The sequence below is a fragment of the Elaeis guineensis genome, chromosome 10, assembly GCF_000442705.2.
Source record: "Elaeis guineensis isolate ETL-2024a chromosome 10, EG11, whole genome shotgun sequence".
Classification (NCBI taxonomy): domain Eukaryota; kingdom Viridiplantae; phylum Streptophyta; class Magnoliopsida; order Arecales; family Arecaceae; genus Elaeis; species Elaeis guineensis.
This window is the reverse complement of record NC_026002.2, coordinates 81,279,853-81,351,941: the sequence shown is the minus strand read 5'-3', so window position 1 is coordinate 81,351,941 and position 72,089 is coordinate 81,279,853. Positions and strand designations below refer to the sequence as shown.

At 40.7% G+C, this 72,089-nt stretch overlaps 1 protein-coding gene across 2 annotated transcripts; it reads left to right on the top strand.

The window, feature by feature from the left end:
• Positions 1 to 17,609: 17,609 nt before the first annotated feature.
• On the top strand, positions 17,610 to 70,238 carry LOC105050554 (DExH-box ATP-dependent RNA helicase DExH11). 2 transcript variants are annotated; one of them, XM_010930630.4, is made up of 24 exons: positions 17,610 to 17,871; positions 18,165 to 18,422; positions 18,780 to 19,040; positions 19,129 to 19,200; positions 19,780 to 19,858; positions 45,920 to 46,042; positions 46,115 to 46,161; positions 46,567 to 46,674; positions 47,722 to 47,823; positions 48,124 to 48,324; positions 48,468 to 48,578; positions 49,597 to 49,664; positions 49,870 to 50,242; positions 51,003 to 51,158; positions 51,233 to 51,343; positions 59,401 to 59,454; positions 60,588 to 60,845; positions 61,640 to 61,749; positions 62,514 to 62,667; positions 66,202 to 66,670; positions 67,534 to 67,748; positions 68,141 to 68,379; positions 69,580 to 69,706; positions 69,801 to 70,238. In XM_010930630.4, exons 1-24 carry the CDS (start codon positions 17,737 to 17,739, stop codon positions 70,011 to 70,013), a joined length of 4,044 nt encoding a protein of 1,347 aa, XP_010928932.1. In that variant the 5' UTR covers positions 17,610 to 17,736; the 3' UTR covers positions 70,014 to 70,238. The 2 variants fall into 2 exon arrangements, with proteins under 2 accessions (XP_010928932.1, XP_010928930.1); XM_010930628.4 differs by having other exon boundaries at positions 45,920 to 46,161.
• The last annotated feature ends 1,851 nt before the right edge of the window (positions 70,239 to 72,089 follow it).

Below are 72,089 nucleotides of genomic sequence, written 5' to 3'. Positions count from 1 at the left end.
AACCTTTCGATCTTAAATTAAAAATTTAGATAGTCTGACATTAAAATACAGTGAGTTGCTTGCAAGTCACCATGGTGATCTCAGATCAGAGGGACACTTATATCCATATCCCTTCGGAATAACTCTTGATAGCAAAGTACTCTAGAGTTGATCACGTTCAGTAAAATATACTCTTACATTTCACCTGCATGCCATACCAGCATCTTCATGCTCTTTGATTAAGAGGACAACCAACTTATATGGATACAACGACCTACACTTGATATGTCTATCGTCCTAGTAATAGCATATCATTTGGTCGCGAACTTATTTAAGGACTAAACGATAAATCCTTCTTTATAGATTTAAAATAGTCCTAAAGACTTTTATCATAATACAAAAGTTTGATATAAAAGATGTATAAGCTTATGATAAAAATTGATAAATAAATATTTTATTAATAATTAATTCATATACAATTACATCAAATAGCACAACCGTCAATAGGCTGACGATTGACTTTGAGATACATTTTCCAATAGTCGATCTCCAGCTGTAACTACTGATTATACTAATTCTCATGGCCAATAAGAATGGCTAACTCCTAAGAAAACTAAGATGAAACAAACTATACCTTAGTTTGAAGATGTTAAGGGGTCCCAACAGTATGTGGGATCGGATTCAAGGTTTGAAGCATTAGCTACATATATGCATACTGAACCACCTGGCTCTGTTCCAATGGATGTTCAATCAGTTGGCCAACTTGAATCTCACTCTTAATCAGTAAGTCTTTGAAAGGAAAAGCATAAAAGGTCCCCAACTAAGCTCCAAGGTTCTATTAAGTCTAATGGATCTGATTCTCCCCTACAAACAAAGGTGATTGTTCGTGAAGAATCACATCTAAAAGAATCTACAGATTCTCTTTTTTCGGCTTTGGTTGTTTATTCAAAAGGACCCCCTAAGAAGGAGGTGTGGAGAGTAGTTAGGATAACTCCCGATTGTACTAGCCGACAGGATGTGTCTTCTTCTGCTGCTCCTCTAGTATCTGGCCATAATAACAATATGCCTGCTGATGTTAACTCTTCTGCTTCTCATTTACAGCTTTGCTCTTAGGTGCAGTAGATTTTGAGAGAGGTTGGGAATGGAAAGGTTGAAGGTGAGCCTTTGAGTTCTACAGCGATGAGGGAAGTTCATCATCCTAGCTATGAATCAACTTACCATGGTTGGAAGGAGGATGCTTCTAATGGTTATCACCCTTTTCCATCTTAATGAAACTATTAATGTGGAATTGCAGAGGTGCTTCAAATCCTCCTTTTCGTAAGTATGTTAAATTTATGGTTCATGCATTTGTATTAGATGTGTGTTGTTTTGTTGAAACCCATGTAAATGAGAGGTCTATTTTTTGAATTTGCTGGATGATGGGACTAGTTTGGGATCATTATATTGTTCCAACTAATGGTCTGTCTAGAAAAATTCTTATATTCTGGAAAAAAAAAAAGAATTGCTCCAGTTACTTTTCTACATCACAACTGTCAGGTTACTTTTGGAATTATCTCACCTTCTTTTGGGCCATCTTGGATTTTTGGTGTGGTCTATGCTAGTACTAATGGTATTCGAAGGCATATAGTGTGAGATTCTATTAATCATGTTGTCTTTGGGGCTATCTTTTTTAGTGCTTGGTGATTTTAATTGCCTTTTGCGTGCTCATGATAAAAGAGGAGATAGACCTTTTCAAGTTGATAGAGATATTCGAAAATTTCATCAATTTATTACTATCTCTAGCTTTATTGATCTTGGCTTTGAAGGACCTAATTTCACTAGGTGCAATAATCAATATGGTTTAGCTCGAGTATGAGAGCGGCTTGATAGGGTGTTTGCTAACCAATCATGGATTTCTTTGTTTCCTGAATCTCGGGTGCGGCACCTTGCTAGATATGGATCTGATCACTATCTGTTACTTCTCGCTATACAGTAAAATCAGCCCACCACATATCGTCCATTTAGATTTGAAAAGTTTTGGAAATTCTGTGCAAATGTTCAGCGAATTATTAAGCAGGCTGGGCAAGGAGAAGATCATTATCCTTCGGATATTTGCTTATCATGCCTATTAGATAAAGTCAACTCTGTAATTTTATGATAGAATTGTTAGATGTATGCCCTAGATGCCAGATTGGCTGACATATTCTTGTACAAATCTAAAGACAAATTTATAATTTTGACTATAAATCAATAAATGGGTTATTCTTCTATCACATTGTGTACATTGTGTCTATGATACATCCTTTGAGTTAGTAAGAATGTCAATTCATATTTTTAAGAGTTGAAAATTTAAGGCATGAATTTACATAACTAACTCATAAACAGCTCCTGACCATAGGATCATCACGAAAATGATGATCGATCCGAAAGGTTAGTGTATGATCGCTTCCTTAGGATAGATGTATCTTGAGTCTACAGTGTGGAGACACCGAAGCGAGAGTACAGCTATTCATTGAGAATGAGAGTACTGAGCGTGACCATCTCGAGCAGTCATAAGGAAGTCTACCTTCTCGTCAATGACTAGCTCGATGCTGCAGTTATGTATCTAGTTCTTTGACCTGAGGTGCATCGATAGTTCACCTTGAGTGTGTTATAGTTTGACTACACTATAACTCGGTCTCCTAGCTATTCGAAATCCTGAGGTGTATGTTGGCTGTAGCATATTCATTGTAGAAACTAGGTCGCACCAAGATGGGATTTATCAACTTCGATAGATGAGAGGAGTAGTCCTATGATGATTGAAAGACCGAGTCTTTAAGCCCATGGCCATGGCAGAGTGAAATAATGAAAAAGAATTTTTCATTGAAGTTTCACATTGGACTCGGATCGATCGATTAACTCATATGACTGATGTTGGGTTTGACGAGTTCACCTTAACCCTAACTTAGTCGGACTCATAATAGAGGAACTTAATCACACAGGTAGCTGCACCGAAAGGTTCGTCTTCAGTTTTGATGGGTTGCCACCATATACTGTTAGGTGTCACTGGTAGATTTTGAAAGTAATTAGAATAATCTTGATGATCGATCATTCTAATTGTCTGAATCACAAGAGTTTTGGTCTATCGAAAGGAGTTTCGATGATGTCGATGATGAGATCACGATATGTCTCATTACCATACAGAATTGAACCTAACTGGGTCACACTAACAAGGGTTAAGATCTGAATGTCATCAATTGGGCTAGCCCAATTGATTTGGATTAGATCCAATTAGGTTCAAGAAAATCGTGCTAGCACTCGATTGAGCCTAACTTTCTTCTCATGTAATCTTTTCTATCTCGACTAAGCCAAATATGATTTGACTCACCCAAAAAACTTTGAGAAGATTTCTCTCAGTCTAAATAAAGCTTGTCCAGGTCAAAAAAATCTTATTTTAATTCATGAGATGAATTTAAGATAACACCTGCTAATTCCTGTCACCTGCCATTTTTATTTTAGGACATCTGTCAAATGTTGACATATAGGTCTTAAACTGAAGGCCACTTGACAAGAGCTCATTGAAAAATTTTTGTGGAGTGTCCACATGCCAAATCCATATTAAATTGGGCATCATAATCAGATTATGGTGTGAGCCCAATTGGATTAAGTGGGCGCCCCAAGTGGATAAGCATGGAGAGTCTTGATCAACATGGACTCTTGGACGCCACCTCCCTTGTGCTTATCCAATGTTGGTGCCAACATAGGAGAGAGAGTAGGAATTCTTATCTGATGTGATCAGATGATATCACTCCACCAATCAAAATTTTTTTGGATTAAATAAAATTTTTTGATTGATCGAATGATGTGGCACTGCGTAGTACAGCAGGGTCTATATAAACCCTGTCTGTGCCTAGGTTTAAATGATTCTGCCCTCTAGCTAGCAAAAGCAAGCCACCCCTTCTCTTCTCCACATCCTCCCTAGTGCTCCCTCTCCTCTCTTCATGCCCAAGAGGTTGGACGTCCATCTGGTGCAAGATCAAGGTGTGGTGACGCCTTGAACAGGAAGGCTGCAGGAGTTCTTCGACAAGCTGCTGCTCCAACTTCAGGAAGACTTTTGAAGATCTTCTTAATTAGATTTAGTTTTGATTTTTGGAGCAAAGATTTATGAGGAGAAGATGATCCAGATCCTACCTGAGTGGATATTGGTAGAGGCCAGACGATTGCGTGGCTAAATCAGAACCTCTGGCTTACTGTGATCATCTACAGGGTAATCAGATGACCCTTGAGATATTTCATGTTTCCTCATACTTTTAGATTTATTTTTGAATTAATATCAGATAATAAAATTAGATCTAGAGATTTAGATCTAAAATAAATATAGGATAAATTTTTTTTTAAAATTATTTCGCCCTAGATTTGATGAAATCTGGAAGATCCTACAAGAAAAAAGGCGATTTTTCCTTCAGAAATAGCTATCGGTTTGGAAATATTTTTAGAAGAGGAGAGTCTTTGTGCAATCAAATTATATATCTACAAATGTTAGAGGAACAATCTAGAAGTTTATCTGATTAAGATTATAGAACTCTTTTATGTCTCTTGCAAGAGCATAATAAAAATCTACAAATGCAGGAACTTTATTGGCGTCAAAAATTTTGGATCACTTGGTTGGTTGAAAGAGACTCTAATACTAATTTTTTTCATCAATCTACCATATTCCGCCAAAGAAGAAATCATATTTGGACATTAAAAGATGACTATGAAAATTGGGTTGAAAGATAAAGTTCTATCAGCCAATTGTTTCTTCATCATTTTTCTCAACGTTGGACTGTTCAACTGCAACACTCTAATATATGGCTTCCACGGCCTATGTATATAGTGTTTATGGAACAAAATACAGTATTCCACTCTTTAGTGATAGAGACAGAGATTATTAATGCTATTAATTCTCTCCCTACTGATAAGGCTCCAGATCCTGGTGGATTTTCATATTTTTTTTAAAGAATATTGGCATATCATTAGAAAGTAGGTTGTGCAGGCAGTTCAATACTTCTATTATACTGCTCATATATATTCTTTATGGAAGCAGACTTACATTGCTCTTGTGCCTAAGATAATTAATCCCTCATCTGCTGCAGAATTTCAACCTATTAGCCTTTGTAATACAGTTACAAAATTGTTGCATCTATTCTTGTCAAGAGGCTCAAACCAGTGATACCTTGCTTGATATCTAATACTCAAGGAGCCTTTGTTTCTGATTGCAACATTATGGAAAATATTCTTTTAGTTCAAGAGTTGATGCATTTCTTGCACAAGGCCCCTAGGTCAAAAAGTTTTATGATGGTTAAAGTGAATATAGAAAAGCATATGACTGAGTTCAGTAGGTTTATCTTACTAGAGTATTGCAGAATTTCGATTTTCATGAACAATTAGTGAGATGGGTGAATGCTTATGTGCAACATCCTGATTTGTCTTTAATTGTCAATGGTACACCAACTTCTTGATTTCGTACTTCTTGCAGGCTTCGACAAGGCTGCCTTTTATCACCATATCTTTTTATCATGTGCTCTGAAATGTTGTCTCTTTCCTTGCAAGCTGTTGTTGCTATTAATATGTTGCATGCTTATAGATCTTGGCCAACTGCTCCTCCTATTTCGTATACCCTTTATGCTGATGATTGTGTTTTACTCAACTGTGCTCTTGTTCGAGATGCTGTATGTTTAAAATTGATACTTGATGCCTATTGCCATTATTCAGGACAAGCAATAAATTTTTCTAAATCTTATATCATCTTCAATCCATCGACTCCTGCTTAGGTAAAGGAGACAATTCTTTTATTTTTGGAATGTCGACTAAGCATGGAGTATAGAAATATCTTGGTGTTCCTATTGTTCCCACAAAACTCTATGCCAATCATTTTAATTATTTAGTGCATAAAGTAATGGCAAGGATTGCAGGTTGGAAGTGAAAGGCTCTCTTCTTTGCAGAAAGAGCAACCCTTTTAAGCTCTGTCCTAATGTCCATTGCTATTTATTCTATATCATATCTTCACATCCCGCCGGTAGTTGTTAACATGCTTAAGAAGGAATTTAAAGCATTTTTATGGGGACATTTGTCTTTTCAAAAGGAGTTGCATTTGTTATCTTGGGACACCATTTGTACACCAAAATCTATGGGTGGCGTTGGTCTTAAATCTCCTAGATCAATGCAAAATCTATTATTGGCTAAAATGGTAGCAAGCATTGTGATACATCCTTCCTCTTTATGGGCACAATTTGTGACCGCTGAATATAAATTTTTAGACTCCTAGTCTTCTTATAAAGTGCCTAAAATTTGCTCTCCTATTTGGAGAAAAATCTGTTCTCAAGAAAAGAAAATTCAGTTTCAATTCCAATGGTTAATTGGGAATGACACTTCGATAAATGTTTGGACTGACCCTTAGATTTCTACTATCCCTTTAAACAAGTGTACAAGTGTCCTTCCTTTATTTCTAATTTGGTTGATCTTACTCGATATACTGTTGTTGACTTTATTAGTCCAGATAGAACATGGAATGTTGCTCTTCTATCTCAGTTTTTTAATGCTGATATGATGACAATGATTTTAGCTATTTCTTTTTCTCAAGGGCCATTGTTTGATCAGCTTGTATTGGCTCCCTCTCTTCCACAATGTGTTTCTATAAAGGATTTTATACATAGATATTTTCCCACACATGAACCATCTCTTATATTTTTTTGGGTTTGGAAATTGAAGGTTCCTATGCATATCAAGTATTTCCATTGGAAGGTACAGTGGGGTAAACTCTCCACAAAAAATTTCTTATATTCTTAGGGAATTTTGTCCAATTTGTCTCCTTCCTATGATCTATGCCATGATGCTATGAGGATTCTCAATATGTGCTTGTTACTTGTTCCTTTTCTAACCAATGTTGGAGTAGAATGGCATACCTTTCTACTTAATTTTATCCTTAATTTTTATTGGAATTGCTATCGTTCCTTGCAAACCCTTTGGAAGACAATATGAAAAGTCTGCAACATGTTATATGGCTACTTTAATTTGGGAAGTATGGAATTTCTGTATTTTTCAACATGAGCATCGATCTCTGGAAGACTTACTGCACCCATGTCGATGCTTTCAGATGGACATGTTTTCTAACTTCTATTTATCTTATTCTCGATACCCTCAGTCATAGAACTGGGACTCTTTTTAGTTGAGCAATCAGCTTTCTTCTTTTCTTGTTTCTTGGGAGCCTTCTCTCTGTGGAGTGCTACTCCTGAATTTTGACGGCACGATTCTTAAGCATGCAGCAGTAGTGGGGTTTGTTGTTCGTGATCATCAGGGAGCTATGTTATTTGTGGAGGGTAAACACATAATGCCATGTGCCGTGTTATTTGTTGAGCTTATTAGGGCGTGGCTTGCTTTGCATACGGTAATGGCATCCTTTCCTAACCCTAATATTTGGCTCCAAGGTGATTCTACGGTTGTGATTTCTTGGCTACTTGATTTATCTAAATCCTCTAAAAAATCTTCATCGTGGCTTCAAGACATTAAATTATGGAGTCGCTCTTGTATTTATTTTAAGGTCTCACATATTTGTAGGGAAGAAAATTAGCAAGCAGACTGGGCAGCAAATCATGCCTTATCGAATGATTTTCTCTTCTCTAGGGGTGATTGTTTGCCTCATACTTTTACTTCCTTATTGGCTGCGGATGCTTCTCAAGTTACTTTTCTTCAACATGTTGGCTAATTCTATTCTGACTCATATTTATTTTATAACGATGTATGCTAGGCTGATGATATATATTTATCATGCTCCTATCTTGCTCAAGTTGAAGGTCCAAAATCTACATTTTGGACTTCTATTAATAGTCTTAAGCTTCATAAGTCTTTGCAAGGCCTTCAATCAGTTAAGCAATGGCTGTTCTGCTTTGTGGAGTTGCACAAACTACAGTATATTTCTACACTGCTTATTCACCATATGATCTCATTTTGGATGTTCTTTACTATCCGCTATGCAACCTATATATAACACTGTTTGCTTTCATACCTGGGGGCTATGTATTTGTCAGTTTACACAACTTCATCAATATCAGCAGTATTTTGGATACTTTAATCCCTTATGGCATTCATGGACATTATTGGCTTATTTATTGTTGTAGTGGACTAGCTGTAATCCACTTTTGTATCATATGGTACACGATCTCTTTTATCTTGCACGATCATATCATAGATGTTATGATAATCTACTACTTAACTCTGTTTATAGGGCCTATTGCTATAACTTCAGTCTTATCCAACCTCCCAAAGTAGATGTTATACGGCCTTTCTTAGACATCAGCAACCCTCCAAAGTAGATGTTATACGGCCCATCTTAGACATCAGCAACCCTCTAGCACTACTAATTCTTCTTTTTGCTACTCCTTCATTGATGTTTAACTTCTACTATTTGGGACTTCTTGTTAGTCATATATTGCATAAACTACTACTTCATATGGTGTTCTGCTTTAACATAGCAAATGTTACATTAATCAATAATGCCTTACAACTTACATGATTCTCTACTGGTTTACAAACAAACGATTGCAATGCTGATTTATCCTTCAGTTTTTTGGTCTGTTTTTCAATATTTTGTATTCTGGAGCACATGCTTATTAAGCAAAGGTAGCCATCGCAGTGGCAGCCTAGTGGCAATGGGCTAAGGTTCCCTCCCAACGGCCACGGCTCGAGTCCCGAGTAAATACCAAAGTGAAATGATTCTGTGGTTGATCACTGGTGGCCGTGGCACGGGGAAGGCTGAGAATCATTTTCTTTTATGCTGGTAATTACAGTGGCACGAGTGTTGATGTACTCATCGAATGGTGAGAAATGGTGAAGCGTTGGCATCGTGCATCGAACATTCCACTCGTTGGACAAGGGCCTCATCAGAGGGGTTGCTGCATTAGTCTCCCCCCTTCCCATTCTTGTACCAAAAAAAAAAGCAAAGGCAACTTTATATAATCACTTGGATTGTTATACTACTTTATATTTCCTCTATTTTCAATTTTAGGGTTTGAATTTGTTTCACTGTGTTATGTTGTAATAGGGAACTTTTCTTTGTTGTTTGGGCCATATAGCAGTCTATAGCCCACTATTTTGCTTCATTCTCACTATATATTCCTCTGACTTTTTATTAATAGATTTTTACTTTCTACCAAAAATAGAAGTCAGTAAAACATAAATATTGGTGTTTAATCTAAAATGAGTTTTGTGTTTGTAAACCTACCAAATAAGCTGGTTGTCTTGGGAACCATTAGATTAATGTACTTTTTCTAATAGACAATCAAAAAATTATCATATTTATCATTTGAATTTAATAGAATGAAATATACAAACATACTAAAATCTATCCATAAATTTCTTTGCCAGTGTAGAAGTTACCACATGATATGTGGTGGATTGAAATAGAGGTTCAAATCTCTGTCAAATTCATCGACAACTTTACCTCATGAGGTCACATCAATTTCATTATCACAATCTATAAAATTCATATTTCATTTAAAAATTGTAAATGAGTCTTATCAAATAGAGTGAACATTAAATGGGACTCATGGCAATAATTTTGCCAATAGCGTCTATCCAATAAAATTTGCCATATTAATATAATATGTATGATTGATTTTCAAGAGAGTGTGTATGTGTGATAGAGAACTACAATAATAGAGTAATTATAATTAACAAAAATAATCGACTTTATCACCCACCAAATCTTACTTGGCATGCTCTAATAATCCAACAATATGTCAACTTCAAATCTACTCTCAACGACCTGTTGATCATTTCTAGTAATAATATATATAGATAGATATAGATTTCAACATAAAGCAAACTATAAACATAATCATTTATTTTGCAATTTAATTGGAGCAAACAAAAAAATAAAATAAATATTCAAAGTAATAATTTAGATCAAACCAAACTAGGATAGTAAAGTTGTTTAGAAATCAACAATTTAGGATGTTCCGAATGTAGTAGCTATGATGAACTATGGAGCATAATCTTAGAATCTTAGCATATAATGCTTTGTTTCAAATCATTTAGTCTTCATCAGAATATACGATTATGTTCTTTCTTGGTTGTTTAAATATGGTTGATGGTTGATATTCATGCATGATTTCATTAGTTATTTTTTCAAGATCGATCTCTTCTTGAGAATCATCCTTTTCATGCTCGTCCATACCATCATTGTTTTGTTGTGGCTACATTATAGAACATATTTATCAGTAGTTCCTTAGTTATAAATATATAAATAATTTATATTTCTTTGTCATTACATCAATTTTATCTTCAAATTGAGGTATAACACTCTTCTTAATTAATTTGCATTTGATCTCCAAAAGGTCATTGGTGTCATTGCTATTTTCTTTTTTTTCCTCCTTTGATTCCTACATGAGTGACAATGTAATCAGTATAAGATGAGAGACATGTATGATTAATGCAAAGAGTCAATAGTGAAGTGTTTTAGCATAGACCTGAATATTTTGGGTTGATAATATAGTTGATGCTGATATTTCATTCCTTTTGTCTGTAGTAACAATCTAGAATAGTAAATTATAGTTAAAGGTTGGTGTCTGTAGTAGATATAGATATATGAATATAGAATTCATGATAATGATTTAATAGATACCTTGGAATATGTAGGTGGCAGTACAATTGACGTAAAAGTATCACCTGCTTTGGCAATGCTAGTAACCTGTAAGAATAAACTTGTTAAATAACATAGTGATTTAAATCATCTGATATATATTTGACCTAGAGTTGTTTATTTTTTATGAATTCTTCTTCTAGTTTTGTGAATGAATGTCTTGATCACTATTTAATTGTCAAAACCTTAAATTACATTATAGGCTGTGACCTTAATTTGAAAAATGTATGTCTTGCTATATAGTTTGTTGATGACAGGATGAATCTCTTTAGCATCACCATTCTGTATATTCAAAAGCTTCATGGCTGATACTTGGACTATTTTTTTCATTTCTTTATCGAATATCATAAAAATGATAGATCCACTATCATTTTTATATCAATGTGTACTTTGTATCTATAGATTATTAGAGACTTTATGAGCATTGGTATCCATAAACATCCTGAATGAATGATACATTATGAGATTATGGAATATCTCACCTTGCAATTGAGAATTCAAAGATTTTATTGCTTGCAACATATCAATAGTAGCTGTTGATCTTATTGATTTTTTTCACTTTTCACATGCCATATCACACCAGCTTAGAGCGTTGTTTATATTTTTTATAGCAGTAATGATTGTACAAATCTTTATATTAGAATCATAAATCTATTTCAGAAATTTTATTGATAGCATGTCTATTCGAAATATCTGATCTCTGGATGGCAGTCTGCTTGTCCTATCTGTCTGAAATTGTTGCACTTGACTTGGTTGGGTCATGTATCTACAATTGATTTGTTTTTAAGTATGCTTAAGAATGAATAGAAATTATAAAATGTGCTGATATTTTGGGTTTATATATGTATCTCTAAAAAAGTTTCAATGTCTAAGATACTCGCAAATTGAGATAAGTTCTTGATGTGTAGACTGAAGATAAGATTATTTTTCCTATAGATTTATAGAGTTAGAGTTGTTTTATATTATCATTCATATTGCTTTCACAATCATAATAAAAAATATTTGATTTACCCATATATTGCTTGACTAAATGTGGATGTAATGATAAAGATATGTGGTGGACTAAAATCAATTGCTACATCCCTTTGAAAACTTTCACCAATATTTTCCCACAGCGTAGTGTCTGTCTTTTCATTGCTATTTTGAAAAAATAAATTTAATTATATATGATGATAAATATAGACAAAGTCATATAATATCTTGTTTAGGAACATACTTATCTAAAAGCAATCTAACAATGAACTTGTGCATCATGGTTGATCATGCTTCAGTAATTTTAAATTAGACTCATAATAATAATCTTTTCAATAATATCAAAGTTCATGAAGCAAGAAGCACTACAAGAAAAATAATTTTTACCGACGGCTATTAACGACGGTAAATTTGTCGTTGCTAATCATATTTTTTATCGACAGAAAATGGTGACCAACATATTTGCTGTCGTAAAAAAAATATTAACGATGGTATTTTTGGCTTTTAGCGATGGCAAGTTGCACCGCCAAATAGAAAGTAATTTTATTTTTTTTTAATTTGGTTGTAGAATTATTAGCGATGGAAAGTTCTTATTAGCGATGATATTTTGCCGTCACTAATACTAACCTTAGAAACACCTCGCTGGTTCTCCACTTTTCATTTTCGCTCATCCTACTGCTGCCCCTCTCTCCCCCCACCTCTGGTCCTCCTCTTTCTCTTGTCATCAGATCCCATTGTCTCGAGCCACCGACCGCCTCCCTGAACCTCCGATTGTTAGATCTCGCTTCTCCGAGCCCATCCACCGCCTCCCACCTCTCTGAGCTCCGGCTGCACCTCTGAGCCCTCTACCCACCTCCCCCCGGCCCTGCCCCATCGTCAGACCCCCCGAACTCCTCCCCCTAGCCCTCATGCCATCAAAGCCGGCTTGGATCCGATGCTCTCCCACTTTCTCGAGCTCTCCTCTTCTTCCCGTCCGCCTCCCAGAGCCAACGTCCTATCGTCCGACCTTCCTTTTCATTCCTCGCCCCTCCCTTTGCTGGACTGGATCCGCGGCAACCTCCCCCTTCTCCCCCCACCCCTCCCATTATCAGATCGGATCCTCCACCGTCTCCTCCTCCCCCCGCCCCTCCACTCGTCGGACCGGACCTGCAACCCCACTTCTCTCCTTCGGAGCGTCCAGTCGTCGAAGTGTCGCACTACCATTGCACTGTGAGTATTAGCAACAACGACGGTAATGATGACGTCGTCACACCCCATTTTCATCTTTTTAAATTTTAAATATTTAAAATTAGATTTATCTGATTATCTAAATTAATAATATTTAAATTTAATTTGATAATATTATTAATTTTAATAATATTATTAATATTATTTATAATATTATTTAAATTAATATTATTCTGGAGAGGTGAAATCGCTTCGGAAAGCTCTCCAATGAGAATAGCCCTACGGTCTTTGACGGTAAGGGTTCGAGGTCGGGCCACTACTGGACCGACTCTGATTTGCTTATTTACTCCAGTGGTGGCTGGAGCAACTCGACGATTGGATTCTAGGCCTTAAGCCTGATCTGAAGGAATAAGAGGAGAAGTAATAAGGGTAGTTTAGATAAGGAAAGGATATGGTTGGGATAATTGAGTATAACTTTATTATTATCTTTTAGCTTTTTGACTTATTTTTAGCTAACAGTAGAGTTCTTATAATTAATTACTAAAATGACACTTTCTTATTATCTCACTGGCTTTATATATTATATTGCGTCCCTTGTTTTTACTATAGGTAATACTTTGAAAGGTCTGTCAGCTAAGCTGCCTAATAAAAAATTTAGATAGCCCATGATTATGATACATTTGGCATAAGGTATACTAAACAACTGAAATATTTGGCACGAGATGAAGAAAAAATGGGTCATTCAAAGCATATATTTTTAAAATTTTATAGCAGAATAATAAAAGATTAAATATTTTAATCTTCTAAATATGTCTTAGATTAGATCTAAACTATCATTAAAGATCTATGATATAAAAAATTTATATATAAAATATGATATAAAATAAAAAACTGCATCGATCACATCGATACCCTGAATCTGATCTAACCTTTAGATTATATTGGTTGAGTTTAGAACTCATCATCTTTTTATGGATCGATGATCTTTGCTGCTAGTAGGTGTGGTACGAAGCTCTTGTTAATATCGAGTAGCCGCACAGGTCATCCGACCTCTACAGATCGTCCACTCGAAATCCTGATCGAATCTTCCTTCGTGGGAGTACTAGCTTGTGTCGAAGGCTCTGGATGGCTGATCCAAGCTCTTTTCTTTGGATCTCTCAGACTCCTTCGGATTAGAAGGTGAAGCTTTATGAGGAGGTGGTGGTGTGGAAGATTGGATAAGACTCACTCTTATATTTTCTTCTCACAAAATCTAGAGTTGAAACCCTAGAACCCATAGCTCACACCCGAGAGGAAGAACACTTCCTCTGTTTCTCACGCACGGAAGCCCAACCCACTCTCAACTTTTCATGTCCCCACTCTCAGGTTCCTCATGTCAAAAATTACTTCTTAATCTCATACAAAACTGATCCCCTTTTAAGGTTGGCATCCCATGGAAGATAAGGATAAGAAAGAGGTAGTTCGGTTCAAATTCAAATGTTGGTTGACTCTTATAACCAATTCAAATCAAATTTGAATTAAACTTTATCCTCATCTGATGAACTCAAAGAGGGGTTGACTAATATCAGAGTGGTGCAAAAAATCTCATACAAAAATACTTTATGCATGGAGAAAGGTGGTGGCATGAAGAGGAGAGTCCAACTCAATTTGGACTCTAGGTTTCATTCAAACTCAAACTCATTTGAACTCAAATTTAAATTAATTAATTTTTAATTCAAAAAAAATTAGATGAAGATATAAAAAAGGCTTCTGGGCATAAGAAAAATTACATAAAAATATTTCTTACGTGAAGAATAAGAGGACACAGAGAAAGAAGGTGCAAGGGATTCGAATTTGAATTCTTTTCTCATTCAATTAGATTTTTAAACCAACCAAATTAGGTTAAACCTAATTAGACCACTAAATCTAATCTAATTAGGTAGTAAATTATTTTAATTAAATTTTAATCAAATTAAAAATTAATCGAGATCAAATCTTGATCATATCAGGAATCGAATATTCTTAGCGATTAGGTCATCTCATAACTTAATCGGATCAAATCAAATTGAATCCAATTCAATTAGATTTGATCCAAAACTCAATGCTTAATCAAATTAAATTAATTAGTAATCTAATTACTAATCAATCTTTCTATAATTTATCAAGAATTAGTAAATTAATTTATTACAACTTTTGCATAGGGTTAATCATCAATCGAATTGACTATTTTATCCTAGAACGATTCTTAATCGTTGATCAGCCACATGATCAGTCAGAATTTTTTTTTAAGTGTGACCCCATAGATTTGAACCTAAGCTGATAGTATAAGAATAATCTTCCTATACTAATCCAAGTGACCATCTAGCAATGATACCCGACATCTGGATAGGTCAAAAGATTGCAAAGCATCATTCAAGAACCTATTAGCATATGATTACTGTATAATTTATCTCTCTGATCTAAATGCTCAAGGTGACCTAAGGTTTAATTATCAATCCTGATATGGTCATCCACATTATATTTTAATTTTCAAAATTCATCACATGGATTACCCCGATCAAGGTTTTACTGAATTGAAACACACTGATACATTAACTCCTACTTATTCGGAGGGATCAATTCCATTTTGACTCATACATCGATTTCGAAAGTACTTGACTGTGTCCAAAAATTTTTTATCACTAAATTACAAATTCAGATTATCCGACACCAAAGCATAGTAAGTTACTTGTAAGTCACTGTGGTAATCTCAGATCGGAGGGATATTTATATTCATATCTTATGCGAGCTACTCTTGATAGCAGAGTGCTCAGTAATTGGTTACGTTCTATGAGATATACTCCTACATCTCACTTGCATGCCATGCCAGTGTCTCCACACTCCTTGATTAAGAGGACAACCAATGTACATAGCACACAATGACTTATACTTGATATAGCTATCGTTCTAATAATAGTATATCATTTGGTCATGAACTTAAGGTTTAAGGATTAAATGATATATCCTCCTATATCGAATCAAATAGTCCTAAGGATTTCATCATATAACAGAAGTTCAAAATAAGATATACACAGTGATGAAAAAACTAAATAATATTTATTAATTTAATAATTTATATAATTATAATAATAAGCTCAATCGTTAACAGGCTGACGATTGGCTTTGGGACACAATTCCCAACATGAGATATGTTGTGGCTTCTTTTTTTTTTCCGATATGATGTCTTAAAGCTGATAGGTGACGATGGATTTTGGTTGCCATATTCTTATGGTTGCCATATTCTTATGGTTGCCTTCTTATTTTTCCTAATGATGATCCAAACTAAATAGATATTGAAGGGACTGGCTCTACAGTTGCTATGACATCTTTTTCTTCTATCCATATGATGTCTTAAAGCTGATGGGTACTGATAGATTTTGCTTGCAAAAGAGTTTGATTAGTTACTTCAACCTCTCCATTAGCTTAGGGATGCCCCACTGATATGAGGTGGTACAAGATGTCCAAGTCTCGGCAGAACTCAATAAATCGAGCGCCAATGAATTGGTGGCCATGATCCAGGATCGGCACTCATGGAAGACCGAATCGACATATGATGGACTTTCAGATGAAGTCCTTTACTTTTACTTCAGCGATGAAGGCCAGAAGTTTGGCTTCCACCCACTTAGTGAAATAATCAATGTGACAAGCAAGAACTTTTGTTGGTCCGATGCTTAAGGAAATGGACCAAAGATGTCCATCACCCACTACATGAAGGACCACGGTGCATTGATAGGTGTCAGCAGCACTGCAGGTCAGCATTGGATATTTGTATTCCGCTGACATCGATCGCATCGTTTGGTCAGATCGGCCGCATCTTGCTACATGGTGAGTCAGTAGAATCCTTACTGAAGTACTTTATATGTTAGCGATCTGCTCTCCACATGATTTTCGTATATCCCCTCATATACTTCTCACAAGGTGTAATCAACCTCAAAAGGACCCAGGCATTTGAGGAGCGGTAAAAAAAAGGACCTCCTATACAGCTTTTCTTCGTAAAGGACGTAGTAGAATGCTTGATTTCTAAGTCTCCAAACTTCTTTCAGATCCTTCGATAGCGAACTTGACATGTGGCGTGCTAGAAGATAATTCCATAGTCTTACATGTCAACACGAGATTTTATCCCTAATATCCGTTTATCATTTTACTAAGATTATTCCATAATCTTACATGTCAGCGGCGTTGCAGGTTAGCATTAGATATTCATGTTCCACTGATATCGATCACATCGTTTGGTCAGATCGACCGTATCTTGCTGCATGGTAAGCTAGTAGTATCCTTGCTGAAGCACTTTGTAGGTCAGCGATCTGCTCTCTAGATGATTTTCGTATATCCCCTCGTGTATCTCTCGTAAGGCGTAATCAACCTCAGAAGGACCTAGGCATTTGTGGAGCAATAAAGAAAAGGACCTCATGTATAACTTGTTTTCGTAGAGAACATAACAGAAAATCTGATTTTTAAGTCTTCCCACTTCCTTCAGATCCATCGATAGCGAATTTGGCACATGGCGTGCTGGAAGATTATTCTATAATCTTATAGATCTCTAATATTCGTTAATTATTTTATTAATATTATATAGATAGATAGATATAGATATTGATAGATTATAATTTATAATTTTAAAAATTATTATATATAATTATTATTTTTTAAAATTAATAAATTATTCACCCATCATCCGATCCAAACCGAGCAGACGTGCTGTTTGAGCACGTGTGCCCGACCGAAGCTAAAATCCAACCCTGGTGCTAGAATTTCAGTAAATAGACCGGAGCCATGGTCGAGCCGACCGAGCCATGGTCTAACTGTTCGGGCAAAGTCTAGTGATTTCCTTTCGAGGGGAGGGAGAGCCTCTTTTTGTCAAGAAACCTTTCCAGTTTCCACTTCTGAAAAAAAGATGCCGCCAAGATAGGGCAAGGTTCAATAAGGGTCGACGGAGCGAAGAAGCTCCCTCGTCTCCGTCTCCAATGGATCGGATCACGGCGGCCAACGAGGTCGCCTTCAGAATTGGGTTCTCTGGTCACAGCGGACACCTCAGACTCGAACCTCTCCCACCCGTCGAGAGCTCCAACCCCCTGCGATCTCTCCCCGACTTCATCCTCGTAAATTTTCTTTCCTCTCTTCCACACCCCCCGCCGCAATATATTCGCAAACCTTGTACCAATTTCTTCTCTTATTCATCCATTAAAACACTCTCCGAAACGCTTCTTTTTGTTTAGCTTCTTTTCTTCTCTCTCTTCTCTTTTCATTTGGAAAAACAGTGGTGAACTACCGGATTGGTCAAGAAACAAATTTCAGCTCTAACAAAAGAAACAAAAAAAGGTTTTCCTTGCAATTCTCGAATTGCGTACTTGTTGTTTCATTTATCGAACTTTGTTTTTTCTTTTGGTTGCAGCCGCCAGCATTCCCGGCAGAAACATCAGAAAGTTTGAAAGATATTCTAGAAGAGAAGTACCTTCTGCCGGAATTGGATCCACATGAGTTCTCGGTGGAAAATTCCGGAAGGCAATGGGTATTCGATTGGTTTGATAGCGCGAAGGTTCACCTGGAGCCTTCGGCTCCTCGTTCTGTTGTAGCGCCCTCGTGGGAATTGCCCTTTAGGCGGTCCAAGAAAACAGGCTCTACGGGGTTATGGGATCCGAGCTCAGTGCAGGTATGTAGTCATGCTAATAATCTCCATGTTTTTCTTTCGTTTAAAGTTGGAAATTCTTTTTAGGTGAGACATGGTATAATGCTATGTCTAACATTTTTCTATTTTTGAATAACATCAATTTTTATGACATTGTAGAGCCAACGTATAAATAATATTAACTTCAGTTTAACTAATGTGGTATTTGAGCCTATAATCCATTTGTTGCCTGATTGATTATAAAACTATGTTGCTCGTGTGGTTTGCAGCTGCGATCTTTGTTAGATCATCTGAACTTTTCTTTCCTTGATGGGAAATGACATGCCTGCTTGATTTTACCACATTCACTGAATTTAATGGAGATTATGTTTTCCATTCCAGATAGATGTGACAGAGCTGATTGGAGGACCCCAGGATTCCGGAACCTTGGGACGCATGCCTGGACCAGCAAAGGATTTTGTCAGAGGCAGTATGAACAATCGCCCGTTCCGCCCGGGAGGTCTTGATGATTCTCAGGCATTGGAGAGGGCCCTTCCCGAGGGTGCTTGCAATGGTGAATGGGTACGTGAAGTTATCAATGGTGGTGTGGCTCAAGCTGTTCCTCCTAGTTTCAAAAAAGGGTTGGAATTAGGTTGTCTTAAGGTAAACTAAACAAGTTAATTCAGTTATGCCCTGATCTTTATTTCTAGTTACTTGCAACTGACATAATAATTTCTTTACTTTCTTAAAGGAATTTCCTTACCATTGGAAATATACCAATGAGCAATTATCTGCAGCCCAGATTGCAACAGAGGAAAACCTGGTTAGTTGATTCTTGACAAACTAAAAAATATTAAATAATATAACATCATCTGATTTTTGATCAACTGATATTTTTATCTTTATAAGATTCCTCATGAGTCATGGTCATGGTTTCAGCAAGCATCTGTGTGTAACGGCTTTCAAATTTTTAATGGACTATTATAATGGATCACCATGAAGTGAAAAGTTCCAAGAGAATATGTCTGACTTAACATGTTGCCCTCTTAAAAGTTATAATAGCCTATAGAAGTTATGCAGCAATGCTGTGTAAATTGTGTTCAGGATAAGATTTTTATAGATATATTATGTGATACTAATAAAAGCATTATTATTGAAATATCAAAGAATGAAAATGTTGTGTAACATTATGGTAGAAAAGAAAACTAAATTTAATAAAAGAATTATTATATTGAGGCAGGATGAAGATTGCACAATAAACATTGTGGAGACAGGCTGAACCATTATAACAGCTATAAAGACCATTATATTGCCATTTTTTTTGAATCCATATTTCTATGGTCATGCCAGAGTTTGGATGCTGTCTTTAGCTCTTACTGCTAATGAATATCTTTTCCTGCAGAATAGATACTCGGTGCAATTTGATGATTTATTCAAGAAAGCTTGGGAAGAAAATGTTATTGAAGAATCAAGAAGTGATGGTGAGTCTTGGCTATTGAACAACAGTAAAATGTTTTTTTTCCCCATGTAAATTTAAATAAAACTCCTCCTATTGTTATCTATTTGGGAATATGAATGCTGTTTTGAATGGAACTACCTTTTTGGGGTTGTCATACATAACATGCTTGAGATTTAGACTTTCGTGTAGGTTTTGACCATTGTGATGTTTTGTCTTTTAATGTTGGTTGATATGGGTGGGGCCCAGCGATTTGAAAATCAAGAAAAGTAGAAACCGCTAAGGGTCTGTTTGGGTATATAGACAAGAAGTGCTAAAGGATTTAAAAAAATATGGGAATAGAATGATGCAACAAGGGGATCCCATGGAAAATTTTATTGCGTTGTTCTCTATTATTTGCTAGAAGTAAGAGATATAATATTTTTTTCTCAACATTAAGGGAAGAGGAAGAGACATGTCCATTCTGTTTTGGGCCTCAAGAGTCAAGACTTTGAGCATGACCACATTTTTTCCCTCATTCCTCTCACCATTGTCGGGCCATTGGCAGCCGTGCTTGTTTGCCCTTCCTCTCTAGTTTCTGTTTCCCCTTTGGATTTGTTTCCCTCCCTCCACTCTCTCTCAATCATGATACCTGTTCGGGGGATATTTCCTTCTTGGGTCGAAGACATGGGTAAGTGGCTAGGTATGGGCCGACAGACACGGTAGTATGATGATCTTTAACCCCTGAACCCTTCTGAGCGGAATTCTTAGGATCGGCCATTCCTAACTTCAGCATTAGGTTTACTTCTGTCTCCATAATGACTGACCTTTAACTCCTAGACGACTGCAGATGACAGGATACTTGGACGTGCTGAGTTCTGACTTTGGCTGTAAGCGTACATCGATCCTTATCTCGTTGGATGAGATCCAACTCGGTCGTTTCTTCTCCTCAGCACCTGCTTCCATCAAATTAGATTGAACTCTCAATTAAGGAGACATGGTGGATCTCACCCGTGCCTTAATTTAAAATTCAAAATCGTCCACGACTTCCAGTTGGTTCCAGAATGGAAAGGTAGGTGCCGTAACCATCCCATCAATTTCGATCAGAAGTCTCGCCATGTTGCGCCTGAATCGATCTCATGATTTCTCTTGATGGTTACATGATTTCGACCTACAAAAGGATCTACAGGAGACCTCTCAAGGTACGCAACCATAATCTTTTCTACACTTTTATTCTGTTTTATTGTTATCTGACTTGAGCGTCAGAGAATCCCCATTGGAGTCAACTCCGGTCAGGACTTACAGGTTTTCCTTCTGGAAAGACACGCCATCACTCCAGCATTATCTGACCATGGTTCAGATTTTAGGACAACAGATTGGCGTTAGAGGAAGGGTCCTGACTCAATTGTGAGAGGGAGCACCAAACACAAGTTATGGCACCGCGAAGAGCGTCCATCCGGAGATCTGGTACTACTGTCGCCTCCCAGCTAGTGGAGAATGCAGCAGGCCAGCAAGTTCAGGCGCAGCTGCAGCCGAAAGTTCAGCAACCACCTCCTCCATAGATGGTGACTGTTAGCACAGAACAGTTTTATTTACTGTACGCTGTACCCCCGGTAGCGACACCTGCAGTGGCGGCTACGGTTGCACCCCCACCGACCAGCGCAGTACCGATGGTGGATCCACCTTCAGTAATTCTCCTACAATAGTCTGCAGCAGCACCGCAGGCGAGACCTTCGCTCCCTCGAAGTCCTGAGCGAGGGAGACGAACTCATTACAGTCGACCTCGGAGTCTAGAACCTAGAAGATGACAATCGTCGAGTCCTCATTCTAGGCAAGACTCAACGCTTAGTCGATGATCTCCCCCGCAGTGTTCTGAAAATTATACTGCCAGGGATGTAGATATTGACCGAAAACTTGGAAAGATGAATGAGTGGATTGAGGTGATCCATCATCGGGCATCGGCATGTGATGATGGGTATAGTACTAATCCGTCGTTCAGTGATCGAATAATGCAAGAGCCACTCCTAATGAACTTCAAGATACCGCAGTTTGAGAGCTACCATGGGATCACCGATCCTGTGGACCACTTGGAGAGTTTTAAGTCCCTGATGCTCATTCATAGGACAACCGATGTCGTCCTCTGCCGTACCTTCCCATCCACCTTGAAGGGCATAGTCTGTTATTGGTACACCAGCCTGAAGCTCCGGATGATTCATTCTTTCGATCAAATGAGCCGATTATTCGTTGGCCATTTTATGAGCAGTAGGAGACAGCAGAAGGGATCGGACTCCCTGATGAATGTGAAGTAGAGAGAAGGGGAGTCCATTAGATCTTATCTCGATCATTTTAATGTGATCGTGCTAGAAGTCCGCAACCTAGATCAATCGATTGCGATGGCCGTCTTGAAGGGCGGATTGTTGAAGAATGGTCTTCACTATTCTCTGAAGAAGATCTATCCCCGAGAATTCGCCGACATGCTGGCCCGAGTGGAGAAATACGTTAGAGCAAAGGAGGCGTTTGAAGGCGAGCCCCTGGTGATTTCAACTGAAGATAAGAGGGAAGAAAGGCCAGAGTCTCCACCAAGGAGCCAGCAGCACCCCCGCTCTCCTCCCAGGCATCGAAGAGCCCGAACGCTCCCACGAAACTCTCGACGGAGGGACAACCCTCAAAGGGATCGACATGTGCCTCCACCTGGAAGATTCACCAATTACACCCCTCTGAATGCCGTCCGAGTTCAAGTACTTATGGAGATCAGGGATCAGATTCCAAGAGCGGCGAAGTTGCAGTCTACCCCCGATCTGCAGAATCTCAATAAATGTTGCCTTTATCACCGCGATCATGGCCACGACATCGAAGACTACATCCAGCTTTGGGATGAAATAGAAGAACTTATCCGGCATGATCGTTTGGACCGGTTCATTCGGCGTCGCAGGATCAGCAAGAGGAACAAGGAAGATTGCCAGCCCTGCCGGAACCGCGACAGAGGGAGCCTTCTAGAGATTGGCCTCTTGCAGGAGTAATCAATATAAAAATTGGAGGACCTCATGGAAGGATGAAGCGGTCGAATCATCTTAGAGGCCGAAGATTGAAGAGTCCCTTGCCTTCACCGAGGATGATACCCAAGGGGTTCAGTTCTCTTATAATGACGTGATGGTTGTAACTCTTAATATAAAAAATTATGATGTACGTCGCATCTTAATTGATAATGAAAGTTCTGTCGATGTTTTATTTTATGATGCTTTCTCTCAAATGGACATACCACCAGAACGAATAGAATGGATGGATACCCCTCTTGTGGGGTTTATTGGAGATGTTGTATCAATCGAGGGAATAATAACTCCCATGGTAGCTGGGCGATATCTTCGATGATCTAGAATCCAGATGGACTTCGTAGTAGTCTGAGCACCTTTAGCCTACAATACAATCCTTGGACGTTTGGGACTCAATGCACTGCAAGCCGTCGTGTCCATCTACCATCTGAAAATGAAGTTTCCGACGAAGTCCGAAGTGGGTGAAGTGCATGAAGATCAGGCCCTGACGCGACAGTGTTACAACATTGCACTTCGTGGATCGGGACTATCCGAAGCCTACCTAGTTGACGGGCTCGACACACGAGATGAGTTGTCTGAAGAAAGAGGAAAGCTGATGGAGGATTTGGAGACGATCCCACTCGGAGATGGCAACAAGGAGCATACCATCCAGATTGGATCAAATCTCGACCAGGTAACCAGAGAAAGACTAATTTCCTTTTTGTAGGCCCACGCTGATGTATTCGCTTGGACATCGGTCGATATGCTTGGTATTGATCTGGAGGTAATGATACATCGGCTAGTCGTCAATCCAAGTTACAAGCCTGCTAACCAGAAGAAGAGGAGCTTCGTACTTGAGCGGCAAAAGGTGATAGCCGAAGAAGTGGATAAACTGTTGGATGCAGGCTTTGTTTGGGAAGCTAACTATCCCAGCTAGATCGTCAATGTGATCCTCGTGAAAAAGGTGAATGGCAAGTGGAGAGTCTGCATCGACTTTACAGATCTAAATAAAGCATGTCCAAAAGATAGTTATCTCTTGCCCTCAATTGACTAGCTGGTGGATGCAACTTCAGGCCATGACCTCCTCACTTTTATGAATGTCTTTTTCGGGTGTAATCAAATCCGAATGGCTCCTGAAGATAAGGAAAAAATGATTTTTATCACTGACCGGGATCTTTTTTGTTACAGAGTGATGTCTTTTGATTTGAAAAATACAAGTACGACCTATCAGTGCCTAGCAAACAAGATCTTCAAAGACGAAATTAATCAAAATATGGAGGTTTATGTGGACGACAAGCTTGTCAAAAGAAGACCTCTCGGGTTTGCATTGAGGACCTTGAAGAGAGTTTTGCAATATTGAGAAAGTACAGAATGAAGCTAAATCCTACAAAATGTGCCTTTAGACTGACATCAGACAAATTCTTGGGCTTCATGGTGTCCGGATAGAGGATAGAAGTAAATCTAGAGAAGATCCGGACTATATTAGAAATGAATCCACTAAGAAATATAACGGAAATTCAGCGCCTCACCGATCGAGTGGCGGCCCTGAATAGATTTGTCTTGAGATCGATTGAATGCTGCCTTCCATTCTTCCAAACTTTAAAACAGTTGAAGAATTTTCAATGGATCAGTGAGTGCCAGCAAGCCTTTGAAGAGTTAAAGCAGTATTTGAGCTCAGTGCCACTCCATAGTAAGCCAAACATCGGCGAGGAGCTTTATTTGTACCTGATGGTGTCTCTAGTGGCAATAAGCGCGGTGCTGGTCCATGAGCAGGATAATGAGAGGCCGATCTACTACATCAGTAGTCTTGCATGATGCAGAGACCAGATACGTGAAGTTGGAGAAGCTGATCTTTGTGCTCATTGTCACAATCAAAAGACTTCGGCCATATTTTTATGCACATCCAATTGTAGTGTTGATAGACCAGCCACTCAAAGCCGTTCTGCATCATCCCGACACTTCTGGGCAACCGATGAAATGGGCCATTGAGCTCGTAGAATTTGAAATTCAGTTCCGACCTCGGCCTTCCAGCAAGATTCAGATCCTGACGGACTTTATTATAGAATGGACCGTCCCAGATGATCCGAAGATGCCTGAACTCATTCAAGAAGATATAGTAGAAAAATCAGAGTCATCGGAATTGGGAAATTCATGGGTGATATATGTAGATGGTTCATTAAATGCCGCTGGATCAGGAGTTGGATTGCTACTGCTTGGACTTGAAGGATTCATTGCAGAATATGCCCTGAGGTTTAGCTTTCCAGCTACGAACAATAAAGCGGAGTATGAAGCACTTCTGGTGGGTCTGAGGATTGCCAAGGAACTTGGAGTGTTGAAATTGAAGATTTGCACGGATTCTCAATTGGTAGCAGGACAAGTGAAAGGAGACTTCGAAGTCTGGGAGGAAAATATGAGAAAATACCTATAGAAGGTGAAGGATTTGACATCAGAATTTCCTGACTTCGATATTCAACAAGTATTTTGGGCCAAAAATTCAAAGGCCGATCTGCTTTCAAAGTTGGCAACCCTTGTATCAGGTGACCTTCCATGACAATCATTCTTTGAAGTTCTGGAAAGGTCAAATATACAAGATTCGGCCCAAGTCCTCTAAGTTGATGATGAACCTTGCTGGATGGATCCTTTTATTCATTTTTTAAGGGATGGAGTGCTATCTGCAGATTCAAAAAAAGTCAGGAAGATCAAATTTCAAGCCTCGCGCTACATCTTCTATAATGGAAGACTCTACAAACGTTGCTTCTCTTTGCCACTCTTAAGATGTCTTCGTCCTTCCAAAACTGAATATGCTTTTCGGAAAGTGCACGAAGGAATATGCGGCAATCATTTGACTGGCAAATGTCTAGCATACAAACTACTTCGACAAGGGTATTACTGGTCCAAAATGTAGGATGAAGCAGGTGATTTCGTCAGACGATGCGATCGATATCAACGGAATGCTAACATTCAGCATCAGCTATCCGTGCCACTCACTCCGATTGCCGTCTCTTGACCGTTCGCTCAATGAGGAATGGACATCTTAGGTCCTTTTCTACTAGCATCAGGCCAAAAAAATTCTTGCTAGTGGCCATTGACTATTTTACCAAATGGGTGGAAGCTGAATCTCTTACCAAGATTATCGAAACCAAAGTGAGAGACTTTGTTTGGAAGTCTATTATTTGCAGGTTCGGTCTCCCTCAGGTGATTATTACAGACAACGGTCGTCAATTCACAGGTTTGAGATTTGCTGAGTTCAGTAAGACCACAGTATTTCCCAGCACTTTATCGTGGTGGGTCGTCCCCAAGCCAATGGGGAAGCTGAAGTCACCAACAGAACCATCCTGCAGGGGCTGAAACCTAGGATTGGCCAAGCAAAGGGAGCTTGGGTTGATGAGCTGTATAATATCCTATGGACCTATCAAACCATTCAAAAAACTCCGACAGGGGAAACTTCTTTCAACTTTTTCTTTGGAATCGAAGTTGTCATCTCTGTAGAGATCGGACTCCCCTCACACCGGTTGAAAATTACAATGACCCAAGCAATACAGAACGATTTCGTGCAAATTTGGATCTGCTTGAGAAAATTTGTGAGAAGGCAAGAGTGCGAATGGCGGCCTATCGATAGAAGGTAGCGCGGTACTACAATTTTTATATCTGAGGTAAAGAATTCAAAGCTGGAGATCTGGTCCTGCGGCGAGCCGAAGTCTCTCAACCCACGGAGCGTAGAAAACCAAGTCTCAACTGGGAAGGCCCTTATCAAGTGGACGAAGTAATCTGACCAAAAACTTATCGCCTCAAGCAATTGAACGGGACACTTCTGCCTCAGCCATGGAACTCTAAAAATTTACGAATGTACCACCGGTGATGTTATTACTCACCTAATGAATATGATATTCTTCTTAAAAACATTGTCATTTTTAGATATTATTTTGATGAGATGAGTTCCCTTTGAGGATTAACCGGCTAACATGCTACGAAGGCAATTAACAAAAAAGAAGAATGCCCCGAAGAAATGAAAAGCACAAAAAAGGTATGCATAAGAGTCCATTTTTTCATTCATGAAAACACTTACAAAAAAAAAAAAGTAAAGAGAAAGACAAAAGCTGAAACACAAAAAAAAGGAAAAGAACAGGGACTCCTTCAGAACCACGATTCTTTGGTCACATCAAGACCAAGATCCAGGATAAGGAAGATTCAGTGCTCGTCCGAAGAAAATGCCCCAACCTCATCGATATTCTTGGGGCGAAGGCGGTGCAGGTCCAATTGCAGCATCAGGTGCTTGATGCGAGCCTTGCAGTTCTCAAAGTTCTACACGAACCCGATCGTGGAGGCATCGAGAAGCTCCCCCTTGAAGGCCTATGAGGCCTTGAACTCCGTGATGCAGCGAAGGTGGGCTTTTGTGAAGGCTTCCTCAATGGTTCCTGGGTGGAGCGTTCCACCGGTGGAAGAGCCCTCACCAAGAGTCCTCGAAGGAGGTGTGTTGGGTGTTGCTTTCGTCCTCTTGGCAGAGCCCTTCCCTTGAAGGAACTCTGCCTTCTTTTTTGCAGCTTGTTCTGTCAGAGAGTGGGCTCCATGGTCACAAAGAGACGAGAAGAAAGAACGAGAAGATGGAAGGAGTTTGGGGGTGCACCAGTGGTAAGAGAGAGTAATTTATAGAAAATCTAAGTGTAAGTGTGCCCACGCGAGGACCAATCCAGCTCCACCACATGTTACGTTTCGAAACACCAACCATCACCGCCATTTACTGCATCCTCTTCTTATCAAAGCAGAGTCAACGGAGTGCCTCGAAAGCCATTCTGATTCGCCGTGTGGCAAATGAAAATTGGTCTGAAGGAAACCGTCGGATTTCCCTTGGAAAATTTCGCTGGCCATTATGGCAAGCGGAGTCCCAAGATACGTCTTGAGTAGACGTTTAGACTCTTGGAGGATGGATCTATGGACCAACGACAACTGATTGAGGCCTTTGAACTATCTCAAAGTGTTGATCACGACGATCCTCCTCCCAACAGATAGCAGGAACCTCTGCTACTAAGAAGTAGGAGCTAACCTTTAAGGACTTCTGAAGGTCGAACTCACTCTTCAGCGGGTCAGCGCTTATGAAGACCTTAGTAACCAGGAGAAATCGGGGTTAACCTATAAGGACCCTCAAAAGGTCGAACTCGTCCTTCAACGGGCTAATGTTTGTAAAAGCCTTGTCAGTTCGAGAAGTGGGGGCTGACCTATAAGGATCCCTAAAGGTTATGCTTGCTTTTCAGTAAAGCCAGCGCCTATGAAGACCCCGACTGGTCAAGAAGCGAAGGTCAATCTAAAAAGACCTTCGGAAGGCTAACCTAAGAGGACCCTTAAGCCATTAACTTCAGCAAGGCACAAAGCCGAACCTAAAGAAATGATTGCTTTACGAATATCGTGGCGAGTTGTCCAAATGTGGAAACCATTCATCCTAACCATAAGTCCAATTTGTGAGATAGCGGATCTGCGCAATGCTGAAGCTTCGAATCTTATTCTTTATCAGTGAATTTCTTACGATAATTACGAGATAGATGACTACAAAAAGAAAAAAGAAAAATCAATCCTTGGCAGGTGGAGCTTCAGTGCTCGGTATTCCCCCTAGGTCTGAAGCAGGAAGATGAGAGTCAACTTTCAGAAAAAGCCTCCTAATTAGGCTTCAACATTCTTCAAAGTCGAGATCCATCGTCTGAGCTGATACATCGTCAATTGCGATGGTTGTATCATGCAGTGTCAAAGTAAGCCGATCCTTCAATAATTTGACGGTTGCTCTAGCATGCTCAGTCACAATCGTTCTTTCCATAAGCTGGATTCGGAGTTCGATTAGCGCAGATCTGTCCTTATAAAGAGCTTCGAAGAGGTCAACTATCATTCTCCTGGTCGTGACAAGTTCGCCCCGAACGTCGCTAACTGCTGACTTCTTTGCGTCTAATGAACGATAATGATCCCTTATCTTGCCTCTAGCCAAATAGAGTTCTTCTTTGAGCTTATCAATTTCTTGCTTCGTTTTATCACCGATCTTACATGAAGCAAGATGACATTTCAATCTCATAATCTCATTTTGGGCTTCTTGCAGTTGCTCTTTGAGAAGGGTTTTTTCTGCATCCATTTTTCAACTAGCATTCTCGACGGACTTTGTGATCTCATCACGCTCCGTGGCCAACTTACATTTTTTGGAGAAGTATTTTCTGTTCGTCACCTCTAGATGCTTTTGCAGGCTCCTCTTCTCTATTGCCGTCCCTCCGATATTCATTTCTAGTTTCTGAAGTTTTGCCTTGACTTCGGTGGCATCTTGCTGAGCCTGACATAAGTCTTTTTCGAGAGTTTCAATTCGAATTCTCAGAGACAAGGCTGTCGGAAGACGTTTAATCCAGTATTGGGTGAACATGCGGTCGCAACAGTCACATCGGATCAACTGAGAAGAGCATCACACACAGGTAAGTCTAAAAATACGGGTATAACCCATCCTTTCATTAATTTCAAAAGTTAACTTTTACATTGACCAACAAAAGGAAAAAGAAAAAGGAATACAGGTTTAGTTGTGCCTGACCTCAACATGAGGATCGACTGATGGTGGACTAGATGTAACCACGGCCGATTGCTCCAATGCTTGTGAAGGCAGGACGACATCGGTGGAAACGGGTGTAAGGACAATCTTTGGAGGTGCGGTAGTTTTGGAGGATCCTCTGGTCACCTCGACAACCGAAGTCTTTTTGGCGACATCTTCTTCCTCCTCGCCTAGGTGTCACAGGAAGCTCCAATTCATATCTGGATAGCGCTCCATCACCTTCTTATAGCAAATATCCAGGTTGGTGTTAAAGGCATCTTGACTGAAGGCGCACTTCTCATCCGAATATTCAGTAGATGCGCAGAAGGCTTTCACAGCTGTGCATCCCGCTTCAGCAACTTGTTTCTGGGTCTTCCTCTCAACATCGATGGCCTTGGCTTGCACTTCCAATCTCTCTTTTTTCTTCGAAGCCAACACAGCTTCAATTTTTTTTAACTTGTCCTTCAACTGGACAACCTTAACTTCTGCCACTTCCGTCCTAGATTTGGCTTTGGCCTCTGCAGCTTTGGTTAACTTGCATTTTTTGCCTGCTTTGGCCAGTTTCTTTGTGACGTCATTCATCTTATTAATAATGGTCGTCGCATAATGCCCTGCCTATGTTCACAAGACAAGGAGTAAGTAAAAAAAAAAAAAGAGAGGGAAAAAGAAGAAATAGAAGCAAACTCACCTTCATTAAAGCGGAGATTATCTGTCTTTGCTGCTTCGTACTACTTTCTCTTTCGGCCTCCTCAGACCAGCATCAAAGAGCATATTCTTAAAAGCACGGTGGGAAGTCTTCCAACAGTCGAAAGCCCCTTTGACGGTTGACGGGCCCGAACCCTGTTCCTGATGCATCGGTCCTTCAACAGAATCTAACTCCGTCAATACAGAGCCAAGTTGGGGAGCAGAGAGGATGGCAGATTTCGAAAGTTGGCTTCGGGGGGGAGAACCGAAATAACTCCCTCTTGAGTTAAAGGTGAAGGAACTGCCTCCTCATCACCTTTATCTGAAGCTTTGGGTTTCTTCTGAACACCGACAAATGAAGGTGTCGTCCTTTTCGACGATCCCCTTCGCAACTTCTTCACCTCCTCGGGCTTCATCGCTGCTGTAAAAAGGTTCAACCAAGGTTTGCTGACTGGTACCGTCGGCCATTTCGACTGGCCGGCGGTACGGTTCGGTATGGTTTCATACCGTACCGAACTGACGATCCGAACCGGAAGAAAAAAGAGAGAAATTGAGAGAAATAGAGAGAGAGAAAGAGGAAGAAAAAAAAAAGAGGGAGGGAAAGGAGCCGGCGGGGCCGCCGGACGGCCTCTGACTGGCCGCCGTGGCCGTCGGAGGGCGCCGTCCACGCGCGCGGTGCCGCACGAATTTTTTTAAAAACATGGTTTTAAATGAAGGCGGCAAATGATTTGCCGGCTTCACGATTTTTGTTTTTTTTTTTTTTTAAATTCTTAAGTCAGCAATCCAGTTGCCAACTTCATAAGTTTAAAACAAAAAAAAAGAAAAAATCGAAACAGACGTCGTCTGTTTCAAAAAAGAAGAAGGGGGCGGAGCCGCGGAGGGGCTCCGCCCGCTCGACCACCCTCAGGCCGTCGGTGTCGGCTCGCCGGCCATTGGGAGCCTCGCAACGGAGGTACCGTCTGTTTGGTAAGTTTCCCGCCCCCCTCCGAGCGCTCTCTCTCTTTTTTGCTCTCTTGAAAGTCCTATTGGACGATACGGGGCTCGGAAGTCCTCCGACGACCGCAGCCGGCCACCGTCGGCCTCCGACGGCTCCCACCTCCCTCCCTTCCCTTCCCTCTCTCTCTCTTTCTCACTTTCCGTTCTTTATTCTTCGGTATCGTCGGTGTATCGATTTTACCGATCGAATCGTGCCGGTTCTCCGTCGGTCCGGTACGAGATGGGATGTACCGACCGGTTCGGCACGGTATGGCAAACCTTAGGTTCAACATCAATGAAAGGCAACAAAAAGAGGCATCGAGAGGAGGAATGGAGATCTCCTCACCTCTGGGATCGGTCGGACTGACACCAGCATTAAAGAGAGATTGCTCCGATAGCAATTTTTGTAGTGGGGTGTTGGTGCAGAAATCCGCCTGCGCCGGAGAAGCTGGAGTTGAGGAAGCCGTGGTTGCCGCCGGGATCTGCAAGGGAAGTCTAAACCGGAGGTGGGGTTGCTCCGGCAAGACCCTCCGACGCTCAAGTCAGTTCTCTGCCTCAACAAGAATGGAGTGCTCGAACGGAGAGTTTAGCAGAGTTTTGAGATAAGGCAAAAGGGCTTAAAGAATAACGTATCTGAGTCCCCCTTTTATAGGCGGGGGAGGCAACGGACTGATGGCGACGTTTGTAACCGCCTGGTAGTGGGCCGCCCATGGTCAGGGGAATTGATTGCGAAAGATAATGGAGCAGACACGTGGCCATCATCATGGCCCGCCACATAGGGCCTGTTGCAGGTAGTGGAGTGGCGTCCGTTACTGCTAGTTGTCAGCGAGTAGTGGGATTGTGCAGCACCTGCCGCAGGGAGCGGAGCAGCATCATAGCTGTTGACACAGCCTGTCAGAGGGTAGTGGGGTCGTGCAGCACCTGTCGCAGGGAGAGGTGGAGCCGCGTGGAATCCGCTACAGGAAGTGGAACAGGATCATGGCCGTTATTGTTATCTGCCAAAGGACACGGATCTGTTGATCATGGCTCGGCAGTAGTCGGAGTTCGGCCTGTGTAGGAGTCCGGGAGGAGTCCCCCTTTCGGACGAGGTCGTGGGTGGAGTCCGGCTCCAGCAGCTGATATTGAGGTCGGAGACTAAGGACGGAGCTTGGCTCCCATAGGGATCCGGACGGAGCCACCCTGCTGTCGATGGTAGAGCCCGGCTCCCGTAGGAGTCCGGGCGGAGCCGTTCTGCTGTTGATGGAGGAGCCCGGCTCCCGTAGGGGTCCGGGCGGAGCCGTTCTGCTGTTGATGGAGGAGCCCGGCTCCCGTAGGAGTCCGGGCGGAGCCGTTCTGCTGTTGATGGAGGAGCCCGGCTCCCGTAGGAGTCCGGGCGGAGCCGTTCTGCTGTTGATGGAGGAGCCCGGCTCCAGTAGGAGTCCAGGCGGAGCCGTTCTGCTGTTGATGGAGGAGCCCGGCTCCCGTAGGAGTCCGGACGGAGCCATTCTGCTGTTGAAGGAGGAGCCCGGCTCCCGTAGGAGTCCGGGCGGAGCCGTTCTGCTGTTGATGGAGGAGCCCGGCTCCCGTAGGAGTCCGGGCGGAGCCATTCTGCTGTTGAAGGAGGAGCCCGGCTCTCGTAGGAGTCCGGGCGGAGCCGTTCTGCTGTTGATGGAGGAGTCCGGCTCCCGTAGGAGTCCGGGCGGAGCCGTTCTGCTGTTGATGGAGGAGCCCGGCTCCCGTAGGAGTCCGGGCGGAGCCGTTCTGCTGTCGATTTCGGCTGCGGGTAATTTATACCCAACACCAGTCCCCCTACTTCCGAGTTTGAATTTCAAGCGAAGGAAGTATGCAGAGAGAGATGTGCGCAGCCGGAATCGTCCCTTCGAATCCTGCGCACTGCCGCCCCTATTTAATGCGCGCACGTCAGAGTCCGTTTTTCGGTGAAGGTGACTTGAAAAGTCTTTTCGGAACCCCCGCTGAAACGCGATCCCAAGCGTCGCTTTGCGGGAATTTGTGAGCGGTCAACCCTCGATGGCGGTGAAGGGGATAAGCGCGCCACGCGGCACACCTTAGTTGGCCCAGGTATACCTGCCGCCATAACTGCGCCAGGATCCATCGGCTATTTAAACCCCTCGGCCCCTTCGTAGCTTCATTCTGGCGTTGTTCTTTCATCTGAGAGCCCTGCTTCTCTCGCCCCAGTCCCTGTTTCCTTCCCTTAAACCATGTCATCTACTCGGGAGGCTGTCTTCGAGGGAATTCTTTGGGTTTGGAGGAAGGAGAGAAGGAGAATGGCGGCCGGTGAGAATCTCCGTCGCTCTAGAGGGAGCCCAAGGAAGAATTCCTTCAACAACAGGGGTTTAATAACGGGGGCTGTCGGGGAAGCTATTCTGCCCGCGAATCTCGGGGCAGCAAGGCGGGGTGATACCGGTCAAGAGGGCAGAATAGACGTCACAAGCCATGACGGGATCCTTGACGCCGTCGGGGCCGAGAGACCAGAGGCGGTCGGCGTTGACGGTGGGGCAGTAGAACTTGTTGCGGGGGCGGTGGAAGTAACGCATGCCGACCTTGCCGGAGCGTCTCGGGTGGCGGCCGTCGTTGCCCCCTCCGCCTTCGGGGATCCACCCCACCCCTTTTCTGCCAAGGTTGGGACCTCGGGAACAGAATGAGGCGAGATGGGCTAGAGCTGTTACACGCACTGGAGAATGCGATTGAGAAGGATAGAGACGGAGTTCGTAGCTCGGAGCGGTCTCCGGTTCGTCCTGCCCGAACCGTGCCCGCGATACTTGCGATGACGTGTATCTTCTTTTTTCCTGACCCACCGGGTCCTGTAATGTGTACTTCTGTTAAATGAAAAAGTGATTTCAGTACCTTGTTTGCATCTTGTGTTAAATAGTTGTCTGCCGGACTTCTTCGTTTTCCTTTCGTTCTCTTTGTCTGTGTCACGTTGTTCCAAGGTCGTCGGCGATTTTTTCAGTTCACGTGGGGTCGTCATTTGCCGAGCTCCTTTTCGGCTTTTGTGCCGTTCGGGGATACCCACTTGTCAGGTTCGCCCGGATTCTTCTCCGCTGAAGTCGGGGCTAAGTTCGGCTCCCTTGATAGTCCGAATGGAGAAGCCCTCCGGGAGTTGGAGTAGCTCGATTCTCGTAAGAGCCGGGGCAAAGTTTTTCTGCAATCAAAGTCATAAGTAAAGTCCGGCTTCCGTAGAAGTCCGGGCGGAGTTGTTCTGTAGCTGTTGTTGGCGGTGGAGCCCGGCTCCCGTAGGAGTCCGGGCGAAGCCTTTGTTGCTGTCGATGGCGGGGCCCGGCTCCCGTTGGAGTCCGGGCGAAGCCTTCTTAGCGGCGGAACCCGGCTCCCGTAGGAGTCCGGGCGAAGTCTTTTTTGCGGCGGAACCCTCGCCCTGTTAGGGACAGGAGGAGAACCTCGCCCTAACTTGAGCAAAGTCGAAGGTCCGGTTCTTTTAGACCGAATGGGGGGAGAGGCCTTGCAACGCCCATATGTGCCCCCACAGTCCTGTTAGGGACAGGAGGAGAACCTCGCCCTAACTTGAGCAAAGTCGAAGGCCCGGTTCTTTTAGACCGGACGGGGGGAGAGGCCTTGCAACGCCCATATGTGCCCCCACAGCCCTGTTAGGGACAGGAGGAGAACCTCGCCCTAACTTGAGCAAAGTCGAAGGCCTGGTTCTTTTAGACCGGATGGGGGGAGAGGCCTTGCAACGCCCATATGTGCCTCCACAACCCTGTTAGGGATAGGAGGAGAACCTCGCCCTAACTTGAGCAAAGTCGAAGGCCCGGTTCTTTTAGACCGGATGGGGGGAGAGGCCTTGCAACGCCCATATGTGCCCCCGCAGCCCTGTCAGGAACAGGAGAAGAACCTCGCCCTAACTTGAGCAAAGTCGAAGGCCCGGTTCTTTTAGACCGGATGGGGGGAGAGGCCTTGCAACGCCCATATGTGCCCCCACAGCCCTGTTAGGGACAGGAGGAGAACCTCGCCCTAACTTGAGCAAAGTCGAAGGCCCGGTTCTTTTAGACCGGATGGGGGGAGAGGCCTTGCAACGCCCATATGTGCCCCCACAGCCCTGTTAGGGACAGGAGGAGAACCTCGCCCTAACTTAAGCAAAGTCGAAGGCCCGGTTCTTTTAGACCGGATGGGGGGAGAGGCCTTGCAACGCCCATATGTGCCCCCACAGCCCTGTTAGGGACAGGAGAACCTCGCCCTAACTTGAGCAAAGTCGAAGGCCCGGTTCTTTTAGACCGGATGGGGGGAGAGGCCTTGCAACGCCCATATGTGCCCCCACAGCCCTGTTAGGGACAGGAGGAGAACCTCGCCCTAACTTGAGCAAAGTCGAAGGCCCGGTTCTTTTAGACCGGATGGGGGGAGAGGCCTTGCAACGCCCATATGTGCCCCCGCAGCCCTGTTAGGGACAGGAGGAGAACCTCGCCCTAACTTGAGCAAAGTCGAAGGCCCGGTTCTTTTAGACTGGATGAGGGGAGAGGCCTTGCAACGCCCATATGTGCCCCCGCAGCCCTGTTAGGAACAGGAGAAGAACCTCGTCCTGACATGAGCAAAGACTTCGCCCGGACTCCTACGGGAGCCGGGTCCCTACGCCAAGAAAACTTCACCCGGACTCCTACGGGAGCCGGGTTCCGCCGCAAAAAAAACTTCACCCGGACTCCTATGGGAGCCGGGTTCCGCCGCAAAAAAAACTTCACCCGGACTCCTACGGGAGCCGGGTTCCGCCGCAAAAAAGACTTCGCCCGGACTCCTACGGGAGCCGAGTCCCTACGCCGAGAAAACTTCACCCGGACTCCTACGGGAGCCGGGTTCCGCCGCAAAAAAGACTTCGCCCGGACTCCTACGGAAGCCGGGTTCCGCCGCTAAGAAGGCTTCGCCCGGACTCCAACGGGAGCCGGGTCCCGCCATCGACAGCAACAAAGGCTTCGCCCGGACTCCTACGGGAGCCGGGCTCCACCGCCAACAACAGCTACAGAACAACTCCGTCCGGACTTCTACGGAAGCCGGACTTTACTTATGACTTTGATTGCAGAAAAACTTTGCCCCGGCTCTTACGAGAATCGAGCTACTCCAACTCCCGGAGGGCTTCTCCGTTCGGACTATCAAGGGAGCCGAACTTAGCCCCGACTTCAGCGGAGAAGAATCCGGGCGAACCTGACAAGTGGGTATCCCCGAACGGCACAAAAGCCGAAAAGGAGCTCGGCAAATGACGACCCCACGTGAACTGAAAAAGTCGCCGACGACCTTGGAACAACGTGACACAGACAAAGAGAACGAAAGGAAAACGAAGAAGTCCGGCAGACAACTATTTAACACAAGATGCAAACAAGGTACTGAAATCACTTTTTCATTTAACAGAAGTACACATTACAGGACCCGGTGGGTCAGGAAAAAAGAAGATACACGTCATCGCAAGTATCGCGGGCACGGTTCGGGCAGGACGAACCGGAGACCGCTCCGAGCTACGAACTCCGTCTCTATCCTTCTCAATCGCATTCTCCAGTGCGTGTAACAGCTCTCGCCCATCTCGCCTCATTCTGTTCCCGAGGTCCCAACCTTGGCAGAAAAGGGGTGGGGTGGATCCCCGGAGGCGGAGGGGGCAACGACGGCCGCCACCCGAGACGCTCCGGCAAGGTCGGCATGCGTTACTTCCACCGCCCCCGCAACAAGTTCTACTGCCCCACCGTCAACGCCGACCGCCTCTGGTCTCTCGGCCCCGACGGCGTCAAGGATCCCGTCATGGCTTGTGACGTCTATTCTGCCCTCTTGACCGGTATCACCCCGCCTTGCTGCCCCGAGATTCGCGGGCAGAATAGCTTCCCCGACAGCCCCCGTTATTAAACCCCTGTTGTTGAAGGAATTCTTCCTTGGGCTCCCTCTAGAGCGACGGAGATTCTCACCGGCCGCCATTCTCCTTCTCTCCTTCCTCCAAACCCAAAGAATTCCCTCGAAGACAGCCTCCCGAGTAGATGACATGGTTTAAGGGAAGGAAACAGGGACTGGGGCGAGAGAAGCAGGGCTCTCAGATGAAAGAACAACGCCAGAATGAAGCTACGAAGGGGCCGAGGGGTTTAAATAGCCGATGGATCCTGGCGCAGTTATGGCGGCAGGTATACCTGGGCCAACTAAGGTGTGCCGCGTGGCGCGCTTATCCCCTTCACCGCCATCGAGGGTTGACCGCTCACAAATTCCCGCAAAGCGACGCTTGGGATCGCGTTTCAGCGGGGGTTCCGAAAAGACTTTTCAAGTCACCTTCACCGAAAAACGGACTCTGACGTGCGCGCATTAAATAGGGGCGGCAGTGCGCAGGATTCGAAGGGACGATTCCGGCTGCGCACATCTCTCTCTGCATACTTCCTTCGCTTGAAATTCAAACTCGGAAGTAGGGGGACTGGTGTTGGGTATAAATTACCCGCAGCCGAAATCGACAGCAGAACGGCTCCGCCCGGACTCCTACGGGAGCCGGGCTCCTCCATCAACAGCAGAACGGCTCCGCCCGGACTCCTACGGGAGCCGGGCTCCTCCTTCAACAGCAGAATGGCTCCGCCCGGACTCCTACGGGAGCCGGGCTCCTCCATCAACAGCAGAACGGCTCCGCCCGGACTCCTACGGGAGCCGGGCTCCTCCTTCAACAGCAGAATGGCTCCGCCCGGACTCCTACGGGAGCCGGGCTCCTCCATCAACAGCAGAATGGCTCCGTCCGGACTCCTACGGGAGCCGGGCTCCTCCATTAATAGCAGAACGGCTCCGCCCGGACTCCTACGGGAGCCGGGCTCCTCCATGAACAGCAGAACGGCTCCGCCCGGACTCCTACGGGAGCCGGGCTCTGCCATCGACAGCAGGGTGGCTCCGTCCGGATCCCTATGGGAGCCAAGCTCCGTCCTTAGTCTCCGACCTCAATATCAGCTGCTGGAGCCGGACTCCACCCACGACCTCGTCCGAAAGGGGGACTCCTCCCGGACTCCTACACAGGCCGAACTCCGACTACTGCCGAGCCATGATCAACAGATCCGTGTCCTTTGGCAGATAACAATAACGGCCATGATCCTGTTCCACTTCCTGTAGCGGATTCCACGCGGCTCCACCTCCCCCTGCGACAGGTGCTGCACGACCCCACTACCCTCTGACAGGCTGTGTCAACAGCTATGATGCTGCTCCGCTCCCTGCGGCAGGTGCTGCACAATCCCACTACTCGCTGACAACTAGCAGTAACGGACGCCACTCCACTACCTGCAACAGGCCCTATGTGGCGGGCCATGATGATGGCCACGTGTCTGCTCCATTATCTTTCGCAATCAATTCCCCTGACCATGGGCGGCCCACTACCAGGCGGTTACAAACGTCGCCATCAGTCCGTTGCCTCCCCCGCCTATAAAAGGGGGACTCAGATACGTTATTCTTTAAGCCCTTTTGCCTTATCTCAAAACTCTGCTAAACTCTCCGTTCGAGCACTCCATTCTTGTTGAGGCAGAGAACTGACTTGAGCGTCGGAGGGTCTTGCCGGAGCAACCCCACCTCCGGTTTAGACTTCCCTTGCAGGTCCCGGCGGCGACCGCGGCTTCCTCAACTCCAGCTTCTCCGGCGCAGGCGGATTTCTGCACCAACATGGGGGAATCTTATATCCCTTCAAGGTTGCAGAGCGCTCTAAATTTTCATCTCCGAGCTTTGGGATCCAAAAGTTAGAATTCTTCGGCCGACCCCAGTGTGGACACGCCCAATCCTCTACAGAAGGATTGGAAACAAAAAAGAATCGAACATTCCAATTATGTATCGAAGATAGAGCCCCCTTTATCAAAGTGGGGACTCTCCTCGATGGGGAGATGTACCACCAATCTTCGATACGCCTCTTCACGGTATAAAGGGATCGAAAAAGGGATGGAGAGAGTTGGACCCCGGCTTTAGAGCTGAGAACCAAAAAATCGATGATAAAACGGAAGGAGTTTGGAATGACAGAACACAAAGGAAGATTGAAAAAATGAAAAATCTCGACAACAAAAGGGTAAATAGGAAGCCTAAGTCCCGCTTTAAAGGCTTATTCATACAAACTTATCCTATTAGGAGGAGGATTGCTTACTCTACCACTGGGATCAGGAGATTCTAATTCAAAGGTAGTTGGGATCCTATATCGAGTACGAATGTGATTCAAATCCTTTACTCCCAACTTAGACTCAATCTGGCCTGGGGCAAAAGATGTGGTGCCATGCTCCTCACCTCCACTCACAGGAATGCCCCTAGAAGAAGAAGTGATTCAGAGGAGCGATTTTCGCTCTGGCTTCTGGAATTCGCCACTGGAAATGCAAGAGAGATTGAACTAGAAAGATGAAAAAGAAGCAGAAAGGGGAGAGAAGGGAAACCGACCTGCTGTTACGCAATAAAAGGAAAGGAGATGACGATTCTTTAAAAGATGAAGATGACTGCCTAAAAGAAAATCATCGACGATCGGAAAACCCTTGAGGCATGAAAGAAAGTCGGAAGAGAAGGAAGGTATGAAACATTCAGAAAAAAATCAGAGACACCGCCTCTTTTTTTAAATATGAAAAATCGAAACCGTTCGAATACTGAATTTTGTTCGACTGTCCAATAGTCGACACATAGCATAATCCTTTGACAGCAGAGAGGCATCAATCGGCCAATTAATGATATGTGTGGGAAACGAGGTGCGTCGTTCCCTTGATTCTGTTAATTGCCCTTTAGTCATGATTGCAGTGTGAAATGGCTGTTCGATTCACCCAAGAAGCATATGCACCACTCTCGCGGAAAAGGACAATGTATCTTCGGCCAATCGGAACTTTAGTACTCCCTTCGTTCAAATTGAACTAGGGAGTAGGGGGCATGTGTTGGGGGGGATATTTTCTCTTTGGGCCGAAGACATGGGTAAGTAGCTAGGTATGGGCCGGTGGACACGGTAGTATGATGATCTTTGACCCCTGAACCCTTCTGAACGGAATTCTTAGGATTGGCTTTTCCTAACTTCGGCATTCGGTTTACTTCTGTCTCCATAATGACTGACCTTTAACTCCTAGATGACTGTAAAGGGCATGATACTTAGACGTGCTGAGTTTTGACTTTGGTCGTACGCATACACTGATCCTCATCTCGTTGGGTGAGATCCAACTCGGCCGTTTCTTCTCCTCAGCACCTGCTTCCATCAAATTAGACCAAACTCTCAATTAAGGAGATAGGGCCGATTCACTTGCGTCGTAATTCAAAATTCAAAACCATCCACGACTTCTAGTTGGCTCCGAAATGGAAAAGGCAGGCGCGGTAACCATCCTATCAAGGTTGGCGGAACCGGTACCGATGGCCGGATCGGCCGGCCGGCGGTACGGTACGGCACGCCTCTGTTCCATTCCGAACCGACGAAGGAAAACACGGACGAACCGAGGAAGAAAAAGAGAGAAAGAGAGAGAAATAGAGAGAGAGAGGGAGGGAGGAAGAAAAAGAGGGAGGAGAATCCGCCGGAGGGGCCGTCGGAGGGCAGCCGTGGCCGTCGGACGGTGGAAAGCGCTCCGCGGCTCCGCATAGGGAACAGGGGCGATCCGCCCCTGTTTCTCGGGGCTTTTTTTTAAAAAATCCTTTTGACGGCCACAGCTGCCCTCCAGCGGCCCTCCGGCGGATTTTCCTCTCTCTTTTTCTTCCTCCCTCCCTCTCTCTCTCTATTTCTCTCTCTATTTCTCTTTTTCTTCTCCGGCACCGGCATGTGCCGTTTTGCATGTCGGAACCATCTCGATTCTCCATCGGGACGGTTCGGCACGCCCCGTACCGGGCGGTTCAACCCGGTACGGCAATCCTTGCATCCTATCAATATCGATCAAAAGTCTTGTCACGTTGTGCCTGAATCGGCCCTATGATTTTTCTGGATGGTTACATGACTTCAACCTACAAAAGAATCTACAGGGGACCTCCCAAGGTACGCAACCATAATCTTTTCTACACTCTTCTTCTGTTTTTCTGTTATCTGATTTGAGCGTTGGAGGATCTCCGTCGGAGCCAATTCCGGTCAGGACTTACTTGCAGGTTTTCCTTCGGGAAAGATGCGCCATCACTCCAGCCTTATCCGACCACGGTCCAGATTTTAGCGGCAACAAAACCCTTAACACCTTCCATCACTTTATCAACTTGTACATCCCTGTAACCATCTACATCATGGATGCCTCTACACCCTAGGCAAAGAAGGGAGCTAGGGTTGATCTTCACATGCTAGATGGCAAGGCATATAATGATACAATGAAAAAATGGGAATCGATGAATTGTTTTGGGAAAGAAAAGGAGGGGGGGGCGGCGGATGGGATGAGGGGGCATTTCTCATGCAACACAAGGGAGTAAAGCGATCTAGAACTAGTTTTTTTTTTTTTAATTTTTTTTTTTTATTTTTTAATTTCCATGGAAACCTCCATTTTGCATGTTATTTCATAACCTTAAAATTTCATCCAATCAACCATGTGGAAACATATCTTTTGATGGTTTTAGATTACCATGGGAATGTCTAATTTTCATGGAATACCATGGTAACAGTATAATGTGGCTAAACTAAATAAAAGATGATTTGACCTCTTGCTGTAACTTTGCCGACCATGAAATTTAAAACTTCATATTAAATACATCTCATATGATATTGAAACCATATTGCACAAAGGATTAAACTTGTTTGTTTCCATTATTTTGGCATATGTTGCATTATTCTTGAATTATATGGAAGAGTTTTATTTTGCAAATTGGGATAACATTCGCATATTTGTGTCTCTCAAGCTCATGCATCTTAGTTGCATCTATTAGTTTTTTTTGCCAACAATTAATCATTCCGAAGGCTTAAAATACAATGGTACAAGGGTATATTGGTTATGCATTGGTATGGTATGTACTGCAATATGCCTCTATATCAACTCATGTTTGTTTATACAAGGCGGTACTGCTGGGTATGTACCATGGTATAGGGCTTGGTACAAGATGGTAATACTACGGTATGGTCAGTTGTCAATCCTAAATCATTCTTATCCATGTAAGGAAAAAGGGAAAAAAAAATCAAATCTTTATCCTTTTTGCATGGTTTCATTTTTGGAATTAAACATCACTATTATGTTATTATAAAAGTCAAATTAAGACAAGCTGGTATCTTGCTCCATTCAAGATGAACCATGATTGGGGCCTATATTTTGATCACAAAACCTCTAATCTATGTCCATCATCCCTTCCCTTTATATGTGAAGGAGATTGTATTTACATATGGGTAATATTTGTTTCTGTTTTATAAAGATGTATTAAAAGAAAATATAATTTGGTTATTTAATAAATTAAATATTAAAATCTCCATCACAATTTATATAGTTTCAATTTTGTTATAAATATATTTTATATGTGCCCAATTGCTAGTAGGGGTTATATAATTGATCCTACAGCTCTCTCTATGCTTGTACATAGGGGGGATGGGGCTTGATAACACATTACTAATTTCCATTATATGGTAATAAAGTAAGTTTCTGGGATGACTTCTTACTTGAGTTTGATATGATGCTAGAGTATAAGGCCATAGGGAGAATCAACTGGCTAATGTGCTAAGCTGAAAGATGGAGTTGGCAAGGGTGTGCGGACCCCAAGTGACCCTTTGAGACTACATCCAAGAAGGGATGGAGAAGGACACTATGGTGCAAGGTTATTGAAGTTGGCTGCCGAAGGGAAAATGAGAAAGTGTTGGGTCAAGGATGGGATCCTTTACATCAAGGGCAACCAAATGTTCATGCCTAAATGGGGAACCTAAGGAACTATTGAAGGAACACCATGACACCAAATGGGCTAGACATCCCAGGCAGTGGCAGACAATGGCTTTGTTGGAGGCTACTTATTGCTGTCCGAATATGTGCGAATATGTGGAGCATTCCCTTATTTATAATGACTTTATCAAAATTCTTGTGCATGGAGATGAGAAAGCAATGATCTCTTTCAATTCAGGATCTCCTATGCAATTTTTTAAAAAAAGCTAAAACCTCATTTGAAGTTGATATGGTACCGCACAAGAGTCAAACATTTCTTTGTAGCACAAGAGTCAAACATTTCTTTGTATGGATAATCATCTTGTCAAGAATTGTTGTGGAACTAAGATGACCATGCTTTTAACCCTGGTGATTATAGATGTAAGGTTGTGACTATAATTGGATAATATCGCAGTCAAGGTTTTCCGTTTCAGTACCAAATCCTATACCGGTACCATCTTATTATTATAGTGTTAGTATGCAGTACGGTATAAAACGGTGAGGCATAGCAAGTGTTAGTATGGTACAAGATTATGTACTAGTTCGATACTGGTAAGGTATGGTACGTCTGTCACGGTATATGGTGTCGATTGGTATGGCAAACCTTGATTGTAGAATTGAGGAGGTGAGATAATTGGACCGCTACATGCTATTGTGTTACGAAAATAGGAAGGAGAAACCATAAATACTTTTCCATATGAATTTGTGGAAACTTCTGCTATCCAGAGAAAAGTTAGAACTAAACTTGTTGGTTGGAAAAGAAGTAGACAAGAAGGGGGGGAAAACTCTTATGAAATATAATCTTATCATTTTGTCTTAACAATCCTACCTAGTAACGAGCATGGGCATCTTAAGAGCCTTGAAAAGCAATAGATTAGCTATTGTTATATGGTATATACCACACAAGATTCTAGCATTTCTTTGAAGTCTGGATAATCATCTTGTCAAGAATTTGCATTGGACTAAGATGACCATGCTTCTGACCCTGGTGATTATAGATGTACAGTCGTGACTAGTAACTTGATAACATAGCAGTGTTGAGCAGGTGAGATAATTGAACTATTGCATGCTGTAGTTTTCAAATAACAGGTAGGAGAAGCCATAAATACTTTTCCATATGAATTTGTTGAAACTGCTGGTATCTGGAGAAAAGTTAGAACTAAACTTGTTGGTTGGAGAAGAAGAAGAAGACAAGAGGAGGGGGAAAACTCCGATGAAAATTAATCGTATCAATTTATTTAACAATCCTATTTGGTGACAAGCATCGGCATCTTAAGGTCCTTGGAAAGCAATAGATTACCTACTGTTGTATGATACTACACTAGTTTCAGGCATTTCCTTAAAATTTGGGTAATCATCTTGGCAAGGATTCTCGTGGGTCTAAGATGATCATGCTTCTGACCTTGGTGAATATTGATGCAAAGTTGTAACATTAACAATATAGAGGTGAGATAGTTGGACTTTTTCACATGTTGTTGTGGTGTTAGAACAGTAGGAAAGAGAAGCCATTAGTACTTTTCCATATGAATATGTGGAAATTATTGATGTAGATAATTGGACTTTCACATGCTGTTGTGTTGGAAAAGTGGGAAGGAGAAACCATAGATACTTTTCCATTTGAATTTGTGGAAACTGTTGGTATAGATAATTGGACTTTCACATGCTGTTGTGTTAGAAAAGTAGGAACGAGAAGCCATAAATACTTGTTGGTTGGAGAGGCTTCCATTCGATTCCATTCCATTTAGGAGGAAGAAGAAGAAGACAACAAAAGGCGAAAACTCTTATGAAATATAATCTTATGAATTTGTCTTAACAATCCTCTCTGGTAACGAGTATGGGCATCTTAAGAACCTTGGAAAGCAATAGATAAATTACTGTTGTTTCAGTTGTTCATAATTTGTGTCTTCCAATTTTTTTCCAAAGATAATTACTGACACAATGAAGAATCTTTATATTGTCAAGATGTTGAAAAAAGATGCCTCTGGATATTGGATCTTAAGGTTCAAAAGAACTAGGAAAGATAATTGGACCTTTTTTAATTTTAAATAAACATCAACAGTTTTTCTGTTGCCAAAACCTAAATAGTTCTCCATCCTCACTATAGCAGCTAGCTTCTGTATCCTTTATACTTTTGAGGTTTGATTTGCATTTGCTATCGCTGGCATTTCTTTTGCTTAGAAATGCTCTCACTATGTTGACCAATTGCTTGTGAATGCTATTTATCAGTTTTATTTTTTTCATTTTCAGTCTACATGCATCCACTGTTAACTTTAGGAGGGGGGGCCACCTGGGTTGTCTTCACCGTTTGCATCAACTTGTGGCTCAAATGTCCTCCATTTCTTATCCTTGCACCTCTCATCCGAGCTTTAGAAATTTGTCATTTTGTTCATTTATTTTTGTTGGCATTTCCTTCTCACTCCATCTGCTAGTGCCATGTCTTCTATACAATGCTATTCCTCGCATATCTCTCTCTCTCCCTCTCTCTCTCTCTCCTTCTCTCTCCTGATGAGATAGAAGAATGTGAATATAACATGAAATTTTGTTTATGATAGAGTAGCTTCCTAACAGTTGCTACTGTCACTTTTGGTTGTCCTTACAGAAGTTTGAAGCCTAGGATCCACATTACAGAAGGGAAATGAAAACAAAGTAAAACAGCTAGTTTGAATTCTGAATAGTTTATTGCGTAACTCTCAATGGACTCTGTGGGGCTTACCAGAGTTTTGATCAAGTTGCCCCTTTAACAGCTGTACCTTAGGTTTTACTCATGCTAAAGGGTGTTTCGTTTGTCAGATGAGATGGTGACAGACTTTTGGGGCTGCTTAGTTGCCAGGTTTTGTTCTAAGGGATTTATCCAAACTTAGAATGGATGAGCTTTGTGAAAATAGTGTTTGGCTGCTTCAGATGAAACCTGTTCTGCAAAGCCAGGCATGTCAAACCTGGCTTTTTTTTGGGGTTGGGGGAAGAAGATCCCTTTTTGCTTCCTATAACTTTTTACTATTATTATTTGTTCCAGTAAAAGTCGCAGACTACCAAACAGCCCCTTTACCATTCCCATCTATTTCTGGTTGTGGAACCATTTGCTCCATACCATTTTTTTTTTTTTGACATTCTTCTAATTGGTGTGTCATAAAATCCAGAGTCTTCAGAGACAAGAGTTGAAACAAAGGAGAGTGATGCCATCGACACGGTCCCTGAAGCTGAAACAAGGGAGAGTGATGTCATTGATGCTATTCCTGTAGCTGAAGGAGAGGAGACTGAAGGTATCAATGCTATTCCCAAAGCTGAAACTTCTTTAGATGAGATATTATTGACTGATCCAGGAGGGACAACAGCAAAGCTAAGTGGAGCAAGCAATGATGGTAGGCAGAAAGAAGGAGAGGTATGACAATGATATTTTAGTGGTTATTCTGTTTATCACTTCTCTCATCCCATGAACTACAATGATATGCAAGGGATTTGCATTTATGTTTTCTCCAAATTTGGATGATCATACTTGGTAACCTTGGGATAATAAGAAAAAGAGTCATTGCCAATAATGAACAAAAGGTAAATACTTGAACTCTGTGAAGTGTCATGATTTTTAGCTTGCTTTGTATTAATTTGTGGTTGATGTTAGTGAACAAAAACCCTCATGTTCTCAAAGGCTTGTTTTGTTGTATGTTTAATAGATCTGGTCTAGCACCACCATCTATTGGAGTTCTGTTTGGACATCTTTTTGATAAATCATTTACCCTCAACTGCTGTATGGTTATTGTGTTAATGTTGTCTGCTTCCTTGTCTGCAGGTCTGGGCTCTTGTTGGTGGGAGTGAGGAGATTGTAAATCACTTTTATGAACTTGTCCCTGATATGGCGATTAGCTTTCCTTTTGAGCTGGATAGATTCCAAAAGGAGGTAGGGGCCTAATTATGTTACGCTTTCAACTCCATATAGCCTCATAGTAGTGGAGGATAATTTTGAGTATTGCAAGAGAACTTCTAATTTAGATGGGCCATCATTTTATCATCTCTATGGAAAGATAAATGAAACTGATAAACATATGTAATTGATAGTGCTAATCTACAATTACTGTCGCCTTAATGTTTTAAAAAATGATTGCACTAGGGAAAGTGTAAGAATTGCATTATAAAGTGGTGTAATATCAACAGCTTGGTATGGACAAGGCTAATGCCTAATGGAACCAGGAGGAGACTCAAAAAGGAGAGAGGGCTTCTGGTTAATAATTCAAAGAAGCAAAAAAAAGAAAGATGAGAGTTGTGATATAAAATTTTAAAAGCACAATTTTGTAATGAAAGTATGACATAATATCGGAAAATCATTGAAAAGTTTTGATAAATAAGTCGATAAAGCTTGTTGATTAAGATTGTGGTTATGGTTTATGGTTTACTCATTTCTCTAGGCCTTTTGATAGACCATCTTCCTTCATGGTCATATGCTTTCTCTCTTTTCTTTCTTTTTTTTTTTAGTTTATTAAAAACCATTGATCACTTCTGTATTAAACATAAGCTTCAACATGTCGTTTGCGGATCTTTCATGTTTGAAAGTTTACTGTTTGCTCCAAAGTAACTGAATTGGCAGACTTCACGTTAATAAATATTTTGTACATATAATTTTTGTAATAAGCTAGGTCGCACCATTTAATTTTTTCCTTCTCTTCCTTTTATACTGTCAATTCCTTTTAAATGTAATATCTGTTTGTAGACCAGATAAGATTGACAATTTGGAATCTAGTTGTTATGATTTATATTTTTGGAAGTAGCCATGGTTCTATAAGATAGAAGGTTACCACAAAGCTCATAATGAGCATGTAAGGGCCAAAAGAAGACTGGATTATCTAATCATAATTATTCATTCATCTTGAAAGTAGCGTTTTTCATTTGCTTAAGCTTTGTTAGCTCGTGTGGCATATGTTAGATGACTGTTGTTTTCTGTTGCATGCAGGCTATATATTATCTCGAGAAGGGAGACTCTGTTTTTGTAGCAGCACATACTTCAGCTGGAAAGACAGTTGTTGCAGAATATGCATTTGCTTTAGCATCAAAGGTATAGCTTTAAATTTCTTATTCAGTGACTGATTACTTAGCTACATTTAGGTTGCTCAATCCAGCTCATGGAATTTGCTTTTATGAACATCTGAAGTTATAATCTGACCATTGAATTGAATTGCCCTTGAGACTTGAGGTGATGTATATTCTACTCAATCCTTACAGTTCTATTCTGTATGTTGCCTTTGTTGCATGAAGTATACTTATCTGGCGTTATGTGCTTTTTGATGTTCATGCTGATTTTGTAAATTATATATTTCATATGCCTCTGGTTGCTAAAGATGCTCCTGTCTTGCAGCATTGCACACGGGCTGTCTACACTGCTCCCATTAAAACCATAAGCAACCAGAAGTACAGGGATCTTTGTGGCAAGTTTGATGTAGGTCTTCTTACTGGAGATGTAAGCATAAAGCCAGAGGCATCTTGCCTTATCATGACTACTGAGATATTAAGGTCAATGCTTTACAAGGGAGCTGATATTATTCGTGACATTGAATGGGTAATAGTTTGAGACTGATTTTTCCCTCCTTTATGATTTATTAATTTAATGGATGGTAGAGTTATATTATGTTTCCAGTAACTTCTGTGTCTAAGAACCATGGAGTTTTCTGTTAAAATTTGGTTTTTATGTTGAATAAACAGGTTATATTTGATGAAGTACATTATGTAAATGATGTTGAAAGAGGTGTTGTATGGGAAGAAGTTATAATCATGCTTCCAAGACATGTCAACATTGTCCTCCTTTCAGCAACGGTATGTAGTTATATTGTGGATCCACATATTTGTGTATCAAATCAAATTGACGTAAAGGAGGACTTCTAGGGACTCCTTGATTCACCAACAAATAGGGACTTCTTGAGTGCTTTCTGATTGGCTGTTCCAGTTGATTAATGTTACCACATGGAAGTGAGTAGATGTGACTTCCATTATCTCCTGCAAGTGATGGAGGATTTGAGACTCAACTAGTTGATACTAACTCGTCATAGGGAATAGTGGAATAGTGGGGCTTCTATTAACTATTTGTTTTGCTGCCTAAGATATTTCTTTATTATGGATTGATGATAGAAGATGGTGAAACTGAAGGTAAAATTTTTTTCCACATATGAAGCTGGTATTGAAGAGAACATAAACTATCCCATTATCCAAAGAACAAAAACTTCCACCCCTATTGAAAAAAAAAAAAAAAAAAGAACACCTCTTCGTTCCATTGTTTCAAATTTTCATTTTATCTGTCATTGCCTGTTACATTTCCGGATGAGGAAGGGGAATAAATTTCTTTGCTATGTTGTAGATTGCTATTTGTACTGTATTTCACCGGAGAAGTACCTTTAGAGTTATGGATATGATGGTGTCACCCATGGAATGCCAAAAACATTTGCATTGCTACCCTATATGATGGATGTGTATGCAAAGGGTCAAGTCATTTACTGTATTACATAAGATAAAGTTAACATCGAAGTTGTTCTTATTAAACTTACAGACTCTTGGGCACAAACAAATTCTCTCTTGAGTCCATACTAGCATCCATTCCGTCTAGTAGAAACATATGACTTGCTTGCTAACTTGAAAAGCCTATGGATCATAACTAACTTGTAAAATCTTTCATTCAACCACTCAGAATCATAAAATTATTAACAGGTGCTCCTATTGTTTCTAATGAGTCAGATCTTTTGCGTTTTTTGATGGAAATGTATCTTATTACTTAGATTTTTTATCTATGTGCCTTTTGAGATAATTTCTGCATCAACTAAGGTTTGGTAACATTATTTAGGTCCCAAACACAATGGAGTTTGCAGATTGGATTGGTCGTACAAAACAGAAAAAGATCCGTGTTACTGGGCAAGTATCAACCCACGTTTCTTTGCATGCATTGTTTACTCATATCTAACTTTTGCCATTCTTGTTTTTCTATGACCTCTATCTTTTTCTCTACCTGTTTCCTATCCTATATCTTCATGCTTAGAATAACAAAAAGAGTTCCTTAAAAAAGTTGTCAGCTTTTGTTTTAAGTTATTTCTTTGCCTTATGCTGTGTTGCCCATCAGGACCATAAAGAGACCAGTTCCTCTTGAGCACTGCTTGTTCTATTCTGGAGAGTTGTACAAAATATGTGAGGGAGATGCCTTTTTGCCTCAGGGACTGAGAGCAGCTAAAGATGCCTATAAGAGGAAAAGTTCTAGTATTGTTGGAGGCAAATCTGGAACAAAATTGGGGGCTCCAACATCTGTAGGCGCAACTCAAGTAAGGCAACATGATAATTCTGGTCGAGATAAAATTCAAAAACACTTCAAACATCAAGTGGTTGACAATCTTTCGGGGACTAGTGGAGGTCACCAAAACAGTTGGGGATCAAGGAGATCAGAGTCATCATTATGGTTGTTGCTGATAAACAAGCTTTCAAAGAAGTCCCTTTTGCCTGTATGTATGGAGTATGCTTTCTCATGTTATATCAACAAAATTTCTGAATTTCTGAATTTCTTTTTTTAAATATTTTCATCAAATTCTCTTTTAACTTTTCCTGATTTCATACTGAGCCATTAAAAAATTATGGTTGTAACTTGTATAACTTATAATAATTTTTGTGAATTGTTCACAATTTTGTTGAATATTCTTTTTTAATCACCAACAACTGGAAGCTCAGCCACTTGTCACCTAAATGTCCAAGTGAGAGGTCTCTGGTTCAAACCTGAACGGTGGTGAATAACAACCATATTCTTGAAAAAAGAGAAGGAATACTCTTCTCTAATCCCTGACATTCTTCTGTGTTTCTCCTAAGTTTTTTTTCCCCTCAAAAACTTGAGAATCTTCATCCCTGCTGAAGCTACAAAGTGATATTGAATTTGTTATCATTAGTATACCCTAACTACATCTATTACTTTAGCTTATTTCTAATTAGGATCATGCACAAGTATTACATCTGATGATCTCGAACCTCTTTGATGACCGGATGTTTCTATGGCTCAGATTGTCATTTTATTATTATTTTTTTAATTTTTATTTTTTTTGCATTTTGGATTGTGGATATCTTCATCTACTTGTAATTACAACCTGAACTATCTTAATATGCAAAACTATGGTAGTGGAGGTTGCCTATATTGCTTATGCTTGCAATATTTGTACCATTCAATTCTCTTACCATTCTGAACATTTATTTGAACATCTGGCATGACAAATTTAGGTTGTTATATTCTGCTTCTCAAAGAATCGATGCGATAAATCAGCAGATAACATGACTGGAATGGACCTTACAAGTAATTCTGAGAAAAGTGGAATTCGTGTCTTTTGTGATAAGGCTTTTTCACGCCTAAAGGGATCTGACAAGAACCTACCACAGGTAAACCCATGCTACTTAGTGTTGTGCTCTAATCAATTTTAATTGGATCTTGACATTTATCATGCCTTTTGCAGGTTGTTAGAGTGCAAAACCTATTACGTAGAGGTATTGGTGTGCACCATGCTGGACTTCTTCCTATTGTAAAGGAAGTTGTTGAAATGCTCTTTTGTCGAGGTGTGATTAAGGTTGATTTTCACCTGGCCCTTTCCTGAGTTTCTTTTTTTGATCTTAGACCTCTAGTTTACTGCTGCCCTGATTTGAAGGGCATTGCATGGATGAGTGCTTTGCATGGTTTGACGGATGATGCTATCAACAAATGAGGGCCATGCCCTGCACCTTGTTACTTTTGTTGCGGTTGTTGTGGATTGCTTAAAAGTCTAAACTGAAAATAAAAAGAAAAATAATAATTATATATGAAATTACCAACCAATGATGCAATGTATAGGATGAATATTTATTATTTAAATATCAGTAGTATAAATATATTTGGAGGTAAATTGGTATGGTCTGACCTCCCACTTACCTTGAAGCTTGCTTGGTAGGATCCTCTCTTAACAAAGTTACCTTGGCCAAGAGCTCGAACCAAATTCAGGGGATGGTTGTCTGGTTAAGAGCCAGTTATTAAATGATTTTGAACTTTAGTGAATCATGAGTTGATCCTCAAAGCTAGGTCCAATTGGGATGTCTAAGGTTTGTTAGATGTCCCAGGAGTTAATAGTTGAAAGATTTCATTTAGATCGTAAATTTGTAAACATTGCAACAATAGTTTGATAGAGTAATAGCTGTTGCTTGTTTCGAAACTTTTAGGGCATTACTTAAGGGACTTCTGGATTTTCATGTGATTATATAACTACTAAATATGCTCGTTTCTCTTTTTATAGATGACCATAAATTTTTGCCTTCCCGTGCAATGTTCTTGCTTGCTATATGGCATTGACTAAGGTTTGCTGTCTCAGTACCAGACCTTGCATCGATACCATCCTATTACTGTGTTAGTACGACTGGTATAAAGACTCATTTGGCATATGGATACTCAGTATGCCCCCCATATTGCATACTAGTTCGGTACTTATATTGGTATGGTTAGTATGCACCAGTGCTGATCGGCACAACCAAGGTATGCTGTACACCAAGGTATGCTGTACCAATTTAGCCCCTCGGTTGGAAAACGACGTGAACCACTCTAGATCAAGTGGCATCGATGCACACAGTTCGCATCATTATAGGCTCGACAGCAAGCCTGTTTACCCATATTCGTGCCCCACATACGTCTGGTGCACACCCTCCTCACTTGTCTCATACAAGGGGGTTTCTTAGTCATGTGACCCCTTAATAATTAAAGGGCGTTGAGAACCTCTATGAGAGGTTCTCTACACCCCTTCTCACACTCTTTTTTCAAGAAAAATTGAAATTGCCCAAATCTAGGCTATTTCAGTGGATTTCATCTTGGGATCTTGTTGAAATCAGGTAATGTAGTTTCTCACTCATTTTATGCATTTTTTTTAATTTTGAGGTCAAAAAGTGGGTGTAAATTGAAAAAAATAGGGGAGGCCATGTTAAAATTTTGTATTTTGGTGTCATTTTGCGATATGTCGTAGATCTAGTGAAGATCTATCTGATGACACCAAGATTATAGTTTTTTATTGAATCTATAATTTTTAAATAAAAATATATTTTTGATTTAAAGATTTTAAAAATATAAAACTTAAAAAATCATTGTAAATTCAAAACCATGCTTAGGGGTATGAATTCCATTTTCAATAAAAATATCATACCATTTTATTTAACTTTGGGCATGATCATGTGAATAGTGATATAGGCTCAAATTTGAATAAAATCTACAAAAAAGTGGTATCTATGCATGTTGAGGATTGAGAAATATATAGTTAGCATCCAAGATGCTACATAGTTTTAAGCTCAAAATACTTTTCTGAATTATTTGTATTTAATATTTTCAAATTTAAAAATTAATATGAAATAAAAATAATAAAAGAATTATAAAAATTCGTGTATAGGTAACTCAGAAGTATTTCCTGAAGTAGAAAACATATTTTTGGCAACACATTGAAATTTCACTATTTTCCAGAAAATATGTAAATAATGATGAGTTGAGATAATAATAAACACATTATCTCTATTTTGGTTCTACATTTTTTGGATTAAAATAAAAGATCTAAATATTTTTATTTAAATATTGAATTACTGTAAAAAAATAATTAAAATTATTTAATCAAGTGAAACAATTACAAGAATTTAGTGTTATACGAAGTTAATTACCTAAATATCAGTTAATGTAAAAATGTTTGATATGTATTTAATTCACTTGCAAGAATGGATCTATTCAGGAAGGAGTTGGAGCATGACATTAGATGTTATCACGATGTGATGCTTAGGTTGGCACCATTGGAGGTGCAAGTGGTGCGGCATAGAATTTAGAGGGAGTGGGGTAATCAGGTTGAAGTAGCATCCCTCCGATTATCGATGTGTCGAAAATGCATCGAGAAGGTTCAGTAACTGATGAGGAAGCACTTTACAAGTAACGAAAGAGAGGGCTGTCTAGAAGAGGATGGAGGTGGATTGTTGAACTATAGAACCACTTTTCTATAACTCCAGGGTGTTAGAGGAAAGTTTCATTCCAGATGACGAGACATAGATCGAGGCAACCATCCAAGTAAGCTTGGATGACCAATGGTAGCCAGAGGAGATGGTTAGGCATAGGGCTTAGTTTGGGTTCTCATAATATGAGTTAGGCTCTGATTCTAAGCCAGTGGGGTAGAGCCAGAGTTCAGGAGGATCTCCTTAATCAGGGAGACCATCAACAGAGGTGGGAGGAGAATACCATCTATGCTGGAAGAACCATTCATCAAACCATCTTGAACCGGATGGTTTAGGCCATGCTGAACCGTACTGGCGGGATATCGGTCCGGTTTCGGTATGAAAAACAGTACAACGGCCATCTCAGAGAGAGGGAGAAGAGAGGAAGAGAGGGGGGAGAGGAGAGGGTGAGGAAGAGAGGCGTCGGAGGTTGTAGGAGCTCTTTTCGATCTCAATAAGGCCGAAGGGAGAGAAGAAGAGAGAGGGGGAGACCTCACCAGATTAGTGGAGGCCCTCGGAGGCCTTCGGACGATCGACGCCGCTGCCGCGAGCTCTCTAACGATTGGTGAGCCAGCACCGAGGCAGCGGATGGCGGCCGAGGCTGGAGGAAGGCGGATTCGATTTTTTTATTTATAACGGGTGAAGTCGGCAACGCAGTTGCAGACTTCGTCTTATTTTTTTTGAAAAAAATTTAGACGATGCGCTAGCTCGCCGGCTATCGGAGAGCTTGCGGCGGCTTCGCCGCCCATCCGGAGGCCTCCGAGGGCCTCCGATGATCCGATGAGGTCTCCCCCCTCTCTTCCCTCCCTTTGGTCTTATCGAGCTCGGAAAGAGCTCCGGCCATCGGAGGCCTCTCTTCATCTTTCTCTTCCCCTCTCTCCCTCTTCCTCTCCTTCTCCCTCCTCTCTCTTCCTCTCTTCTCTCTCTCCCCTTCTCTGCCCTGTCGGTTCACGTCGGTCCGATCCGGTTCGGATCCATACTAACTCGTATCATCGATCGGCCGGCATGGGTCCTGGTTCGGGCTCTGGAAACCTTGGCTGGAAGTTTTCGGCAAGAAGGACCGTAAGAAGTCCTCCAGAGAGATACCATCAAGGCCCACTATCCACGATCTTGATCCATATGCCTTTCCTAGCAGGGATGCAAAGCAGCATAGGATTGCTACCATATCGGCCAAGAATAAAAAGAAAGATGTGGAGAGCTATCACATCTTGATTCTATTTTAACCACATTCCAGTGAATGCGACAGGCAACACATACTCTCGGTCTGCTATCATTTTGATATATAGAGAAGGATAGGGTGCGGATTCTCTAGGACCGGAGGAGATCTATGGTAAGCTCCTTGACAATAACAAGGAGCTCCAGAATTGGATAGCATCCTATTAGAGCAAATGAGGTACCTGTGTATTGATAGTGATGTATGATGGGTGGAGGGGTTTTAAGAACTGGATAGCATTATCATCAACTTCCTGACTTATTATGATTTCGAGGCCTTCTTTCTCATCAATTGATGTTTCAAATAAGGTGCATGATGCACAGTACTTTCTCAAGTTAAGGGAGGATATGATAGATCAAGTGGGAGAGTAGAACGTCGAATAGATGGTCGCCAATGATAGGCCACAGTGTAAGCCTACTAGTGAGTTGATGGAGAGGCAGCCACATTTTTTCGTCACCATGTGTTGTCCATCGCATCAACCTTATGCTGATGGACATCGGGAAGATTCACAGCATCAAGTAGGTCTTTGAGATAGCCCAGTCTATCACCAAGTTTATCTATAATCATACATGGGTCCTAACTTTGATGAGCAAAGTTCACTGTGGAAGAAATACTGAGGTCAAGTGTTATATGGCTTGCTACTAATTATATTGTACTTAATAGCCTTCTTAAGAGGAAGGCAGGTTTGTGTAGACATTTGTTATTATCGAGTGGCAAGAGAGTAGATATGCAATGGTTGGTACTGAGGGGAGCCACTTGGAAGGCTTAGTGACGAGCCAGCAGTTCTAGCAACAGGCTGAGAGGATTGTGAAGGCTATCAAGCCTTTATATAGCGTGCTTCGGGCCGTGGACTATGAGAGGTATCTCTAGATGGGCTTCTTTTATCATATGATGATGGGGGAAATTTTTTGTGCACTGCGGGCGATGTAGAAAATCCGACATGTAGCGCACCACTTTATGGATTGGTCCACGTAATCACTGTTTTCCAACGCGCATTTAATGCCTGTAATTTTTTTTTTCATTTAAAAATTTTGTATGATGAAAATACTCCTGCTCTTTGAAAAAAATTATGATATCCTGTGGCATATTATGACTTTCTACACGCAGGATGTCATAATATGGCCTAGAAAATTATGACATCCTATTGCATATTATGACATCCTGTGTCAAATTATGACTTTCTGCATGCAGGATGTCATAATATGGTCCAGAATGTCATAATATAGAAGGGGCATTTTTGTCCAACCACTTTTCAACGTACATTTAATGCTTGCAGTTTCATTTTTTCATTTAAAAATTTTGAATGACGAAAATGCCTCTATTCTTTGAAAAAAAATTATGACATTCTGTGGCATATTATGACATCCTGCATCAAAATTATGACTTCCTACATGCAGGATGTCATAATATGGAAATAAGATGTCATAATTTTTTTCAAAGAGCAGGAATATTTTTATTATTCAAAATTTTAAAAAAAAGTGAAACTGCAGGTATTAAATACACGTTGGAAAGTGGTGGCTACGTGGATCAATCCCGTAAAGCGGTGCACTCCACGTCAGATTTTCTTCACCACCTGCAGTGCACAAAGAATTTCTCATGATGATGGTTGCCAAGGAATAGATCAAACAATCAGATCCACTGAATGGCCATGAGTACATAACCATTATTGAACAAATGGATAGGGGGCTGCATCAACAGGTAAGAATATACATTAAATAGTTGTTCATTGTCTAGTCTTCTAATTGGTCATGTTGTACTAAAATAGTTGCAAATTGTCTTGGCACCTTACCAGAACCTAAAGTTCCAATATAGCATCCTTGGTATTGCAATGGACAAGGAACTTTCGTCTACCTTGCATAGTGTCATATAGATGATGGATCTTGATCCAGATGTTGCGATATAGTGTCTTGAGGAGGTTAGTTAATTTAGGTGGGGTATGTCTTCAATCATTAATAATTTATTCAATATATTATAATGTTGTGTATTGTTTCTTTTGCATAGACAACTATTTAGGGAGGGCTTCCACTGCTTCAGTAAATGAGAGGCTGTGGTCAATAATGGCACTATCAATATGAATTCATGTATATTACATATGAACAATGGCTATTACTTGATAGATTGACATTTTATAATACCACCATCTTATATGCAATTTTGTTCAATGCTTTTGCAATTGAGTGGTGGATTTATTTTGGGGGTCAACCTGAAATCTTAGGTGGCTTGTTATCCGATTCTTTCATAGACAATGTCCTCTAGTGGCTGAGTACAATTGGTCCACATTTGTCTCAATCTATAGCGAATAGAGGAACCGTCTCATACAAAAATGTCCTGACGATCTCATTTACATACACTATAATCTAGGGTTGAGGCTTAAGTGCATCGAGGAGAAAGCAGAACTAAAGTATAATGATTCACTCTATAATGATTTTATTCAGGATATGATTGCATACACGAGATGGGATCCTCAAGGTTGTGGTGGGTACGAGGCTACTACAGATGGTATAGCTTGTGAGGTAGGATCCCTTGATGTATCAACTTTAGAATCCTATTGAGGATCGTATTACCTAATGGTGCTTTAGATACGTCATCCTCTATCCTACGAAGCTTGAAGCACCTTACGGGTCGGAATTTGTTGTAGGCGTATTTGGATGGGTTGCTCTATAGCCGTAATATCGGGTAGATGACTCTTAGAGCGACACCGTCACGCATAGCATGTACAGGGATTATCTAGGCTATGTATTTTATGGCTCGATGAGCTTACAAGATTGAAGGGCCATGCATGACCCATGCATATGAAGGTGACCCCGACATCTATGAGAGACATCGCCACTCCACGGGATTTTAGATGTCAGTCTATATTTGAAGTAATTTATTGATTTTTTAATGAATTTAATGATTTATGTACTTTAATTATATTTATCATTAAAATTACAGTCATTTTATAAACAAAAGGTATGAAAGAAACGAAACAACACATGAAAGAATATCAAAGCACCTCAAAAAAACATCAAATTAATGTTTAAATCACTTAAAATCTTTATAAAACTTCATTAAATATCAAAAACCTTTGAAAAAAATTGCATACCGGTTCGGAATCGGCACACCTAGCCATATTGAGTGTCGGTACGGTACCTAACTAATGGTTGACTCGTATAGGGTTGGGTACTAGTACAACCTTGTATCATGTCCCATATTGACCGATATCGGCATGGGTTTGTCATCTGGTTTAGTGTACTGCAAGTAGATACAGGTGGTGTACTATGTCTTATGCCGTACTGGTACAGGGACATGCCATGAGATTTGAGACCTTATGATAGCCCCATTATTGTCATTGCTACATGCTAATGGTTTGTAGTCCCCATAATCCAGAGTTTTATATATTTGTGTATTTAAATAATATTAATAATAAATTAATATTCATTTGATGTTTCCATATGTTGAATTTTTTCTTGGTCAAGTTCTTCCATGCATCTATTGTCAAATAGTGCAAGAACCATGATTTCAGAGTATACCCATCCATAGACAGGCTTCATCTCTGTCAGATTTGTGTGGCCTATGTTGCACATGACTATACGTTTTTGTTTGATTTTTTTTTATTTTTTTAAAGTTAGTTTTGTCATTCATGCTATCTGACATTCTCATATTGGACCTGCTTATATGACATTTACATATTGAGTTCTCATCTTTGTTGATCTGGATGCACGACCTTAAGTACTTTTGACATTAATGTTTTGATCACTAAAGTAATTCTGCTGGTACTCTAGGATTATCTCATGACTGTTGTATACAATGAATTTAATTGTAATCACTTGTTGAGTCTCTTTGTTTTTGGTTTTAATAGAGCCTTATTTTGTTTTCTCCCTCCAAAAATTGCAATTATGCATTTTGTTTTGCTTCAGTTGATTGGTAAGCCTTTTTAGGCCAAGTATAACCCTTGCACCCTTTATCTTTCTTAAACAAATTATCAAGCATTTATTTATTATATTACTATTGTCATTGATGACGTTGTCATCGTCATCATAGAGACTCTGCATTTTAATATTCTTCACAAAGGGACAGATTCTCCACAATTTCTTGTGGTTCAATCCTTTCTAGTAATTGATGTATGTTAAGCTGCTTCTCTAAAAAGTATCAACCTTCTATTCTCATCTCAAAACTAATCACTCACAAACACAAGTAGCATGGAATGTGAGACTTGCTGACAGAAGAATTAAACGAAGATAAATTGAATCATTTTTCCCCTAGTTTACTGCTGGATCACTTTTTTGGTCTCTGCTGTATGAAATTTTCTTGAATCATGTATTTATGGATACAGTATAATTTTTTATTTTGCTTTATTTAGTTTTTTATATGTTGTAGCTAAGAGTTAATTTGTTTGTGTAACTACTGGTTGGCCATCGATAATATCTCTCTGTTTATTTGATGTTTATTCAGGTGTTATTCTCCACTGAAACGTTTGCAATGGGAGTTAATGCCCCTGCAAGAACAGTAAGTTTTCCTGTTAAATTTATTTTTTGGTTTTGATAGTGGGTAGTTCTTCATTCTTTCTGTCACCTTTTGTGGCTTTACTAGATTAAGTAGGTATTCATTTATTATCGGTTGAGCAATTATTTGAGATAGAAAAAAAAAGCTAATGGAGTTCTCTCAAAGAAAAAGAATCCAAACCGTAAATTTAGCATAATGCTTATCTTGTCATCTTGCTAGTGGAACTCTTAAAGCATTTGTTATGATCAGGAATTCAAGTCCCGACAGGACGTCCTGCAGGACATTGGGATAGGGTTTCATCCCATGTGTTAGAACACGACCGTCCCACCATTATCCCTGCGTCCTGATTGGGACTTCTTGCAACATCCCTTGTCCCAAGTGTCAGAATGGATTGGGATGGCATTGCATCCCGTTTCATGGGAAAATTGGGATAGCCCTGTCCTACAGGATTTAACCTTGGTTATGATTACTTGGAAAAGGTGTCATTTTGGGAAACAATGCTTTTCTTCCAATGAAATCATCTGCCTGCTTTTTTTTACTTGAGTTGGGAAAACTAGTTTTAAGCTTAATCGATGGTTTAACTGAACACCTCTACTAGATTTGAAGTGTTGTACTTTGTCCATCTTGTAGTTTCCATATGCAAATTTGGTGGTAAGTGATCATGTTAATTATCTGTAGTATGGTATTAAAAGAAATATCTAGGTAGAGCATGGCTGACTCTTTCCTGGGTTAATAGTCATTAATGTTTGGCTGTATTAGATTAGCATACTTTTATTAAAAAGCAACAGGGCAAACAACATTGAATTATTGTTTCTGTTTGCCTTTGCATCTGCTTAATACTTGCTTACCTCTAACAATTTTTATGTGTGTAATTCAACTTATGTTTTGTTTCACCATACAATAACTGGAAGAAAGTTTCCAAATTAATTTGTTCATATTGAGTCTCATTTTAATAAAGATAGTCTCACCACCCCTTTATGATGCCATTCATGAATGGAGATGTCCACATGGTTTCACTCTTATGGACGAACTGTTCTGAAATGCAAGTGTGTTGTCTTTGCTTGTCTTCTTACACATAATGTTGTGAGAAATGGTACTGCAGCTGTAGCCTAATTGTTGTTCTCAAAATTTAATAGGTTGTCTTTGATGCATTGAGAAAGTTTGATGGCAAGGAATTCAGAAAGTTGCTTCCTGGGGAATATATTCAAATGGCCGGACGTGCTGGCAGGAGAGGATTGGATAAGATTGGTACAGTTATTGTTATGTGTCGTGATGAAATTCCGGAGGAGAGTGACTTGAAGCACGTGATGGTTGGAAAACCGACTAGACTTGAATCTCAGTTTAGATTGACTTATACCATGATTTTGCATCTCCTTCGTGTTGAACAATTAAAGGTACTATAAAACTTAGATTGATGTTGTCGAACTTTCTGTGCATTTTTTTATCAGAATAAAGCATCAAGCCAAGACATGATTTCTTACCATTATTAATGACTACATGGTAAGTCAAGCTACGTGAATGCTGTCTAGGCACTCAGGCATAAGTCAATATGTGGTCAATACTGTGGACACCTGTATTTCCTAATTTTTGGGCTGAAGTTGAAAATCCTATAGTTTGGTTACTTTATGCATTTATGCTTGTTTTTCTTGGTAACATTGGGGCGTATTGCCTCATTGATTGGGTGAATAACCAGTACCATAGAGATGTTTGCTTGGCACATCGTAATGCCCATAGGGCAGTTTGCACGGACAGTCAACGTGTTAAGTAATATTTTGCTGGCAATCAAGTGCCATGAGGATTGCCTCTCTAGTATCTTGTCTTAATAATCTTTATTTTGCATGAAATTCTAACTAAGCAAGAGCTATAGAAATAAAACACCTCTGTCAGAGAAGAATGGCTAAAGATATTAGTGATGCCATCAGAGAAAATATGTATTACTTTCTCCCAGTTAAGATTTCTCAATGCTTGAACAGCATCTTTGTAAGAGAAGGATGGCTTGCTGTATGTTGGATTGAGATGACCTTTATCCATTACCTTCCTTTGCTGTTCCTTTATTCATATTTTACTTAATTTACTATGATATGAAGAAAATTTTACACCAATAAAGGTCAGCTATCAAAACAACATGCTATCATGGATAGAATATCAAACTTGGTGTAAAATGCAATTGTCATGCTGTTTGGTGCAGGTAGAAGACATGCTGAAGAGAAGTTTTGCTGAGTTTCATGCTCAAAAGAACTTGCCAGAAAAAGAAAGACTTCTTTTGCAAAAGCTACGTCAAACTACTAAAAGTATTGAGTAAGTTAAGATTCTGTGTACTTTTGACTAGGATGTCAATCATTTCTGGTTTGGAGTTAAACTCAGACTGGCAGAACAAATATGATATTTGACCAAATGCACCAAAATGTTAGTGGAAAGGAAGTTCTTGAACTAGGATTTAAAATTCTGAAAAGTACAGCCTGCTTTATATCTGTTCTGCTTAACAATGGATCACCATTGAACTTGTTATGTTTGTACTCATTTCAACATCTCATCTCAGGTTCTTTCAGTTGTTCTCTTATTTTATTTGTTATACATAATTGAATGTCTTTTCAGCTTTTCTGTAAGCCTCTTTTGTCATATGGATAACTGTATGCTTTAACAATGCATCCTTTCAGTCACCATTGTATAGATTTGTTTGTCTTTAATGCATTTGGTCTATAGAGAACGTGAATCAGAGGCAGTAAGAAGCACCAAATGCAGGTAAAGTTGCTACAGAAATATGGCTGGGAATCTATAGAATACAAATCTAGTATATATTGATGCTCATATATGTTTGTATTGTATATGTATGATTTCACATACATATATAGTGTTGTATAATTTCAGACATGCATACAGTGAAGTACTATGAAATATCCTAAGTTGATTGAAAGAGGTCACCGTACACACATATTGTTAAAATTTTTTGAATGGGATATGATATCCTGTGTTTGATAATTGGCTGTTATGGTTTTACTAATCTTATTATGATTATACTTTCCATAAAATAGTCTCCCTAAGCATTACTGTTTTTGTATCAGATGCATAAAGGGTGAACCTGCTATTGAAGAATATTATGCGATGGCATCAGAAGCTGAGTCACACAGAGAACATATAGCACAGGCAACCATGCAGTCGCACTCTGCTCTACAGTTTCTTTCACCTGGAAGAGTGGTGGTTGTCAAATCACAGTCAGTAAGTTATTTCATGCAATTCTTTCTCTGTCATGAAGCATTTCAATCTGTCATTTCCATGAAAGGAGTAAATTTCTCCCGATCCATGTAGAGACAGAGGTATGCCATATGTTGTCCCTTGACAAATTGAACTGTTATGTCCTTCAACTTTGATTCCTATTATCATCATGATGTTTCCAGTGACTGCCTTGTTTTTGGACAAAAATCTCATCCGTTAAAAAATTTTTGACTTATTGTTAACCGAAGAAAAATAAAGGTTTATCTCGTTTTATCTAGTGCTTGGAAAGTATACTATATGCTGGAGAAGAAACCCACAGCAGTTACTGGGGATTTTGAAGAGAGGACCTATTTCCTATTAAGCAAATTGGATCAGATTATTCTTCAGGCTACAAAGAGTCATCAAGTTGTACTTAGAAAGGCCAATGATGAATATGGTTTTGGTGAATACTAAAAGCATCAATTTCATTTTGGAGAATGGGTTTTAAAAATTTGACAAATCCATAAACGATGACCCAAGGTTTGCCGAACCAGTACTAGGGGCCATACTAGCTAGCGATTGGTTCAATATAGTACGGATACTTACTATACTGAGCTGAGGTATTTCGGAGCCACGAGGAGTGGGAGTGGGGGAAGGAGTGGGGGGAGGGCTGCAGTCGAGCTGGGCCGAGTTGAGTAGCTAAAGGTTTGAGCTTGACTTGATTCAAAATACTTGGACTCAAAACTTGAGATTGATGGAGCCTTGATATCCAAGCTTGAACTCGACTCAATAGGGAAAAAAGCAATACTTGAGATTGATTCAGCTCGACTTAAATATCAATCGAGCAATACTCGAGCTCAAGTTCAAGCTATGGTCATAATTAAAAAAATATGGTTAAAACAAAATATAACATGATATTGTATTTTAAAATATTAAATTAATAATATATATTATAAATAAAAATATAATGTTGTTATATATATATATATATATATATATATATATATATATATAGGCTTGTGAGCTTTTGAGTCGAGCATTTTGTTATTCGAGCTTGATTTGAAAAAAATTGTTCGAGTTACTCGAGCTCGATGACAATCGAGTCGAGTTGATCTCGAGCAACTTGCGATCTACTCTAACTCATTTGCATCCCTAGCAGGAGGCAGAGAGGGGAGTGGGGGGAAGAGAAAGAGATGTACCTCATCGTAATGGAACATCAACCTTGTTGCGGAGCCATCGATTTCGGCGGAACATCGAGAGGCATAAGGGAAGAGGAAGCTCTAGAGAGTAGTATTGATAGAGGGGGAGAGAGTCATAATTTGAAGCCATCGTTGTCGTGCAATCGTCAGTGGAGGCGAAGATTGAGAGAGGAGCGAGGGAAGAGGAAGCTCCTGAAAGTATAATCAAGAGAGAAAGGGAGGAGAAAGAGGAGGGGAATTGGGAGACCAAGAGAGTGGGGGAGGATCAGGAGTGTGGAGGGGTTTTCAGGAGAAAAAAAGGGAGGGGACCGGATCGACCAGCCACAGCATGCTGGTTACCATTTGGTTTGGCTCAGTACATCCTGAACTGTCTGGTTTGGGACAGTTCGGTGGTCCTTGCAACAACCTTATGTTCCAACTCGCCTTTCTAAAGAAGTGACCAAGTGAGTAGACCTGCCTAAGATAACTGTTCGTGATTGTCGTGGGTTAAAACTTTTGGAACCATCTAGAAAAAGGTAATGTGATATTGGTTACAAACTTCTAGATTGTCCTGCAACATCTAGCAAGCCTAGTGCTCCATACATGCTAGGATGGTCCCTTCTCGTGACCATTTAATAGAATATCATCTTCCTTACTGAATAGCTGGTTTGCAAATCTTATCTTTATACATGCTTCTTTTAAGAAAAATGATAGGCCAGGAAACAAGAGATGTTTCCTTCCCATTAATGTGACATAATGTTATACCAATGAAGAAGATACCAAATTCTTTCCAATCAAAGAGAGGACATTTGGAAAGTCTATTCTGTTATCCAAACATTGGACTTCCATTATTGATGTGAGGGGGGCCTTTCCATGAATAATTTAGGCTTTAGAGTGCTATTTTGTAATTTTTATTCTCTTATGTTTAGGAAAATCGTCTTGATGAAGTGATTATAAGGTGAGAACCTCTCTTTGCTTGCAACGTTAGGAGAGGGAGGATCCATATTTTGGTGATAGGATCTAATTATTACTTCTTTGTGAGGTTCATGCATGCTTCTTAGTTGTGTGGATGCTTTGTGCAACAAAGTTCAGGAATCATGTGGTTTGCCACAAAATTAGGAACTTTTGTTGACTGTCATTTATGCAACAATCCTTACCAATTTGCCTAGAATTGTGAAGAAGCTGAGGCAAGTGCTTAGTCTGCCTCTTAGGGAACCAAATGATTGATTGTTGGATTCTTGATAGAACCCTCACTCAGTCTTTATGGTTTCACTTTTGGAGGTTGTTTATTTTTCTTCTCTGCAAGCTGGGTACACATCAATATGGCCTTGGGTTTGGATTCTTCTTTCATCTTGTAACAGAAGGTTGCTCCATGTGCTACTTGATATGAAATTTCAAAAGGAAAACAAATTAACAAAATAACAAATCCAAATTTGTTCTTTAGATTTAGTAGAAATTTGGGAGTGTATTATCTGTACAATTTGTTCATAGTTCAAGTGTCACTTTTTGCTTGGAGAGTGTTATTTTGCATACCTAGCTGTAGGAATTGAGTAATGCTAATTTATTTGCCTTTTTCTTCTCCCAATTTCTCCCCTTCTTGATGAATGTGAAAGGTGGTTATATCTTTTAATGTTATCAACTCTTAACTGCTTTTCAAAATGAAAAGAAGAAACCTTAGACCTTGAAATAATGACATTGGAAACGTAGCCAAAGCAGTGACCAAGCATATCAAAAGCAGTGGTTAATGAGGCGAAGTAAGTGGCCAGTGGCCTTCAGTTTGAGCACATACGAATGATGCATAATGTAAAGCTTCATGGAAAGGTTGAAAACTCAAAAGTTGAGAGACACAGTATTTAACAACCAGTTACGTTAGATCATCAGTACATTTTTAGCTTGAGCATAATCTATTGGGCATGGACAGTGTTAAGTCAATACAATGGAAAACAAATTAATAATGTTAAAGAAACAGGGGGAAAAGCAAGACACATTCACATATCTATGTTTGAGTAGCTGCAGGCTTATGTAATTTGATGAATGGCACCTTGTTGGATCATCTTTATGTAAATGCAAACTCTCCAACTCATTTAAGGAGCTTGACAAGATGCCAATTTATCTTGTTCGCTAGTTTCTTTTAAATGGTTTTGAGAAGAGAATAAGCTTATCTGACTTTCTACAAATGCTGGTTGGTGCTCCAAGTGTAGATTGTCATATACCCTGTGTTTCCTTTTTTATGTTCTCAACCAATGATTATGGGCATTGAATAGCTGAATAAAACATTTTCATTTTTTTCATGCATATGCAAATCTCTTCTAATGACTGCTTCATAGTGCAAACTTCAAATAGCTTAAGCATCATCCTTTTTGTTTGAATGGATTGATAGGCTGAAGATCACTTGCTCGGAGTTGTCCTGAAAACGCCTTCTGCTACAAACAAACAATATATAGTTTTAGTATTGGTGACTGATTTTGCTTCATCTACACACACTCCATCAGTTTCTTCAAATAAACTGCAAGAGAAAGAAAGTGGCAATTTTCAACAAGGTTATTTTATTGCTCCTAAAGGAAAACGTGGCATGGATGAAGAGTACTTCTCATCCATTAGTTCTCGTAAAGGATCTGGTGTAATAAATATAAAGTTGCCATATTGTGGTAGTGCTGCTGGGATGAGCTATGAAGTTATAGCAATGGAAAATAAGGACTTTATGAGCATCTGTGACTGCAAAATAAAGATTGATCAAGTGCGTCTTCTTGAGGATCCCAGCCAGATTGCTTACTCAAAAACTGTTCAACAGCTGCTAGAACAGAAACCCAGAGGAAGTAAATATCCTCCTGCACTGGACGCGGTAAAAGGTATGGATATTTTGTCAGCTTGATAATCAATGTGGAAAGGGATGGATACAAGATTCCTATGGTTAAATATATGTTATTTTTGGATGCTTTCTATGAGCTGTGTTACTTCCATCAACTGCATGATTTCAACAATATTCCTATATTTGGTATCATCCAGGGACAATACTGTGACCTCACAAAATGCATGAAATTAAATCATCCAATTGTTGGATGACTCATTTGTACAATTTAGATATGTCAGATGTAGTATGATACCTATTTATCCTGCCATCAGAAACCTGCGGAAAAACATTGTAGGGTGAATGGTCTGACTCTGCAGAGTATTATGGACTGTTTTCTTGCCTTTTTCTCCTGAGGCAACTAATATTTCTTGCATATTAATCGAGGTTATGAAGTCTTTGTTGTTCCTTTTCATCTTTGACTTCACTTAAATTGGCTGTATTCTGCTAGTTTTGACATGATATGTCATAGTTCAGAATACAGGAAGCCCAGGATTTCATGAAATATTAATTCTTACATGCTGCTTTTGTGCTTCATGGGTTATTTCCTTCTTTTCTTTTCTTTCTGTAACAATACTTAGAGAATGCCACCTTAGTTTTACATGATGCACATGGAGTTAAATTGTGCTTTGGCTGAAATTCGTAACTGCTTACATAGGATGTACCACACAAATTTCCTTTGCTACAGATGATTGAGGCATTGAGGCAGCGTAGCATAGCAAGAGTTAGATGTCTATCCATTTAATTAGAAATAGCATTGCAAGGAACTACTAATATTTTGATGCTAAATGCTATTTTGCTGGTTCGCTCTCCTTCATTACCTACCTCTTTCTTTAGAAGTTTATGTTTGTGGATGCAACTCAGATCTCAAGCTGAAAGACATGGATCTTGTGGAGAGGTACCATGCGTGTAACAGACTACTGCAGCGGATGGCTGAAAACAAATGCCATGGATGCATAAAATTGAAGGAGAACATGATGCTGATGAAGGAGCAAAAGAGGCACAAAGAGGAAGTAAACGCTTTACAGTATCAAATGTCTGATGAAGCACTTCAGCAGATGCCAGATTTTCAGGGTCGGGTATGTATTTGTGGATCAGATTTTACATGGATCCAAACCTGAATCTTCTAAGCCTCAATAGATTACAAATCTGAGCCCAGATCAAATTATTGTTGCAGGATCTGAATTTGAAACTATAAAGAGTACCATGTCTTGAATCTGGATTTAAAATAAATTTGGATCTGGATTTGGGTAGGGATTCAGGTTTTCTTTGTATATAAACATACTCAAATAGTATATCATATGGATTATTCCAAAATCAGAGATCCAAAGTGAATTGTGTTGGCATTTTATTATGTGATTATTTGCCTTAATTGCCATCCTTGGTGGTCTCTAGAACTTCAGATTTTAAGTTGCAGATTCATGCAGGTAATCTTTATATTAACTAATGTATCCTTTTTTTCCATGAGCAGATTGATGTGTTGAAGGAGATCAGTTGTATTGATTCTGATCTTGTTGTTCAACTCAAGGGCCGCGTGGCCTGTGAAATGAACTCTGGGGAGGAGTTGATATGTACTGAGTGTTTGTTTGAGAACCAATTGGATGACTTAGAACCTGAAGAAGCTGTGGCCATTATGTCTGCCCTAGTTTTCCAGCAGAACAAAACCTCCGAACCATCTCTTACTCCTAAGCTGGCTAATGCAAAACAGAGGTAGTCTTACTGGTTTATATAGCTTTCTTTTTTACTGCATTACATGAGATTCTAATTCTTGATGATCCCTTTCATTATGAATGAATATATTTCATGGAATATCGGTAACCATAGATTTGATGAAAGCATTTAAATATGCCAGATTTGGTTATATATGGGCTTGCATTGCTTATTGAGGGTCTGACATGCAATGACCTCTGGGTGGTTACTATTGATGGGGCCTATGTGATATATAAATTTGATTTCTCCATGCTTCTACATATCTCAAATAGTCAACAAATAGATTAGTAATCAAGAAGCAATGTAATGTCAATTCTATGTTGACTGAAGGGAAAGAAAGAAATTGAAGGGACAAGAACAAAATACTCAAAACTCAATTAAGCCTTAATCCCAAACCAGTGGGGGTCAGTTACATGAATTTTTTTCCTCCATTCTGCTCTTTTTAGGGCCACATTTTCTGAAAGATGGAGCGGTCAATCCCTTCCTCACCACATCCCATGTGATTTTTGGTCTACCTCTACCCCTCTTTCCTTTTACACATATCAAATTACTCCTTCATACTGGTGCATCCAAATAAGTGATTTGATACATGTAGAAGGAAAGAGGAGTTAAGGTGGACCAAATATCACATGGGATGAAGTAGTAGGAAGGACTTGATATCACTCCATCTTTCAAACAATCAAAGATGAATATCCTTGAAATATTACAATTTATAAGTGCGTCCATTGTCGATATTCGATCCTTGAATAGACCGACATTCATTAGTGTTGCATGAAAAGGTGATGTCCATTATTGCATCTTGGGGCTAGTGCTCAGAAGTTTGAGAGATTTTTGAACAAGTTAATCCAGCTGGCAATCAAATTGTTATATATTTTTTTTATTCTGTTATAATATTCTATTTTGTTTGGTATGAGCATATTCCAAGTGCTTCAATACCTGTATTGTTTTAGAAGCTCCATTTGCCTATTCAATTGGGTAAGAAATTCCATTACTTCTTGGAGCTATTTGTTGATGTTGATTGGGCTGGAAAATCCGTTAATCTGTCATGTGACTGGGTTATATATATATATATATCAATCTTTAGACACTTGCGTGGTGGGACAATTATTTCTTTAGGGAAAAAGCCATTTTGATGCTTGCAAATGTCTAATATTTTGAAATGACTGCATGCATGCTTATTCATGATTCTACCTGCATCAGATTGTATGACACAGCAATTAGATTGGGAAAGCTTCAGGAGCAGTTCAAAGTTGCTATAGATCCTCAGGAGTATGCACGAGACAATCTCAAGTTTGGCCTTGTTGAAGTTGTCTATGAATGGGCAAAGGTTCTTGTCTATGCCAAAAATGATTTACCATGATCAGCATCCAATCAAAAGGCTAATGTCGCTTGATGTTTTCTCTCTGTCACATTTGTTGCAGGGAACTCCTTTTGCAGATATTTGTGAGCTTACTGATGTACCGGAAGGTCTGATTGTGAGGACCATAGTAAGATTGGATGAAACATGCCGTGAATTCAAAAATGCAGCTTCAATAATGGGCAACTCAGCACTTCATAAAAAAATGGAGGCTGCATCTAATGCCATCAAGCGTGACATTGTTTTTGCAGCTAGTTTGTATGTCACAGGAGTTTGAATCTGTTTTAAACCTCATGATTTCTTCTCGTCATTGCCTCTGTACTTTGCAGATGATCCACTCTGCAGGCAATTGTATTTTATCCTCAAGGTAACTCGGTACCATGTGATCTCTTGTTAGGCAATTCTGTAGTTCCTGATGATGTGTAACCATATAGTTCCAATTGATGTAATGTACAGTTGTTAATCAATGTCATAGGCTGAGGCAATTTTTTTTTTTCTGACACACTTAAAATTATCTGATAGTGCTTCCACGTTATTTTTGTCTCTATTAAGTTCATGGGTCCTCCTCACCACTTGGCTTTCTTATGTAATTTGGACATGCCGAGCAGCAGGCGAAAAAGCGGATGTGGTTATTTATTTTGTATAGCGAATGTAGACTTAAGTTTTCCCCTCTAAATGTGGACGTGGGCCACACTAATCGTGCGAAGGCGGCATGTCTTTTCTGCCGGAATAATTTTGATCATCCAGAGGAGCTCATATTGATACAGCTTTTTTGCGGTTGCTTCTGCTTCCTGCGCTTTTATCCGTGAATGCTGGGATCTGTGGCTGCCGCAGGGGAGGAGGAAGAGGGTGGGGCTCTCCAGGAGGACCCAGGCCAGTGCGTGGGGAAGGCGGGGCCGGGCTTGGTCCAGCGCGGGCGTGGCGGCCAGGAACCGGAGGGACACGACGGTGACGTACAGGTTCGCGAGAGCCGTCCGGAAGAAGGCCTCGTCGGATAACGATGATCCCATTCGCTTCTCGGCTTCTTCTTCTTCTTCTTCTTGTTGGCCTTGGCCAAGAGGGAGGGATAGGGGCTGCGGAGACTTGGTGGAGGAGGATCTGGGAATCGAATCGCTGTTGAAATGCGAAATATCTGAATAGATAACAATCTCATTGCCAGGAAAATTAATGACGACGACGACCGATGATATTGCAATGTTCTGAATCAAACCCTTTGATAGAGAACAATCGTGCGTTTCACACACAAAGGCTAATCCAGAACGAAAATATTTATTTACTCCAAAGACGTCCATGTGCAAGATGTCCCATCTTCATCCCCCCGACAGGTGCTATCAAATCTAAATTATTTTTCAGAAAACAAAGATGGTTGAAATCCAGTACTCAAGTGAATTTTTTACCAACAAAACCAGTTGACACCCTTGATCTCAAAATCCTAAGTTGCACCATCCCCGGGTTAGCATAGGAAAGAGAGACACGTCCCACGACTAAAAATCTTTGCCTACAACAAACCAATCACATTTACCATACGCGACACGATTCACAGAATTCGGATGCTAGCATATCTATTGATTAGGAGTTCCAGTCAGGACAGCATTTTCATAAACAAAAGAGCTGCATGTCAACGGAAAGATTGCAGTACATCATGACGTTAAAATTGCGCTTACTCGCACACGGTGTTTGCATCTTCTGGGAACTGCACAAATGTTACTTGCACACAAGTTCTTTATACCCTACCATGCCAAATTGTCGGAAGAGACATCTCTAGATGATAAGGGATCCATGATCAAACAAAGTCAGATGTCGCTTCTATTAGGTTTTCTTGATATTAGAACCACCTGGAAAAAAAAAAAAAAAAAAATCAACTATGTTGTCCAAAAACAAAGATGGGGTCAGTGATCACTAAAAGGAAGTCACGAATTTGCCATAGCATATCAGCAGATGGAATCCATTCGTTTGTTTGCAAGATACATTGCAACGAGACGCAGGAGAGACTGGTGTCAGGTCAATGCATCTCCCATCAGATTTCCGCATCTTGATGAATCCTGTTCCAGCCTACAAGGCCAATAATAAAATATGAGAACGAGAGGCAGAAATTACAACTTGATATTAAGATGCTTGACAACTTTAAATGGAGAGGCAAAAAGCATAATTTACAAAGGGTAAGGATGAATGGCAAATGATGAGCTCTCAGGTATTCCATCGACAAAGCACAGGTAAATACATTGTGTTCCGATTTAAGAGTTATTCAACATGGATGAGGCAGTTGTAACAATGAAGGTACCAGTTAATGTATATGTTCGATCATTCATCATCAAAAGCCAGAGAAACAGATTTTTTGTAAACAAAGTAATAT

Bases quoted from the DNA above. Each gene is read 5' to 3' on its own strand.
- LOC105050554 (XM_010930628.4), top strand. From the start codon at position 17,737: ATGGATCGGATCACGGCGGCCAACGAGGTCGCCTTCAGAATTGGGTTC. The intron at 46,675-47,721 runs GTAGGGGCCTAA...TGTTGCATGCAG, and splicing joins TGGATAGATTCCAAAAGGAG to GCTATATATTATCTCGAGAA. The intron at 68,380-69,579 runs GTAGTCTTACTG...TACCTGCATCAG, and splicing joins CTGGCTAATGCAAAACAGAG to ATTGTATGACACAGCAATTA.